General features: G+C 44.0%; 1 protein-coding gene across 1 annotated transcript; it reads right to left on the bottom strand.

Moving 5' to 3' along the window:
• Positions 1 to 12,947: 12,947 nt before the first annotated feature.
• TEKT2 (tektin 2) lies at positions 12,948 to 58,896 on the bottom strand. Its single transcript, XM_073615599.1, has 10 exons — positions 58,748 to 58,896; positions 49,275 to 49,432; positions 44,338 to 44,463; positions 43,921 to 44,126; positions 41,131 to 41,274; positions 37,432 to 37,546; positions 27,384 to 27,491; positions 23,014 to 23,157; positions 22,819 to 22,898; positions 12,948 to 13,726 (listed from the first exon to the last, which is right to left on the bottom strand). The coding sequence occupies exons 2-10, from the start codon at positions 49,428 to 49,430 to the stop codon at positions 13,513 to 13,515; spliced, it is 1,293 nt and encodes a 430-aa protein (XP_073471700.1). The 5' UTR covers positions 49,431 to 49,432; positions 58,748 to 58,896; the 3' UTR covers positions 12,948 to 13,512.
• Positions 58,897 to 72,089: the final 13,193 nt, after the last annotated feature.

Genomic DNA, 72,089 nt, shown 5'->3' with positions numbered 1-72,089 from the left:
TTCAATCTTTCATCAGACCAGAGAATTTTTTTTCTTATGGTCTGAGAGTCTATCAGGTGTCTTTTGGCAAACTCCAAGTGAGCTGTCATGTACCTTTTACTGAGGTGTGGCTTCCGTCTGGCCACTCTACTATATGGGCCTGATTGGTGGAGTGCTGCAGAGATGGTTATTCTTCTGGAAGGTTCTCCTCAATCCACAAAGAAATGCTGGAGCTCTGTCAGAGTGACCATCGGGTTCTTTGTCACCTCCCTGACTAAGGTCCCCCCCCCCCCGATTGCTCAGTTTGGCTGGGCAGCCCGCTCTAGGAAGAGTCCTGGTGGTTCCAAACTTCTTCCATTTACGGATGATGTAGGCCACTGTGCTCATTGGACCTTCAATGCTGCAGAAATTTTTCTGTACCCTTCCCCAGATCCGTGCCTCGATACAATCCTGTGTCGGAGGTCTATAGACAATTGCACGACATCGGAATGAATTCCACCAGAAGGACACATCTAGCCTTGTTATTCAAGGTATTGATAATATTGTGAAACCACCAAGAGGTGGTGACAAATTCAATATTCTATGTAAACGCGAAGTCCGATGAATTTTCATTTTGAATGCTAGACATCCCTTGAAACTTAATTTTGAATGGGATGTATCCCATTTTTATCAATAGATAATATCTAGTAACCTGTATCTTTTCATTTTGCTATAAATTTTATATGGTGGTGAGATTACATCTCCTCTTTATGACCATTTTTCGTTCTATTAGCAGTTCAATGCACTTGATAATACACATATATTGTGGTTTTTGTTGCATGCTATCTTTTAGGTATACTCTTTTGACAGCCACGGTTCTCAAGCTCATGATCATGATTTTGTTTGCAGCAGGTGGAGTGAGACATTGGTCTCGCTGTGCACCTGCTCACAGCCTTTGTATCGCCTTCTTGGAGACCAGTCTTTTGTGACTTTTCTCCAGACTAAATTCCCTTTAATGCTGCCCCAATCTTGGTCTTGTTCCTCTTTCTTTTCTACACCTATTACCTGATATATTATTTCTCTCTACATGTTGTTTTTTTCTTTTTAATTAACCTCATATTTATATTACATGACTTAGGATGGACCTAAACAAACCTTCAATTGGTTTTTCAATATGATACAATATATGATTGGTTGTTAGGTTTATTCTCTAGTAATAGTGTATCTTTGCAATTACAACAATACTTTTTCCCACAAACAACCTGGGACCGCACACCACGCTGGAGGAAGGGTCGCAGCTGTCCCTCACACCATGGCGTCCCAGGAGGAGGAGGTGAGTCACGAGGCTGCTGCTCCACAGGCCCCTCCAGAGCACACAGCACTCCTGGAAGCAATTAATGGCTGTAAAACGGCTTTAACCGAAAAAATGGACAGTGTGTATATAGAGCTGGGCCTAATTAGGAGAGACATTGATGCCTTCAGGGGCAGGGGGGCAGAGGTGGAACAGCGTATGTTTGCAACTGAGGATGTACAGAGGGAACACACGGCTGACCTTCGTTCATTAAAAGTCAGAGTTAAACACTTCGAGTCGAGTGCCGAAGATGCTGAGAATCGCAGCAGACGCAATAACCTGTGTATCATAGGGCTGCCTGAGGGAGCAGAGGGCAATGATACCACCCTGTTCATGGAGCAGCTGCTGCGGTCTCTTCTACCCCGTGCCTCCTTCTCTCCTCACTTTGTGGTAGAGCGGGCCAACAGGATCCCCACAGCCAGAGGTCCGCCGGGGCCCCCCCACGCACTTTTTAAACTGCTGAACTTTAGGGACCGAGATCTTGTCCTGAGAGAGGCCAGAGGAGTGGGGGACCTGAAGTATGAAAATGCTAAACTTCTAATATTCACAGACTATTCCATTGGGACACAGCGCCAAAGGAAATCGTTCGATCAAGTGCGTTCCCGTCTTCGTGCCAAAAATCTGAAATACAGCATGCTGTTCCCCGCCAGACTCTGGGTCCAAGATGGAGAACGAGTGAGATTCTTCACGTCACCAGAGGAGGCATCCTCCCAGCTTGATACGATCCATAAGGGATAAAGCAAGTATAAGTTCCATAGTTTATGCTTCAACTGAGTACTCTTTGCTGTTAATCCGTCTGTGGCTTTCTGGCTTTCTTTGCTGATTGACTCTGTTTTCCCCCTATTGACATTATATCTACAGAGGGTAAGATGACCCTTCCGTCCCAAATGTTCTTCTTTTTCTGGAAGACCCAGAGTCGCATAGTTCAGCACTCTCCTGTTGAACGGGGGCCTACCATCGTCTCCTCCTGACCCCCTCTTCCCTCTTACCCAATTTGTATTTTACGGGGAACCTCACTCTAAACCAGGGGCCCAAGTATGCCTCAGAAAAACTCAACTACCTACACCAAGTTTTGTACCCCCAGCTTGCTGGGAAACCGGCACCCCACTTATAATCCGGACGACCCTAGCTGTTATGGGTCAACAAGAATATGTACAGTAAGCCTCTTGCACATGCTACCTCCAATGCTTGGCGTTTTGCCGAGCGTTTTTTGGGAAGGAATGCCACCCACTGTTCTGGGGGGGCTGGCAGGGAGGGGGGGAGGGGAATGTTTTGTTATTGTTTTTGTTATTGTTTTGCTGTTTATTATTTGTATGTATACCTGACACAGTCATATGGGCCTGTAATTTTACCACCCCTTGAGGGCTACTCTCTTTGTGTAAGAAGAATGTTTGTTTCCGCTCTATCAGGGTTAGGCTTGTCCTCTGAAAAATCTCCTACATTAATGTACTGGACGGTCGTATGGCATCACTGACAATTGTCTCGTGGAACACCAGGGGCCTTAGTTCCCCTGTGAAGCAGTCACTGGTGTTCCAGTTCCTTAAAACATATAGTCCTCATATATGTGTCTTCCAGGAGACCCACTTGGTTGGAAGGAAGACCCTTGGTCTGCAAAAACCTTGGGTTGGCCATCTATATCACTCAACTTACTAAAATTTTGCCAGGGTGGTTAGTATTCTAGTGCGCAAATCTCTGCCATTTAGACTCTTGGGGCTGGTGCTTGACCTGGATGGACGGTATATAATAATACATGCAATGGTGGAATGCTTGGAGATACTGTTAGTGGGTGTTTAAATACTTCCCCCCGCCTCAACTAAGCTACTCCATAAATTGGGCCCTCTTATTGCCAATTATGGCACGGACAATTTGATGCTTATGGGGGATTTCAACATGACACCAAACCCTGGGCTACACCGCTTCAACGCACCAGGGGAATCCACCTCAGACCTGTCCATTTGGGCGGAGACGTATGGGCTGATAGATTTGTGGAGATGGCGACACCCCACTGATAGGTCTTTTACCTGTCACTCGGCCACTCATAGGACTCTCTCACGCATAGATTTGATATATGCGGGGAGACCTCTGTTACCCAGGGTCCAGCAGGTTTCCATCCTCCCGAGGGGAATATCCGACCATGCAACGCTCCTCCTCCAGTTGTCTTTGGAGGGTTCCCCTGCAGATAAATTGTGGAGACCCTGTGGAGAGTTTGGATCTCTGACCCTGGGGTGGATGCTGGGATCCGTCAACAGATGAATACCTATTGGGCACTGAACCCTGGGTCGGCCCCAGCGGCGGTGGTGTGGGATGCCTTCAAGGCCTCATCTAGGGGACAGTATCAAAGTATTGGCAGAGTTCGCAGACAGCACAGGGCAGATTTAGTTAAGGCTGAAGATAGGGCCACCTCCCTGGAGCGCCAATACACCCAGACTCGAGATCCAGAGCTCTATACTAAGCTTCAGGAGTGCACTAGAGAGGTAATGCTGCTTTGTACCTCACTAACCAAGAAAAAACTACTGCAGCAGTCCCAAAGAATCTTTGAGGAGGGTGAACAAGGGGGCAAGATGCTGGCATGGGTGGTCTGAGAACAGTCGGCCTCCATGAGTGTCCCTTCGCTGCTTGACAAGGAGGGGGTCAGACAGACCTCCTCTAGAGTAATCAACAAAGGGTTCACATTCTATTACTCAGACCTCTACTCCACCTGGGTGGACCATTCTATGGAAGACCTCCACATTTACCTCTCGGACGTTGACTTCCCTGTCCTGACTGATACTTATAGAGACCGACTCGACTCCCCTATCACCCTTGAGGAGGTCCAACAGGCCATCTCCTCGCTCCAAGCCGGGAAGATGCTGGGTCCGGACGGGTTCCCTACTGAGTTTTACAGAGCGTACGCTGAGGAACTAGCTCCCAAGTTTAACTCTATGCTCCTGTCCTCGCTGAGAGAGGGGGCCTTGCCGGCTTCCATGTCAGAGGTGGTGATAGTGGTAATCCCCAAGCCAGGTAAGGACCCCGAACTTTGCAAATCCTATCGCCCGATCTCCCTGATCGACATGGATGCCAAACTGCTGGTCAAAATACTGGCGACCCGGTTGAACGGGGTGATCACAGCTCTGGTTCATCCGGATCAATCCGGCTTCATGCCAGGCAGAGGAACGAACATTAATATCCGCAGGCTGTTCACCCACGTTGATCTGGCTGGAGAGGGCAACACAGGAATAGTGGCCGAAAAGGCATTCGACTCGGTCGAGTGGCTTTTCCTCTGGGAGGTGCTGGAGTGCTTTGGATTTGGACCTAGGTTCATCTCCTGGATCCAGCTACTTTACAGAGACCCGACTGCCCGCGTTAGAGTAAATGGCCTACTGTCAGCCCCATTCAGCTTACAAAGGGGTACCAGACAGGGGTGTCCTCTGTCTCCGGGGCTTTTTTCCCTGGCGATTGAGCCCTTGGCGATCCTGATACGTCAGGACCAGAGAGTGCGGGGCCTTCAGGTTGGGATACTCCAAGAAAAAATTTCACTTTATGCTTGAGTCAATAGACCAATTTGGGAAATACTCCGGGGTTCGCGTTAACTGGGACAAATCGGTCCTGTTCTCCCTCCACCAGTCGGGTCGCAGGGCGGTTACTGACACACCACTCCAATGGGTGGATGAATTTAAGTATCTCGGAGTGATTGTCAGGGGTTCCCTTCAGGCATACATGGAAGACAATCTCTCTCCCCTACTGACGCAGTTTGGCAGGAAATGCCATCTCTGGAAAACACTTCCCCTGTCCCCGGTGGGGAGGGTAAACCTGCTAAAAATGGTATATCTCTCCAAGTTTGTATATTTTTTTAGGAATGCCCCGTACCCTATCCCTAAATGCTTTTTAAAAAAAAATAGACTCCATTATTTCTACCTTTGTCTGGGCTGGGAAGATCCCGAGACTGGCGAAGCAAACGCTCCAACTCCCCCTATCTCAGGGTGGCTTGGCAATGCCTCACTTCCAGCTCTACTACTGGGCGGCAGTCCTGGTGACGGCCCGGTGGTGGTTTGCCCAGTCCAGACAGAACCCGGCGGTGACCCTCGAGGCGGCCATTCTAGGTTCCTATGCGGCGCTGAGTAATTTACCCTATAGAGGGCCCAGAGCCCATCCCCAAATAACGACTCTGATGCGTACAACTATACAGGTGTGGCAAAGGGCTAGGGCTATTTACAAAGCAGACTCTGTCATCTCACCCCATACACCCTTATGGGGCAACCCCATGCTACCTCACCTTTACAAGCTTCCAGACCCCCAGTTATGGGCTGCTAAAGGGATCATCACAATTAAACACATTTACACTGACGGGTCATTTTCCTCCTTTGAGACGCTAAAAGTCAAATATGCCATTCCAGCCTCCATGACGTTTAGATACTACCAACTCAGACATGCGACTCAGGCCCAGTTTCCCGACTTCCTGACTCTTCCCTTTTACTTTTATCTGTTGGTTGCGTACATGACATCCCTGACTAAAGTGTATAATAAGTGGAAGACTGACATCCCGGAATTGACGGACGAGAGCCGGGAGGATGTGGTATCTGACTATACTACTAAGATGATTTCAGCAAGGGATCGTTTCATTCAACTTAAGTTTTTGCACAGAGCATATTACACCCCTGTTAGACTAGCCAATATATACCCCGGGACGAGTGCCCTCTGCTCCAGGTGTGGCTCATCCCCTGGGTCATTCCTCCACATGGTATGGTCATGTCCTATACTGCGCCCCTATTGGGAAAAAGTACTGGGGATCCTGGGATCCTTTGGGGATTGGTCTCTCAGATTATACCCGGCCATGGCATTGCTTGGTAGTATGGAAAATGTGGAAGCCTCAAGACATGAAAAATTATTTTTGTTTTATGCTTTATACTACGCCAAACGAGAGATTCTCCTCAAGTGGAAGCTACCCACCCCTCCCACACATCACATGTGGATTGCCACGATCAACTCTGTCCTACCATTGTACAAGCTAACATACGAGGATAGAAACTGCCCCAAAAAATTTGATAAGGTCTGGTCCCAATAGATCGATGCACATGGTCAGGCTCCCTAGGGCTCATGAAAACCCTGAGTAACACTACTGGCTCCTAAAGTGCCTCTTGAATGTATTTGGATATGCTGTCTTACTAAGTGTCTATTATCCCCCCCTCTCTACCCCCCCCCCTCTTTCTCCCCCCCCCCCTCCCCCCCCCCTTTTCCTCACCCTCTTCCTATACTCCTTTCTCTTCCAAATCCAGTATTGTTACTAAGAATCAGATTGCTTTACTGTTTAATATTGATGGAGACTGTTAGCCCCGGTTCACACAGGGGCGGCACGACTTGCAGGTCGCCTCACCGAGGCGACCTGCACACGACTGCCAGGGCAACTTGCAAAACGACTTCTGTATAGAAGTCTATGCAAGTCACCCCAAGTCGCCCCCAAAGTAGTACAGGTACCTTTTTCTAAGTCGGAGCTACTTGCGTCGCTCCTATTAGAACGGTTCCATTGTACAGAACGGGAGGGGACTTGTCAGGCGGCTAGGTCGCCTGACAAGTCGCCCCTGTGTGAACCGGGTCTTACTCACTCAGGAAAATAATTATCAGCTATAACTGACTAGCTAATTGACCTTTTATGACTACTGTAATGTCCATATACTGTGCCATTGTCAACTTTTATACTTTTAAATAAAAAATCTATTTACTGTTAAAAAAAAAAAATACATCTCTATATTTATTCACATTGCTATGTATATTTTTTCATTTACCTCTATGTTTTGTATATTCCAGAGGTATATATATATTTTTGGTTTGTTGTTTTTTTTTACCCCATTTATATGTGTGCACCGTGATGGAGTTTGTTAACTTTCAGTTTATCATTTACTGAAATTAATGTGACTATAAATGCTTTCTAGTATTTTTGGTACTAGCTTTTGTTTTCCGCCCCACAGGTGCACTCTATTTTCTGGGATCTCAAGCTCCAATTGTGTAGAAGGCGTGTTCACCTAATTGTAAAACTTAGATTGGTGCATTTTTTCTTCAACTCCCTTCTTATATACACTGTTGGTTTTTGCCAATTTAGCTATGAGTAAGCATCAAACGATGTGAAACTCGTTAGCCATTGATCCCTGTTTTGTCCACGTTTGATTTGAAGTATGTTGGATTTTAACTTATTTTTCACAATAAAGATGCCTTTTCTATGGAGTGAAGGTCCAGGACCTTCTTGTTTCTACCGACTTGTGCAGAGCCAGCACCTGAGAGTTCACAGTAGGGCGGGAGCACCTGTTAAGGTCCATAGGCTTAGTGAGCGGCATTCCTCTCTCGTCTATAGACAATTCCTTGGACTTCATGGTTTGGTTTGTGCTCTGACATGCACTGTTAACTGTGGGACCTTATTTAGACACATGTGTGCACTTCCAAATCATGTCCAATCAACTGAATTTACCATGGGTAAATCAAATTGTAGAAACATCTCAAGGATGATTAGTGAAAACAGGATGCACCTGAGCTCAATTTTGAGTCATGGCAAAGGCTGTGAATACATATGTACATGTGATTTGTTTTGTTTTTTTATTTTTAATAAATTTGCAAAGATTTCAAACAAACTTCTTTCAAGTTGTCATTATAGGGTATTATTTGTAGAATTTTGAGGAAAATAATGAATTTAATCCATTTTGGAATAAGGCTGTGCCATAACAAAATGTGGAAAAAGTGCTGTGAATACTTTCCCTCTAATCATCTCCTGTACCATGAAGGGTAGGGAATACCGCGCCAGTCAGAAAATGTAAAATAGCAGCCAACACTCCAATAAGACCAAATTGTGCAAAGTGTATAAACATAAATAGTGTAGCGCTAAATATATAAACCTCTGTGTGACAATTAATATTCAAAAAGGGAAAAAAATTAATCAACAGTGAAGTGAAGAGTAATCCCTAGTGAAGTGAAGAGTAATCTTAATTTATCTCTGGATTACATATTTGTGAAAAATATCTAGTGTAACATCATATAAAACCTTCATATATCAGTGAAGATAAAAAGAATACAATTAAAAAATCACAAAAATGACGTGAAAAACTTAAAGTGTCCACATTCGAAAGAAATATGAATATAGCTTAAGAAATAATATTATTTAGAAAATGTCCAAATTTAGGGGGTGTAGCCACCAGATGGATCTAGAGATGTTCTAATCCCAATGATATATCATGCAAATAAGGCGGATTCCATCCAATACAAATGATCCATAAGTGTCTCCTCCATATAAATCTGATCAACACAAAAGATAAGGTACTCTTACCAACTTTGGTGGACTCACAGGCCGTTGGCGGTGAGTCAGAAAGGCTTGCACTGTCTCAGATTGGAGGACAGTATGGGGGCAGATCATATGCTGGTGAACCTCTTCCTCCAACCGGGGTACACGGATCCCACCCGAATGGACCGCACGATCTCCGTTTTGGTCAATCACATTGTGTTTGAGCAATTTCTCCTGAGCTTATAGTTCTCCGACGTCTCCCCCACCAAAAGGAACGGAAAGGCTTTTAGTTCCTACTGTTTCATCAGACTGATCAACTGACTTATACTCTGGAGACAGGTCTCGCTCGCTTGCCCCTACGCTCCTCCCCAGTTTTGGGAAATATCCACTTGGTGTGACTCCTTGTAAGACACGCATGGACGATTAACCCCCCCTTTTCCCCTGTTGACGTGGTGGACGGCCGGGGACTCTTGTCGGGACCCGGTGGGGGAGACGTCGGAGAACTATAAGCTCAGGAGAAATTGCTCAAACACAATGTGATTGACCAAAACGGAGATCGTGCGGTCCATTCGGGTGGGATCCGTGTACCCCGGTTGGAGGAAGAGGTTCACCAGCATATGATCTGCCCCCATAATGTCCTCCAATCTGAGACAGTGCAAGCCTTTCTGACTCACCGCCAACGGCCTGTGAGTCCACCAAAGTTGGTAAGAGTACCTTATCTTTTGTGTTGATCAGATTTATATGCAGGAGACACTTATGGATCATTTGTATTGGATGGAATCCGCCTTATTTGCATGATATATCATTGGGATTAGAACATCTCTAGATCCATCTGGTGGCTACACCCCCTAAATTTGGACATTTTCTAAATAATATTATTTCTTAAGCTATATTCATATTTCTTTCGAATGTGGACACTTTAAGTTTTTCACGTCATTTTTGTGATTTTTTAATTGTATTCTTTTTATCTTCACTGATATATGAAGGTTTTATATGATGTTACACTAGATATTTTTCACAAATATGTAATCCAGAGATAAGTTAAGATTACTCTTCACTTCACTAGGGATTACTCTTCACTTCACTGTTGATTAATTTTTTTCCCTTTTTGAATATTAATTGTCACACAGAGGTTTATATATTTAGCGCTACACTATTTATGTTTATCTCCTGTACCATGTTCACAGCCTCTAACTACAGCGGGGATGGAAAGTATTCAAACCCCCTTAAATTTCTCACTCTTTGTTATATTGCAGCCGTTTGCTAAAATAATTTAAGTTCATTTTTTTCCTCATTAATGTACACACAGCACCCCATATTGACAGAAAAACACAGAATTGTTGACATTTTTGCAGATTTATTAAAAAAGAAAAACTGAAATATCACATGGTCCTAAGTATTCAGACCCTTTGCTCAGTATTTAGTAGAAGCACCCTTTTGATCTAATATAGCCATGAGTCTTTTTGGGAAAGATGCAACAAGTTTTTCACACCTGCATTCGGGGATCCTCTGCCATTCCTCCTTGCAGATCCTCTCCAGTTCTGTCAGGTTGGATGGTAAACGTTGGTGGACAGCCATTTTTAGGTCTCTCCAGAGATGCTCAATTGGGTTTAAGTCAGGGCTCTGGCTGGGCCATTCAAGAACAGTCACAGAGTTGTTGTGAAGCCACTCCTTCGTTATTTTAGCTGTGTACTTAGGGTCATTGTCTTGTTGGAAGGTAAACCTTCGGCCCAGTCTGAGGTCCTGAGCACTCTGGAGAAGGTTTTCGTCCAGGATATCACTGTACTTGGGCGCATTCATCTTTCCCTCGATTGCAACCAGTCGTCCTGTCCCTGCAGCTGAAAAACACCCCCACAGCATGATGCTGCCACCACCATGCTTCACTGTTGGGACTGTATTGGACAGGTGATGAGCAGTGCCTGGTTTTCTGCACACATATCACTTAGAATTAAGGCCAAAAAGTTCTATCTTGTTCTCATCAGGCCAGAGAATCTTATTTCTCACCATCTTGGAGTCCTTCAGGTGTTTTTTAGCAAACTCCATGTGGGCTTTCATGTGTCTTGCACTGAGGAGAGGCTTCCGTCGGGCCACTCTGCCATAAAGCCCCGACTGGTGTAGGGCTGCAGTGATGGTTGACTTTCTACAACTTTCTCCCATCTCCCGACTGCATCTCTGGAGCTCAGCCACAGTGATCTTTGGGTTCTTCTTTACCTCTCTCACCAAGGCTCTTCTCAGGCTCCGTTTGGCTGGACGGCCAGCTCTAGGAAGGGTTCTGGTCGTCCCAAACGTCTTCCATTTAAGGATTATGGAGGCCACTGTGCTCTTAGGAACCTTAAGTGCAGCAGAAATTTTTTTGTAACCTTGGCCAGATCTGTGCCTTGCCACAATTCTGTCTCTGAGCTCTTCAGGCAGTTCCTTTGACCTCATGATTCTCATTTGCTCTGACATGCACTGTGAGCTGTAAGGTCTTATATAGACAGGTGTGTGGCTTTCCTAATCAAGTCCAATCAGTATAATCAAACACAGCTGAACTCAAATGAAGGTGTAGAACCATCTCAAGGATGATCAGAAGAAATGGACAGCACCTGAGTTAATATATGAGTGTCACAGCAAAGGGTCTGAATACTTAGGACCATGTGATATTTCAGTTTTTCTTTTTTAATAAATTTGCAAAAATGTCAACAATTCTGTGTTTTTCTGTCAATATGGGGTGCTGTGTGTACATTAATGAGGGAAAAAAATGAACTTAAATGATTTTAGCAAATGGTTGCAATATAACAAAGAGTGAAAAATTTAAGGGGATCTGAATACTTTCCGTCTCCACTGTATATCCTGTACCATGTCTGCAGCGTCTAACCATCTCCTGTACTATGTCCATGGCCCCTAACTGTCTCCCGTACCATTTTCACAGCCTCTAACCATCTCCTGTACCCAGGGCTAGTGCTAGGCTATTTTGCACCCTAGGCAAAACCAGCTACAGTACTAGAGTCTATTTGTGACTTTTGATTGAGATATTTCCATCTAATGTTGCTACTACTAGGTGGCTGCCTAGTTTGCCTAGTGGTAGCACAGACCCTGCTTGTACAATGTCCGTGCCCTCTAACCATCACCTGTACCATGTCCGCAGCCTCTAACCATCTCCTGTACCATGTCCGCAGCCTCTAACCGTCTCCTGTACCATATCCACAGCCTCTAACCATATCCTGTACCATGTCCGCAGCCTCTAATCATCTCCTGTATTATGACCATCTCTTGCATTTTGTCCACAATATCTAACCATCTCTTGTATCATGTCCACAATCTCTCTAACCATTTCTTGTCTGGTATCATGTCTGCAGTCTCTGAGGGGGAGCCTGGAGAGGAGTCAAAAGTGAGAGCGCCGCTGGGATGGGGGTTACCGGAGTAGTCAGATGTGTGTGGACTGTTGAGGAGAATTTGGGATGAAACCAAAGCCACCAAACTGGAGCCTGGAGGGGACCATCTGAGTGAGCCCTTCACGGTGCTGCTAAAAGGAAGTCAGTGACAGCGCTGCCAGGCCAGTCTGGGGGGGGGGTCACTGATGTAAAGAGGGAGTGAATACCGTAAGGTAGAGGGGGAGGCACTGATATTAAGGTTCCCTCCTATATCAGTAACCCCCCCTCCCCTTACATTAGTGCATTCACTCTGCGGAAGGTGGTCTATTGCAGCAGTTTTCACTGGAACAGGTGTGAAGGGGAAACCTTCACATGGGGACACCTGTTAACAGTTTGACTTTTGAAAATATTGGTTACAGTTACAGCGACTCCAGGCCTAAATGGTTTTCTATGTATCTCTTGCAGCAGGAACAGGTGGTGAGGGGGAGATCCATACACAGGGACACCTGTTTGACTGAAAACTGCTGCAAGCTCCTTTAACTTTTATTTGAACAATGCATTAGTATTATTGTCTCTTTGGTAACTGCTATGTCAGCTTTTAATGATGTCTCTGTGCTCCAGCTGGGGAGATTCACCCTCGAGTTGCCCTGTTTACCATTCCACCAAATTCAGAACAGAATTTGAGGGGACCTCTATTCTATTGATCCTGGTGGCTACCTGGGGTTTCCCCTCAATTTCTGTGTTGGTGGCTACTGTATCTATGGGACTGAAATTGAAGGAAAATCTCCTCAGATGGATGTACGTGACAAAACTCCTGGGTTATATTAACCTGACCTTCATGGAAATGGAGAAAAAATGCTTTTTGACTTTTATTATAACTTAAACACACTGGCACTAGCTATATGTTTATCACGTAAATATTGATATTTGCACTGTTTTACATCTAAAATATCAATTATATGCACTTTTTTTGAAGTGTCAGGGAAAAAAAAAGTAACAGTCAGTAAATTTCATGTTTTTTTGTCAGTAAAAAAAAAAAAAGGTGCTGTTTGTAAATGTTGGGAGTCCTGTCAGTAAATTTCACTTTGGGGGTTGGCAACACTGGTGGCAGGATGGTGTACCTAGCTTCCTGAACACATCAGAGCACTCTGTAAGTCCTAATGTAAGCAACGGGCTGGCACTTCGGGGAGGGGTTATGTAAATATCAAAATGTCTTGATGGGTAGATGTCATCATGTCAGCCTAGAAGAATGTTATAATGTACTGGTGGCAGTAAGAATAACAGAAGGTGAGCACAGTGAAAATCAGATAAGCAATATGAAAAAAACAAAACCTCCAAACCATAAAACACAAATTTTTGGTAAAAATGTTAACATTTACCAGTCCACACATTTTTAATATTCGGTTTAAATAACCCTCTTCATCAATACATTTTTCTAAACACAAAGATAAATTGATATGTAGTTTTCCTGCAATATTTTTGAAACAGGAATACTTTACTAAAAATTTGGGTTTTCATATGGTACCATATAATTTACAAGGTGTATTGGTAATTTCTTGTATTGCCTGAATGACTGACAAATCAGTAGAATGGTAATTTTCTCTGAAAATTCAAGCTAGTTCCAGCTGTTTACCCTTCAAGGGTGAAAGTTGACGATTGGTGGTTCGGTTGAAGGAATCCATAGATGGAACATACTTCTCCATAGGCATAGTGAGCTTCCGGCGGGTATCAACACATTTGTTGTCCAGGTTTAGGGAGTTTTCCTTAAATTTTATATCTGCTTGAATGCGGGCAAGATTTTTGTAGAGTGCATCCAGTGCATCCCTGCAAGAACACAATAACAGTGCTTTCATTTGTGTTTTCTGCTCAGAATAAGCTTCTTTGTAACTCACATAGCCTTATTCAATTAGTTCCTAATTTTAAAAATAAAGTTTATTAAATTGTCACCAACACATCATTTGAATTATTATTGCATTGTATACCTAAAATGATTTCCATGTGATTTTCACATTGTTACATATTTATGGTCTGATATTTGTGTTGCTGTATTAAATGTAAAGTTTTGTAAATTAGCAATTAGAGGCAAGGTAGATTAGCTTTACAAAGACTCTGTTCACCCCCTTAAGTGGAAATTCTCTCTGCCAATCAACATTGATAATTTTAAATAGCCATGCTGCTAACATTAATAAATAGATAGAAAAGTATATCATATTTACTTGTTTTAAACTTTTTCTTTTTACATTTCTTCAATTACTTCCTGGTTTCTTGCCTAAGCATATGATGTCATACATCCCAGGAGTCTTCAGGAGAGGAGGAGGGGTTTTCCAGCTAAGCTCTCCTGCATGCATGCTTGAGCTAAGGGCAGATGGATTATAGGAAGTACAGTAAATGCTACATGAATCATTTGCCCTTACTCAAGATGGCCACGGCCAGAAATGCTAGGGCACAGGTGGCAAACACAAGGCCCGCGGGCCGAATCCGGCAGCCAGGCCTCGTCATGTGGCCTGCGCAACGGCCGGCGGCCGCCACCTCTTTTGTCTCCCAGGCAACACGAGTAAACATCCTCCGTCACACGAACGGCGCCAGCTTTGTGCGAGCCCATGCGTGGCCAGCTGATCTCCAAGAAAAAATCTCCTGCTCTCTCTCTTCCTCAGTCGCTCTAGCATGGGCCAGCTGTTTCCCGAGCTGAGCGCATGCGCAGTTGGCCCGTCAGTGTCGGAGGTTCCTGACAGCTCCAACTGCGATGTTTTTTTTTTTTTTTATCCAGCGTGTTAGAGCAGGCTACTTAAGGAATTGCTGCAGTGTTGTGGTGCTGAACACAGATCCTCATACACGGGAGGTACCAGAGCTGGGCCAGGTAGGAAGGTAGCAAAGAGCACAGATGTGAGAGGTGTTTTTTTGGGGGGGATGAGGGGTGTTGAGGGCTATGGAGGCAGAGGGGGGAGGATGGAAGGAGAGTGGAGGGTGCAGAGGTCAGATATTGCACACTGCATAGCACTCCTGTACCCTGCACTCTGTACGCAGCATACTCCTGTACCCCACACTACGTACGCAGCAAACTCCTGTACCCTGCACTCTGTACACAGCATACTCCTGTACCCTGCACTCCGTACGCAGCATACTCCTGTGCCCTGTACACCATACGCAGCATACTCCTGTACCCCGCACTCCGTACGCAGCATACTCCTGTACCCTGCACTCCGTACGCAGCAAACTCCTGTACTCCGTACGCAGCATACTCCTGTACCCCGCACTCCGTATGCAGCAAACTCCTGTACCCCGCACTCCATACACAGCAAACTCCTGTACCCCACACTCCGTACGCAGCAAACTCCTGTACCCCGTACTCCGTACTCAGCATACTCCTGTACCCCGCATTCTGTATGCAGCAAACTCCTGTACCCTGCACTCTATACGCAGCATACTCTTGTACCCCGCACTCCGTACGCAGCATACTCCTGTACCCCGCATTCTGTATGTAGCAAACTCTTGTACCCCGCACTCCATACGCAGCATACTCCTGTACCCCGCACTCCGTATGCAGCATACTCCTGTACCCCACACTCTGTACGCAGCATACTCCTGTACCCCGCACTCTGTACGCAGCATATTCCTGTACCTCACACTCTGTATGCAGCATACTCCTGTACCCCGCACTCCGTATGCAGCATACTCCTGTACCCCGCACTCCGTACGCAGCATATTCCTGTACCCCGCACTACATACGCAGCATACTCCTGTACCCTGCACTCCGTAAAACCAGTAACAAACAAATGCAGTGACAATTATTTATAATAATAAAGAGTGGACACATAGTCCTACAGATACAACCGGCCCTTTGAGGGCAACCAGAGCAGGCTACTTAAGGACTTGCTGCAGTGTTGTGGTGCTGAACACAGATCCTCATACACAGGAGGTACCAGAGCTGGGCCAGGTAGGAAGGTAGGAAAGAGCACAGATGTGAGAGGTGTTTTTTTTTTGGGGGGGAGGGGTGTTGAGGGCTATGGAGGCAGAGGTGGGAGGATGGAAGGAGAGTGGAGGGTGCAGAGGTCAGATGTTGCACACTGCATAGCATGCTCCTGTACCCTGCACTCTGTACGCAGCATACTCCTGTACCCCGCACTCCGTACGCAGCAAACTCCTGTACCCTGCACTCTGTACGCAGCATACTCCTGTACCCTGCACACCGTACGCAGCATACTCCTGTACCCTGCACTCCGTACGCAGCATACTCCTGTACCCTGCACTCCGTACACAGCAAACTCCTGTACTCCGTACGCCGCATACTCCTGTACCCCGCACTCCGTATGCAGCAAACTCCTGTACCCCCCACTCCGTACACAGCAAACTCCTGTACCCCGCACTCCGTACGCAGCAAACTCCTGTACCCCGCACTCCGTACGCAGCAAACTCCTCTACCGTGCACTCTGTATGCAGCATAATCCTGTACCCCGCACTCTGTACGCAGCATACTCCTGTACCCCGCACTCCATACGCAGCAAACTCCTGTACCCCGCACTCCATACGCAGCATACTCCTGTACCCCGCATTCTGTATGCAGCAAACTCCTGTACCCCGCATTCCATACGCACCATACTCCTGTACCCCACACACCGTATGCAGCATACTCCTGTACTCCGCACTCTGTACGCAGCATACTCCTGTACCCCGCACTCTGTATGCAGCATACTCCTGTACCCCGCACTCCGTACGCAGCATACTCCTGTACCCCACACTCCGTACGCAGCATATTCCTGTACCCTGCACTACATACGCAGCATACTCCTGTACCCTGCACTCCGTAAAACCAGTAACAAACAAATGCAGTGACAATTATTTATGATAATAAAGAGTGGACACATAGTCCTACAGATACAACCGGCCCTTTGAGGGCAACCATACTGCTGATGCGCCCCCCCATGAATTTTAGTTCGACACCCCTGTGCTAGGGGTTGTTTTTCAAAGTGATTTCTAAACAAAATAAAGCATGGCGACATGGATGGATAGGGGAGGTTGCTTTGAATATTAAAAATTAATTAAATAGTGCTTTTGGTTTGTGGTACACAGATGCAGTGAAGATCTGCCTTACCAGTTTTTGAGGTCAGATAGGGAGTGTTATGTTTTCAGTGAGTTGGCTGGCTGATAGACTTGTATTATCAGAAGGAGTAGTGTCAGAACCCTTGTGAAGAAATAGATACACGTTTCCAACATTAAAAGATGAAAATATATCTGTAAGACTGAATAAGCCCCAGAGAAAGGGTCAAATTAAGGACCTAGTCAGGCCAGTATTTCAACCTAAGACATTCTATTTTTCTCACTCGGGTGGAGGTCTATAAACAAGCCTATTTGCAGAACTAGTTGCTAGAACAATGCGTGTACCTTTTTTCCCCCACCTGGAGCCCAGGAAAAAGCTGTTTCATTCTTCCCTAATAAGACTGGGGTTATAAAACCCTAAAAACAGCAAACATCAACTGACTTTCTAAGGCAAAAATACACCATATCCAAACAGTGTATAAAGAGGAAACCTTGGGTGATGTTTACCAAACTGGACAACCTCCAATATACATTTGTACACAGACATGGAGAACAGTCAACAGACTCAGGCCAGTTTAAAATCTGCATTTCTCAACCACTGAATATTAAGAAAAAAAAAGGACATATATATATACATATCAGACATAATTTAAAATATGTGGACACTATACTTCAGACACACTTCACTCTTCATCCATAAACTTCACTTGGATCACACTTCATCCAGAATACACCCATCCGTCCAGAGAAACTCTCATTATCACGTCTCATCATCTAAAACATAGCAAGACGCCATTTTGGGAAATGCAGCTATTTTAGAGGACCATTGTAAGCCAGCAGACATTTTGAAAGGGTAATTATAACACATTGACCTTTTCATGATTCATTGCTAATTTTGATATATCTATGATTAATTTCTTGTGATACTTAGATTGCTCTTCCCCCGATAATAATAATAGTAATAACCAGTTAGATTTCTCTTTGATTTTTTTTTCCTTTCAATTTTAATCATTTCTGGTTTTGCGCTATAGTAGTGTAACATTTTTACTTAGTTTAACACTTCTGCAGTGGGGTAACTGTTGGGCTTTGTAAAACACAGACTATTGTCTGATAGTTAGTTATCAATATACATGGTTATTTTATCCATGGGGAGAAATTCATCCTTCCATGTTATTCATATACGTAGCAGTATACCTTAGCGAGTGTTGCATAAGATCTTGTTTTTTTATGTAAGATTGTTGTGCATGCCCCATTTATAATAATATCCCCTGTACTGCCTCTCTTTCAACTATACAAGGCATTTTTCCTTTTGTTTCACTTGGTGACCCTATCCTCAGTACTCTGTGACTGTACCATATCTATGGAGGAGCAGCTTTGTTACCCAAGGCCCCTTTTACATGAAGTGTCCAATCAGGTTCACTTGTCAGTTTTTTAGGCAGACCTGATCCAATGGTCCATTCATCCCTATTGACCGGTAGGTGTAAACAAACTTGTGTCTGTTTACACTTGCTGACCTCCGATCTGATCCGGTCCACTAGAAAAAAAACAGAAGGGGATCCATCCTCCTCTGTCTAGGTGGATCAGAGGGCAGTCGGTTTATACCCGGCCCCCCATAGAGCAGAATGGCTCTGTCTGTATCAGATTTTCAGAAACTGAGCAGACATGGACCTGTCATCCGCAGACATGGGCCTGTCATCCGCAGACATGGGCCTGTCATCTGTCGGGGGACAAGATTGAAGAAACACCCCCCTCTCCCCTCTTCAACATTATGTAGAGGGGAGAGGTTCTCTAGTCCTCAGAGATAACTGCAAATAATGTAACTGATAAGACTGCTGCAGTGAGCACAGAAAATGAAAGGCTGACAAGATTTCTGGCAAAAATCAACAAGTATTTTTTTTATCAGATGCTACCCTTTCATTTCCTGCTCTCTTTTATCAACTGGCTATCACCCCCTTTCTCTCAGCTCCTTGTCAGATTCTGTCTGCCTTCTCTCTAACTCTCCCAAATACTTGATCAGATCATGCTCTTGCTTTATCTATCCCAGTATTTCATGGTTCATAAGCTGTTGCTCCTCTCTCCCCTGCAGTCCCACGCCATGATCAGATTGTAGTCAGCCATTTCTATGCTCCTATGGTCCATACACAGTTAATATTATGTCTTGTTTATCCCCCACCCTGAAGTCTATGTTGTTATTATTATTATTATTATACAGGATTTATATAGCGCCAACAGTTTACGCAGTGCTTTACAATATAAAAGGGAGACAATACAGTCATAATACAATAAAATACAAGAAGATTAGGAGGGTCCTTCTAAGAAGAGCTTACAATCTAATATGGTGGGGCAGGTTGTACAAAAGGTTGTAACTGTGGGGAATGAGCTGATGGAAGTGGTAAAAGATTAGTTAGAGACGTGATAAGCTTCCCTCGAGTTTTCAGGGATCGCCTGAAGGTAGCAAGAGTAGGGGATAGCCGGACAGGTTGAGGTAGCGAGTTCCAGAGGATGGGAGAGAAGAAATCCTGGAGACGAGCATGGGAGGAGGAGACAAGATCGCATGAGAGTAGGAGGTCTTGAGAAGAGCGGAGAGGACGGTTTGGGTGATATTTGGAGACAAGACATGTTCAGCCACTTTTCTACTTCCACTTTCTTTCCTGACAGTTTCCTCAGTTCCACGATTAGATTATGCTCTGTGCAATGGCATCACTAGGGTTGGTGTCACCTGGTCCAGAAAAAATTGGTGTCACTCCCTCTCCACAAACTATAGTCCCCCTATCCACTAACTACAGACCCCCCTCTCTCAGTATAGAGCCCCCTCCTACAGTATAGATCCTCCTCACTAAGTACAGACCCCCCTTTCTCAGTATAGACCCCCCCCCACTAAGTACAGACCCCCTCCATCAATACAGACCCCCCCCCCACTAAGTACAGACCCCTCTCCATCAATATAGACCTCCCCCTCAGTACAGACCCTTCTCTCTTAGTATAGACCTCCCCCCTCAGTACAGACCCCCCTCCGTCAGTATAGGCCCCCCTCAGTACAGACCCCTCTCCATCAGTATAGACCTCCCCCCTCAGTACAGACCCCCCTCCATCAGTATAGACCTCCCCCTCAGTACAGACCCCCCTTCCTCAGTATAGACCCCCCACTAAGTACTGACCCCCCTCCTTCAGTACAGACACCCCCTCCATCAGTATAGCCCTCCCCCATCAGTATAGACACCCCCCTCAGTGCAGACACCCCCCATCAGTATAGACACCCCCCTCAGTGCAGACCCCCCATCAGTATAGAATCCCCCCTCTTAGTGCAGACCCCCCCATCAGTATAGACACCCCCCCTCAGTACAGACCCCCCATCAGTATAGACACTTCCCCATCAGTATAGACACTCCACCCCCCTCAGTGCAGACCCCCAAATCAGTATAGACACCCCCCTCCTCAGTGCATGCCCCCTATTCAGTATAGACACTCCCCCCTCAGTGCAGACCCCCAATGAGTATAAACACTCCCCCGTCAGTGCGGACCCCCCATCATTATAGACACTCCCCCCTCAGTGCAGACCTCCCTGTCAGTATAGACACCCTATCCCCTCCCATAGATAGCGCCCCCCGCACATGTCCATCTTCATATATGGTAGTAAAATGTACAGACCTCAGAACAGCACGGACGAATACACACAGCGATGTTTGTCCCTCTGGCTCCTCCCCCACCTGTGTGGATGTAAACAAAGAGGAGGGGGAGGCGGCTTCAGTCCGCTCTGCTGAGGAACATAGCACAAGAACCGATAGGCAGATCATGGCAGCAGAAGGTGTTAGTGGTGCCGCTACCCACGTGTGTCACCCCTCTGGCGGGTGTCACCCGGTTTCTGCCCGCACCCCCTGCCCCCCCTAGCGACGCCACTGGCTCTGTGCTCCTCTATAATGGCACACTTGACCAAGCAATCTAATCTAAAATTGTATGATTGGGTAGTAACGCTTACTAATATAAAGTATAGCTAAAAACAAGACTATACTCTTACTAATCTTTAAGTGTAGTATCCTTTATCAACCAATAAGACTAGTAAAAAATGGATTTTAAAAGAGAAGTGTGGGAATGACAAAAAAATGCAAGCTGCATCTATCCCTCGCTGGCTCTACCCTGAGAATTGAGCAATCAAACACTGCTGATCACTTAGTTCTCCACCTCCACTCTAAGTAGAGAGATGTGACTGTCAGTCAATAGCGCTCTGCTCGCTGAGAAGCTGAACCAGCTGCCGGTCCACACTTCTGGGCGGATTCTGACCATAAGGTCAGGATCTTTTCAGAGCCTCGACCGGCTGAGTGATGTAAGCCGATAGCAGACTTTAGCACACTGATGGCTGAAAAAGGGACACAGGAATGCAAAACGAGCTGTGATCAATAGAAGTTTAGCAAAAATGCTTTGGCTATACTTCTCCTTTAACTGTGTTTGTTATCAGTTAGTGCACTTAAAGTAAACCTGTGCCCAGACTATGCACACTGAAGTATTTACATATTCTTAACAAGCATTAACAGCAGTTTAAAACAAATCATTCAAGCTTCCGCAGCCCGCGAATTCGGAAAGGAAGACCGGGTGAAGATAGAAGCCTCTGCAGCGGTGACAATGTGCCGCTGGAGGGCTTCATTTTAAGGTAAGTCTTTTATAATGTGCTAGTATGCGATGCATGACCACCAATGTAAGGGGCATTTTTTCCACTGGCCATTAACATCAAAGATATTATTCTTCACACAGTCTATAAGAGAGAAGAGCCGGCAACTCCAAAGTCCTTGATACAAAAATGTATTAGCTACATTTGAGCATTAAAAAACAAACAGCTGACGCATTTTGGCGTGAGCCTTAGTCATAGCCGAGTCATAGTCATCTTCGCACAGTCTACAACTGTAAAGAGGCTTTCCCTCACCCATGGACTACCAATGTATAGGAGTATTCTTCTTCCCACTGATCAACAAAAGAGGGGGCATTTTTTATGCTACTTATCACAAATGTATGTGACATTCTTTTTTCCACTGACCGCCAATGTAAAGGTGCGATCTTCCTGTTACTAATCACAAATGTAAAAGGGGATTCTTTCTCTCACTGACCATCATGTAGAGGCATTCTTCCTGCCACTGGCCACAAATGTAGGGGTATTCTTCCAGAAACTAGCCACCAATCTAAGAGGTATTCTTCATCCCACTGACCACCAATGCAAGTGGCATGCTTCCTCCTGCTGCGTACCAATGTAAGGGGCATTTTGCCTACAGTCTACCATTGTAAAGGCCACACATTTTGAAATATTCTTTTTAAATGGACTTTATATATAAAATAATACAACAAAATAATGTGCATGCAGCAACTTCATCTTCAAAATTGATGTAGTAAAATTTAGCAATTTTTACACAGTAATGGATACACCACATGTTATGCTATAGAGCAGTGTTTCTCAACTCCGGTCCTCAAGGCGCCCCAACAGGTCATGTTTTCAGGCTTTCCATTATTTTGCACAGGTGATTTGATCAGTTTCACTGCCTTAGTAATTACAACAGCCATTTCATCTGAAGGAAATCCTGAAAACATGACCTGTTGGGGCGCCTTGAGGACTGGAGTTGAGAAACACTGCTATAGAGAATTATCTCTAGTACTTGTTATTTATTTAATTCCTCTTACATCAGTACCTAAGAACACAGAGACCCCCACACAAACACATGGAGAGCATACATACACAATGCAGATAGAGTCCTTGGTATAACCCAAAACTGCCAGACAAGTTGCAATGCCTCAGAATGGGCCTTAGCTTATCTGAGCTCTAGTAAAAGCTAAGAGAAGGCTTTTATATTTTTAATAAAAGAGAACATCACTATTAACAATTCAAACATAACATTACTTACTGTGATTGAGCCATTTTTTGCTTTAGTGCAGCAATAGTGCCCTCAAGCTGGTGGACCTCATCTGTCAATCCATACTGTACCTATGATTTGAAAAAGAACAAAGTACTGAAAAAAGGTCTACAGACTGCTGTTTTCTGAATACAGAAAAATGTAGGAAAAATGTATATTATGCTTATTTACAAATAATACAAATACCTGGTCCCTACAAAGATCCACATTGGGTCTATAGGTACGATTCTCAAGGCGTGTATGCACTAGCTTCAGAGGTCCACTCTTCTCTTTGAGATCACTCTCCAAACGTCTTATGTCTTCCTCCAGTTCCTCTATTTCCTCCTTAGTCTGTAATAATAAAAAAATGTCAAAATTATACCAAAGTTCAAGCAGATGGGTAGTTGAGGTAAGGCTACAATTTTGCCTTACCTTGTATTTATTCCTAGAGCTTAAAGTTATTGTAAAATCTTGGGGGTTTTTTTAGTTAAAAATAACAAACATGTTATACTTACCTGCTCTCTGCAATGGTTTTGCATAGAGAAGCCCAGATCCTCCTCTTTTCGGGTCCCTCTTCAGTGCTCCTGACCCCTCCCTCCTGTTAATTGCCCCCACAGCAAGCAGCTTGCTATGAGGGCACCCGAGCAGAGTCACATCTCCGTGTGTCCATTCTCCCCCTTTCTTTTCTCATTGGCTGACTGACTTTTATTGACAGCAGCGGGAGCCAATAGCGCAACGATGCTGTCTCAGCCATTTAGGAGGGGAGTCCAGGGCAGCCAAGACACTACTGTAACATCGCTGGATCTAGATGGGCTCAGGTAAGTATTAGGGGGGCTGAAGGGGGCTGCTGCACACAGAAGGTTTTCTATCTTAATGCATAGAATGCAATAAGATGAAAAACCTTCTGCCTTTACAACCACTTTAATTTTGCTTTTATGATATAAAACCATAAGGTATAGAGAGAATATTTCACCCAGGAGTTATCACCTATGCTGCAGTCAGAAAAAAAGGGTAGAATCCAAAACAGAAATATCTGAGGAAATGTGTAATCACACCACAACACAAAGGAGACATACTGTGTATTTTTAGTGCATAAGTGCATATATTTACCATATATTAACCACTTAATTACCGGGCATTTTTACCCCTTCCTGCCCAGGCCAATTTTCAGCTTTCAGCGCTATAACATTTTGAATGATAATTGCGCGGACATGCAACACTGTACCCATATGAAATTTTGATCATGTTTTCCCCCACAAATAGAGCTTTCTTTTGGTGGTATTTGATCACCTCTGCGGTTTTTATTTTTTGCTCTATAAACAAAAAAAGAGCGACACTTTTGAAAAAAACACAATATTTTTTACTTTTTGCTAAAATAAATATCCCAATTAAAAAAAAAAAAAATTTAGGCCGATATGTATTCTTCTAGATATTTTTGGTAAAAAAACTTGCAATAAGTGTATATTGATTGGTTTCCGCAAAAGTTATAGCGTCTACAAAATAGGTTATTGATTTATGGCATTCTTCTTCTTATTTTTTTACTAGTAATGGCGGCGATCTGCAATTTTTGTCAGGACTGTGATATTGCGGCAGACATATCGGACACTTTTGACACTATTTTGGGACCATTGACAATTATGCAGCGATCAGAGCTATAAAAACGCACTGATTACTGTGTAAATGTCACTGGCAGGGAGGGGGTTAACACTAGGGGTCGATCAAGGGATTAAATGTGTTACCTAGGGAGTGATTCTAACTGTGGGGGGAGGGGAATGACTGGGGGAGGTGACCGATCGGTGTCCCTATATACAAGGAACACACAATCAGTCTAATCTCCCCTGACAGGACGTGGATCTGTGTGTTTATACACAGATCCACGTTCCTGCTCTGTGACCGATCGGTGTCCCTATATACAAGGAACACACAATCAGTCTAATCTCCCCTGACAGGACGTGGATCTGTGTGTTTATACACAGATCCACGTTCCTGCTCTGTGACCGGCAATTGCGGAAGCCCGGCGGACATCGCGGCTGGCAGCCACGCGCATCGGATCCCGAGTGACGCAGTGCCTATCTGTTTCGACCCGTAGCGTCACGATCACGTGGTTTCATGAAGTCACGTGATCGTGACGCTACGAGTCAGAACAGATAGCCACCGGAAGTGACATCAGGTTGCGAGCTCGCCGCTCGTAGTGCTGTGTTTATGTTTTACACTCCTAATGTGAGTACCCTATTGGCTATTTTTATAATAAACACATTTTTAGCCCTTACATACTTCACGATTGGGGACTTCCTTTCTTCCTTCTCCTTTATACACTGCACTTGAACTGGAGCTCCCTCTATATATTTTTTCATCGCCGAATCATTGCAGTCATTGCAGGAGCCCAGATCCCTCTGGCCGTCTCTATATAATATTTAACGCTGTTACCCTACAGCGGTAAGGTAAGGGACTTATACAGAGGTGTAATTACACTGAAGAAACGAATCACTAAATCACTTTATTCACTACCTGACCTGCACAAATCACATGGGAGCAGCACTACACGTCTCCAGCTCACCGTTATACGGACATTGTTTTATTAGCACTTTAGATATATTTGTAATAGTACGTATGTGGTTTTCGGCACTAGCACTTTATTAATATCTAATTGCGAATTTCACTCCTGTCTCTGTTATCACTTACACTTTATATACCCTATCCGCCTACAGTGGTTATATATGTTTATTTGAGTACTGAGCTATTAGCATTTAGAATTGATTCCATATGTGTGTATCTGTGTACATACTATTTGATTAAATACTACCTAGAGCGCAACACCATTCATTGATTTTTTTATTTCAGTGCAAAGTCTGTGCTCCCCATCATTGCTTAGTCACCACCATCTTGTCACAGTCTTCTTTTTTAAGTCTGGAGTCTTCTTTCTTTCTTTTTTGGCCGACCACGAATGGTGGCAATCCTACACATGCTCAAGAATATGTTTTGTCCAAGCAGTTATGTACAATTAGGCATTCATTTTATGGCAGAACTGACACGGAAAATCTCTTCTACCATAATAATTGAAAATTCACTTAAGTTTAACTTTAAACAACGGTTTAGAAAAGATATGAGCCACATAGGGAGTACATTGTTTTCAGTAGGCTGGTTGGCTCATAGACTTGAGTTGTCAGAAACAGCAGTAAAGCACAATTGTGTAGCAATGCAAAGAAGGCTACACAACCCAGGTATGTTATAAACAAAAGGGGGTACCCTCAAGTACAGATATAAATTTACATTTTACAAAGAAAGCAGGTTTTAGAATATTAACACATATTGTTAAAAATATTTACATCAAAGTAATCTCTTTTATGTGTTAAAAAGAGACAATGATACGAATTAACATGCCATCCTGCACAAATTTGATTATGTAAAGGCTTGTGTACTTATATTAAAATGTTAAATGTTTTCAGGCACATGCAGTTTGTATTTGTGATACATTTGAGATGCTTAGGACTCCTTTTAACCTGTTTTTGAGTTCCGTCTGAGTCGCTGTGCTGTCTTTACATTCTCACTGATTTATGGGTGGAATCACATTCCTGATGGCACTTTAAAAATCCCCTTTCGTGTTGTGAATTCTGCCTGTCTGATTGAAAAAATACAAGTTGTTCTGTGAATGGTGGCAGTGGCAAGCAAGTGCTCTCCTGTAGTCGCTGTGCAGAGGGGAATTCACTCGGCACAGGACCCGGAAGATCGCCACTATCACTGTAGTAATGTTGACTGCTACAGTGATTGTCACCATTGCCCGTGGCCCCTCAGGTATGAGAAATGCAAGCTTACATTGGTCCAGTTTGAACCAATTTACAGTAGTTCTAAAGGCTCAAGGTTTTTTACCTTCATGCATTCTAAGCAGGAAGGTAAAAAATCTTCTCTGTGCAGCAGCCCCCCCCCCCCCCCCAATACTTACCTGAGCCCCATTGCAAAACAAGCGATGTGCACAAGAGTCTTGGCTCTCTGGGGACTCTCCCTCCTCATTGCCGAGACAGCAGTGGGAGCAATTGGCTCCTGCTGCTGTCAATAACAGCCAGTGAGCCAATGAGGAGAGAGAGGGGGCGGGGCCGAGCCATGGCACTGTGTGTAATGGACACGCAGAGCAGTGGCTCTGGAGCATATCTGCTTGGGTGCCCCCATTGTAAGCTGCTTGACCTAGGGGCACTTGACAGGACGGAGGGCCAGGAGCGCCGGTGAGGAACCCGAGAAGAGGAGGATCAGGGCTGCTTTGTGCAAAACCACTGCACAGAGCAGGTAAGTATAACATGTTTACTATTAAAAAAAAATAAAATAAAAATTATTGTCTTTAGTATCACTACAATAAAGATCATACCTGGAGTCCAGCTTTGATTATTATTATTATTAATATTATTATTATTATACAAGATTTATATAGCACTAACAGTTTATTGTTCTGTAGCTGTGTTTTCACTTGAGGTGGTCATAGAATTCATCCCTCTCTACACTATATAAAAGTAGTATCTTTCTAGTACCTAGTACTGTTGAAAAAAAAAATAATATAACTTGAAAAACAGACTATACGGAAAACTTACACATTTCTCTTGCCATTTGAGTTCGTTGTGTGCTCTTTCAAATTCGTGGATCCTCTTCCTAAAAGCAAATTCCACAGCTTGTCTCTGAGCTTCCAGTTCATTATTAGTCTGTCAATGAGGAAGCAGCATCTCTATTTAACCATTTCAAGACAGGACACTTTCGCCCCCTTCCTGCCACCTTCTATGACAATTACTTAGTCATGCAACATTGTACCCAAATAACATTTTTATCATTTTTTTGAGACAAACGGGGCCTCATTCTGGTGGTATTTAATCACCACTGCGTTTCTTATTTTTAAAGGAATAAAATACCAAGTTTATGTTATACATTTTTGCAAACAAATAATCTTTCTTCATAAATGTGGGCCAAAATGTAGTCTGCTAAAGTTTTGAAAAAACCCCAAAAAACACCTTTTATTTAATTTCTTAATTTTCAAAATTTTCTTCCTTTCCTAACAAGAATTTCCATGCTACCCCCCTTCACCCCCCCCCCAAAAAAAAAAGATGTTTTTGCTGGAATTAGGCTTCAAGTATAACTAAAGGTAAAACTTTCTTTTTAGTTTTGGATAGAGTGGAGATGGATTAGAATGCTTGTCAGGTTTGTATTGCTGTCTGTGCCCCCATTAAGGAGATCCACCCTCTCTATTTGTCCTCTTTACCTTTATCATCGAAAGTGAAAGTAAAAGAAGATCCCAAAATTTGGGTTGTCCCCAGAAAAGTAATATGCCCTGTACACACGGTCGGACATTGATCGGACATTCCGACAACAAAATCCATGGATTTTTTCCGACGGATGTTGGCTCAAATTTGTCTTGCATACACACGGTCACACAAAGTTGTCGGAAAATCCGTTCGTTCTGAACGCGGTGACGTAAAACACGTACGTCGGGACTATAAACGGAGCAGTAGCCAATAGCTTTCATCTCTTAATTTTCTCTGAGCATGCGTGGCACTTTGTGCGTCAGAATTGTCCACACACGGTCGGAATTTGCGCTAACGGATTTTGTTGTCGGAAAATTTTACAGTCTGCTCTCAAATTTTGTGTGTCGGAAATTTGGATGGAAAAAGTCCGATGGAGCCCACACACGGTCGGAATTTCCGACAACAAGCTCCAATCGCACATATTCCGTCAGAAAGTCCGACTGTGTGTACAGGGCAATAGAGGGGAAATCTTCCAATAGGGAAATAGTTCTGGTGACCTGGGGGCCCCCAAGGAATTTCCATAATTTGCAGGGATTTACTCTCACTGTTTGGCTATGGGACAGGAAATGAAGGGAAATCTCAGCAATGTCATCTATAATAGGCAGAATATTGTACATGTTAGGTAATATACCTGATCACCCCCTACTGCCTACCTAATTAACCAAAGTGAACATCAATTTAGAGTTTAAATCTATTTTAAGACATCTCTGTCTACTTCATGGTACTACTTGAACATTACTGTTGCAAATGTAGAAGGGTCCATGCTTTAATCTATTCTTTTATGACATACTACTTCATACAGTGATACCTCGGTTCACGAACCGTTCTGTTCACGAACAACTCGGTTCGCGAACAGAAGAGTTCACAAAAATTTGCTTCGGCTTACGAACTCTGCTTCGGTTCACAAACACGAGTTGCGGCCATCTTCCCTGCTCTGACACATTCATATTGACAAGAGCAGTGCAAGATGAGAGTCTTAGGAGAAAAAAGTCTACTCAGATAGGGGTTTCTGCTCCCTGACTACAATGAGGGTGGGCTCACTTGACTGGGAATCATGAAAAAACTGTTCATATGCATTCTACAACTTTATCATGCCCTCAGGTGATCTTTTCCTGGATGCACAGTGCTGTTTTCTGGCCCCTAGATTAGTCATTTAAATTGGGGTTTGGGATTATTTCAAACAAGTATTAAAGAGGAGCTATAGTTTTTTTTCTTTCTTTTTAGATGTACACATGAAAGAGGTCAGCTTAATGTAAAAGACCGTATGTAATATACAGTGGTACCTTGGATAACGAGCATAATTCGTTCCAGAGCAATGCTTGTAATCCAAAGCACTCATATATCAAAGCAAGTTTCCCCATAGGAAATAATGGAAACTCAGGTAATCCGTTCCAGTGGCACCGCTGGTGTATGCAGTACCACATGTAACCAGAGGTGGGGGGGGGGGGCGCTGGAGACATTCGGAAAGACTTGGAGCCGCTCGAAAAAACTCGGCAGCAGAGTGTTTCCGAGTGTTTCCCAGTGGCTCAGAGCGGCTCCGAGTGTCACCGGCGCCCCCGCACCTCTGCCCAAATGCGGTACTGCACACCCCAGAGGCTTGAATCCTGCTCATTTTGCGAGACAACGCTCGCAAACTGAGTCAGGTTTTAAAAGAAATAATAGCTCGTATTGCGAAACGCTCGTAAACTGCGTTACTCGCAATCCAAGGTATTACTGTATGTTTAAAATCCTTTTTTTTTGTAAATACATTTCATAATTTTACTCTATATATAAACAAAAAAAAAAGTTCAGAAGGGATTAACCTAATTTACATTGAACCCTATGGGAAAATTTGCCTCGGTTCACAACCAATTCGGTTCGCAACCAGAGTGGTTTCACAAATTAAGTTTGTGAACCGAGGTACTTCTGTATACAGTACCACACTGCCTGAAATCAGAAGAAAATATTCTGCTAATGGTCCAGAGAACCATATTGTATATGTTCCAATTCGACATGCATAAATTGCACTTTTTGTTGGCTTTGTTTATGCAAGTGACTGAAACAGGTACTGCATGTTGTCCATAGCTTTCAATCACATTCCTATTATACACTCAGGAGAGCTTGCCACAGGCAGCGCAAATAAATGTAATTTAAATTATAACTTGTTTTTTTTTCCTTTTTTTTCGTTTTAGTGTTTGAACCTTGGTCCTTCAGTTCTCCGGGTTCTTTTTTAATTTTAAATTAGAAAGGAAGTTTGCCATTAGAACATATAAGCTCTGCATGCTTGATACATATAGTGCCTTGAAAAAGTATTCACACCCCTTGAAATTTTCCACATTTTGTCATGTTACAAGCAAAAACGTAAATGTATTTTATTGGGATTTTATGTAATAGACCAACACAAGGTGGCACATAATTGTGAAGTGGAAGGAAAATTATAAATGGTTTAAAATATTTTACAAATAAATATCTGAAAAGTGTGGCGTACATTTGTATTCAGCCCCTCTGAGTCTGCAATTACAGCTGCAAGTCTTTTTGGGGATGTCTCTACCAGCTTTGCACATCTAGAGAGTGACATTTATGCCCATTCTTCTTTGCCAAATAGCTCAAGCTTTGTCAGAATGGATGAAAACCATCCGTGAACAGCAATTTTCAAGTCTTTCCACAGATTTTCAATTTAGGTCAGGACTTTGACTGAGCCATTCTAATGCCCTGTACACACGGTTGGATTTTCCGACGGAAAATGTGTGATAGGACCTTGTTGTCGGAAATTCCGACCATGTGTAGGCTCCATCATACATTTTCCATAGGAATTTCCGACACACAAAGTTTAAGAGCTTGCTATAAAATTTTTCGACAACAAAATCCGTTGTCGGAATTTCCGATCGTGTGTACACAAATCCGACGCACAAAGTGCCACGCATGCTCAGAATAAATAAACAGATGAAAGCTATTGGCTACTTCCCCATTTATGGTCCCGACGTACGTGTTTTACGTCACCACGTTCAGAATGATCGGATTTTCGGACAACTTTGTGTGACCGTGTGTATGCAAGACAAGTTTGAGCCAACATCCGTCGGAAAAAATCCTAGGATTTTGTTGTCTGAATGTCCGATCAATGTCCGACCGTGTGTACGGGGCATAACACCTGAATATGCTTTGATCTAAACCATTCCATTGTAGCTCTGGCTGTATGTTTAGGGTCGTTGTCCTGCTGGAAGGCGAACCTCAGCCACAGTCTCAAGTCTTTTGCAGACTCTAAGGCTATGTTTCCACTAGTGCGTCCCCAAAGTTGCGCGATTTTGCCGTGATTTTTTACTGCGATTTTACCGCGACTTTTTACCGCGATTTGAAGCAATGCCTGTATCTATGGACCTCAAGTCGCATCAAAGTGGGACCAAAGTAGTGCAGGGACTACTTTGAAGTCGCTGTGACTTGAAGTCGCACAGATATGAACGGTACTCATTGGAAATCATGGGAAACAATTTGTCATGCGACTTTTCAGTCCCAAGTCGCATGAAAAGTCGCACTATTGGAAACAGAGCCTAACAGGTTTTCTTCTAAGATTACCCTGTATTTGGCTCCATCTATCTTCCCATCAACTTTGACCAGCTTCCCTGTCCCCGCTGAAGAAAAGCATCCCTACAACGTGATGCTGCCACCACCATGTTTCATGGTGGGGATGGTGTGTTCAGGGAGATGTGCAGTGTTAGCACCTTCTTCCACAGGTTTGCTGTGTTCCCCACATGGCATCTCGCAAACTGCAAAAAGGACTTCTTAAGACTTTCTTTCAACAATGGCTTTCTTCTTGCCACTCTTCCAAAAGGCCAGATTTGTGGAGTGCACGACTAATAGTTGTGCTGTGTGGACACATTCTCCCACCTGAACTGTGGTTCTCTGCAGCTCCTCCAGAGTTACCATGGGCTTCTTGGCTGCTTCTCTGATTAATGCTCTCCTTGCCCGGCCTGTCAATTTAAGTGGACGGCCATGTCTTGGTAGGTTTGCAGTTGTGCCATACGCTTTCCATTTTCAGATAATGGATTGAACAGTGCTTCGTGAGATGTTCAAAGCTTGGGATATTTTTTTATAACCTAACCCTGCTTTAAACTTCTCCACAACTTTATCCCCAACTTGCCTGGTGTGTTTCTTGGCCTTCATTATGCTGTTTGTTCACTAAGGTTTTCTAGCAAACCTCTGAGGGTTTCACAGAACAGCTGTATTTATACTGAGATTAAATTACACACAGGTGGACTCTATTTACTAGTTAGGTGACTTCTGAAGGCAATTGGTTCCACTAGATTTTGTTAGGGGTATCAGAGTAAAGGGGGCTGAATACAAATGGATGCCACACTTTTCAGATATCTATTTGTAAAACAATTTGAAAATCATTTATCATTTTCCTTCCACTTCACAATTATGTGCCACTTTGTATTGGTCTATCACAAAAAATCCCAATAAAATACATATACGTTTTTGGTTGCGATATGACAAAATGTGGAAAATGTCAAGGGGTGTGAATACTTTTTCAAGGCACTGTATATAATAATATATATTAATATAATGTATTATTTATTATAGGTACTATATAATATATAGTGCCAACAATTTACACAGCACTTTACATATATAGTACATTCACATCAGTCCCTGCCCTCAAGGAGCTTACAATCTATGGACCAATTTAGATAGGACCCAATTGACCTACCACCGTGTCTTTCCAGTGTGCAAGGAAACCTACACAGGCACAGGGAGAACATGCAAACTCCAGGCAGGTAATTTTGTGGTTGGGATTTAAACTGACGGCCCTGGTGCTGCCAGGCGGAAAAGCTAATCACTTTGGCAGTGTGCTGTCCTTATAATTATATTATATGTAAGTCAGCATATGGGCTATCATCACAAGTAATGTTGAATCTCAGTACAGAGTTTTAACCACTTTGTGATCACAATACACATTTTAAGTACTTATGTACTATGCCCTGTGCTATAGAAAAATGAATGTTGCAGCAGAGAACTAGGAATGCCACATGGAAGGGTTACAGGAGAATGAAGCTCACATGCATCTCTTTGGGAGACAACCCCACAGCTTTTCTTTTACACATCAATCTGCTACCAAAAACATAATACAAATCTTCGCTCCCAAATCATCAAGTAAATGCTGCAAGAGCATGTGTACCATGGAAATGGCAGTGCACAGAGCCTCCCACCATTAGTTAATGGATCTTTGTGGTTAATGATATTAAAGTAACAGGAGGACCTTATTGCCTCATTAAGTCATAAGAAAGAGTGATTTCATAATACCTGGTTTTATTGGAACAACTTTTCATTTTCATAGCTCTTTAATTTCTCCAATGAGTTCAGACCTCTCTGGCTCTTTGTTCGGACAACCCTTCTGCCCCCCCCCCCTTCCCCTTTCCTCTTAGTAAGCCAAGAGTCAGTGGGGGGGGGGTCATTCTCTCCTCCCTTCCTTTTCTTTATTACTCCCCTGTTCCCCTTTTTACAGCTCTTAGAATACCCATGCTCAGTTTTTATATTAGTTATAAAAACAAAAGTCATCCAACAAGATACATATTTTGAATGCTTCTTTTCCTTATACATGTTCCTGCTACCTGCGAACCAAACATCGTACTTTCACAGTTTTGTATATTTAGATGCATCTATTCCATGTATTGTTGTGACTCTCTAGGTCAGTGATGGCGAACCTTGGCACCCCAGATGTTTTGGAACTACATTTCCCATGATGCTCATGCACTCTGCAGTGTAGTTGAGCATCATGGGAAATGTAGTTTCAAAACATCTGGGGTGCCAAGGTTCGCCATCACTGCTCTAGGTGTTTTGTCCCATGGTGAAGTGTGTTACTTGGAGTGTGACCTAGGACAAAGCCAACTGATTTTCCCATTGCTAATTAAACTCAATCTATATGAAGTTCATAGATATCCTCCCACCATTGATTATCACAAATGCTTCAGCCTGTAAACGGTATGGCTAGCTGGATGGCATCAACTATTATGATGTTGCCAGCACTGATGGCCCTAATCCTTCTATAGAGTTGTTAAACAAGTATTGGTGCTAATATAACCCTTTCATGACTAAGCCTATTTTTGAAATTTGGTGTTTACAAGTTAAAATCCGTATTTTTTGCTAGAAAATTACTTAGAACCCCCAAACATTATGTATATTTTTTTAGCAGAGAATCTAGAGAATAAAATGGAGATCATTGCAATATTTTATATCACACGGTATTTGTGCAGCGGTGTTTTAAACGCAAATTTTTGGAAAAGGGACATTTTCATGAATTTTTAAAAATCCAAACAGTAAAGTTACCCCAATTTTTTTGTATAATGTGAAAGATGATGTTACGCCGAGTAAATAGATACCAAACATGTCACGCTTTATAATTGCACGCACTCGTGGAATGGCGACAAACTACGGTACCTAAGAATTTCCATATGCGACGCTTTAAATTTTTTTTACGGTTACCAGGTTAGAGTTACAGAGGAGGTCTAGTGCTAGAATTATTGCTCTCACTCTGGCGATCGCGGCGATACCTCACATGTGTGATTTGAAAACCGTTTACAAATGCGTGCGCGACTTCCGTATGCGTTTTCTTTGCTGCGCAAGCTCGCGGGGACGGGGGGCGCTTTAAAAAAAATTTTTTTTTCTGATTTATTTTATTTATTTTAAATTCATAAATTGTGTTTAAAAAAAAAAAAATGTTTTGATGACTTTTATTGCTGTCACAAGGAATGTAAACATCCCTTGTGACAGTAGTAGGTGGTGACAGGTACTCTTTATGGAGAGATCGGGGGTCTAAAAGACCCCCCATCCCTCCTTTACACTTCAAAGTATTCAGATCGCCGAAAACAGCGATTCTGAATACTGTGTACTTTTTAAAAACCGGCGCCATCGGCAGCCGAGTAAACGGGAAGTGACGTCATGACGTCGCTTCCGCGTTTACAATTTGAAGGCTGGAACGAAGCCGCCCACAGCTTCGTTCCAGCCCGCCCCCAGCTGCCGGAGGCATCGGATTGGTCATCGACCGGGAGGCTCGGTAAGAGCGGCGGGAGGCGGCGGGAGGCGGGGACGTCCTCTCCCGCTGCTCCGGTATAACAGCCGAGCGGCTTTTAGCTGCATCGGTTGTTATACACGGGTAGCCAATCGCTGGCTCTAAACAACGGTACCGGGATGATGCCTGCAGCTGCGGGCATCATCCCGGTATAACCCCCGAAAGCCGAGTACGCACATCTGCGTACAGTCGGCGGGAAGGGGATAAATGAGCCCAAGTGATTAGGGGTTGAAGAAAAGGAGCTTCTCCATACTGACCACTTAACTTCATATTGTCTCCCTGGGTCCTTGGAGTAGAGCAGGATCAAAATGTGTCCGGTTTGTAAGCAAAATCAAGATGTCATTGGTAAATTTTGCTTTACTTGGTGGTTTCAACATGCTTCATCAGGAAAACACAATGTTTAGCCACTTCCGGACTGCCCACCGTCATTATACGTACTTTGAAGGGGAGTATCGTTGTTATGGTAGCAGCTAGCTGCCGTAACCCCGGTATCCACTTCTTCAGTGGGCGGTCCACTTCAAGATAAAAGTGGTCCCTGCAGCGGATTCGTTGCAAGATCACTTTTATCGACGGCGGGAGAGGGCTCCCGCCGCGCGCTCCGGTGCCCTCCGCCGCTTACTGGAGCTGTGGGTAGCGGCGGAGGCGATCGGATCCTCTCCCTAGTCTGACATGGAGATGAGGGGAAGATGGCCCCCACCTGTCTCCATATCATTGCAGGGCAGAAACTACGTCAAAACGTCACTTCCACCCATAGCTCTTAAAGGGCCATTTTTAAAAAAAAAAATGACAACATTTTTTTTTATTGCATTTTAGTGTAAATATGAGATCTGATGTCTTTTTGACCCCAGATTTCATATTTAAGAGGTACTGACATGCTTTTTTTCTATACCAATGGATGTTTACATTCCTTGTAATAGGAATAAAAGTGACACTTTTTTTTTTTTTTAAAGAACAGTGTAAAAATAAAAAATAAAAGGTAAAATAAATAAGAAAAAAAAATATTTTTGTTGAGAAAAAAACACTCCTCTGGATTTGAACAAACTTTGTTGCAGATTCCTACCTTTTGTTATTTTGAAGAAATAGTTGTTTGCCTGTCTGTCTCCATGTGTAAAGTGAATGTAAATGGGAGTCATTATGTAATTATCAATCAGCTGCTGCATTTGCAGGGTTCTAATGAGTGGCAGGGTCTGCATCCCTTTAGACATAATTTACCTTTGGGAGGATCTCACCAAAAATTAAATTTTTGTTACAGGGGATGCTTGAAATCTAACTTGTATCTTAGTGCAGACTTCTGGGAAAATCAGTAAGTCAATCACAAAAGCAGTAAATGACAGTTCTGGAGAGTGTTATGTACACCGGCGGTTGGGCGGCACTGCCCAATTGTTTTTAATGGGCAGGGGTGCTTTAGGAACGATGTAGACACCGCTCCTATAGCGCTGCAAAGATGCGACTTACAGGACTTTTTTTTACCGTCCTGCCAGCGCACTGCTCCAGTGTGAAAGCACTCAGGCTTTCACACTGGAGAGACAGGAGAGGCTCTTTACAGGCGCTATGCAGGTGCTATAGCGCCTTGTAAAGCATCATGATTAAGATGTGGTGCCTTTGGATCTCCCTCTATCCACTATTTTAATGACTAAGGCCCCTTTCACAGTGGGGCAGTGCGGGCGGCGGTGGTAAAACGGCGCTATTTTTAGCGCCACTTTACCGTCGTTTTAGCGGCGCTATTTGGGGTTAAAACCGCCCCGCTAGTGGCCGAAAAAGGGTTAAAACTGCCCCCACCGCCGGCGGTATAGCCGCGCTGCCCTATTGATTTCAATGGACAGCAGTGGTGAAGGAGCGGTGTATACACCGCTCCTTCACCGCTCCAAAGATGCTGCTTGCAGGAGTTTTTTTAAAGTCCTGCAAGCGCACCGCTCCAGTGTGAAAGCCCTCGGGCTTTCACACTGGAGACACAGGAGAGGCGCTTTACAGGCGCTATTTTTAGCGCTGTAGCGCCTGCAAAGCGCCCCAGTGTGAAAGGGGTCTAAGGCCCCTTTCACACTGAGGCGCTTCTAAACTGCCAGTAAAACACTGAGTGCTTTTGAAGAGCTTTTCAGGCGCTTTTGAAGAGCTTTCCATTCATGTCAATGGAGAGGGGCATTTTTTCACCGCCCTGCCAGTGCGCTGCCCCAGTGTGAAAGCATCAATTGATTTTAATGGAAATAGGCTTTTGTGAGTTTTTCAGGTGCTTTTTTTAGTGTGAAAGCGCCTGAAAAGCGCCTCAGTGTAAAAGGGGTCTAAACAATTTTCTAGAGACTTTATTACCTGTGCAATAGTCATAGCAATGGCCTCTCTCAACTGGGCAGAGGCTCGGACTTCAGCTTCTGCTCTCTCTTTGTTGTAACGGCTAAATTGTTCCCATTCTTGAGGAGTGGTTGTCCTGAGGAAAAAGGACAATTTAGAATAATTCTATATATTAATTCTATTATAATGTCCCCATGCATACATAAACACATTACATACCTTCTGACTGTTTCTTTAAAAAACAACTGAACATTCAGTTTAAATCATATAAATAAATTTCAGGTACCTCAAAACAAGGTGCTTGAAGGACTTAGACCCCTTTCACACTGAGGCGCTTTTCAGGCGCTTTCACGCTAAAAAAAAGCGACTGAAAAGCTCACGAAAACCTATTTCCTTTAAAATCAATGAATGCTTTCACACTGGGACAGTGCGCTGGCAGGGAGGTGAAAAAAACGCCCATCTCCATTGAAATGAATAGAAAGCTCTTCTTCAGCGCTCAGTGTTTTACTGTCAGTTTAGAAGCACCTCAGTGTGAAAGGGGCCTTAAAGGGTGCTTTCACACCGAGTCGGCGTCGGCGGTAAAGCGCCACTATATTTAGCGGAGCTTTACCATCGTTTTTGCAGAGCTTTTTTGCCCGCTAGCGGGGCGCTTTTAACCGGAAAAGGGTTAACGTTTTTTTAACGTCCTGCCAACGCATCGCCTCAGTGTGAACGCACTCTGGCTTACACACTGAGACTGCAGGGGGGGGGGGGGGGGCGTTTTTCAGGCGCTCTACAAGCGCTATTTTTAGCCCAAAAGCGCCTGAAAAATGCCCCAGTGTGAAAGGGGTCTTTAAAGAGGAACTAAACCAAATGATTTAACGGTTTCCCAAAACAGTTACTATAGCTACGAGTCTCCAAGCTTGATTTCAATAGTATATTTAACCACTTCAGGCCCGTCCACACTATATATACTGCGGCTGGGCGGCTCCGCTGCTCCGGATCATGTACATGCGATATGGCATTTCTGCGTGTAGGGCACACATACCCAATATGTGATGTTATTCAGGGCAGCACAAGTCGATCAGCAGGTCCCGGCCAATGATTTATGGCTAGGGACCTGCTGATTAACTTAGCGAATCATAGCACAGAGCCCTGTGTTTACTAACAACACAGGGCTCTGTACAGAGAGCAGCGATGTGGCTGCTTTTTTCTCCCTGCAAATCAGAGAGAAAAATTAGCCACATTTATTAGAAAAAGCAGCCTATATCGCACACATTACACACTGTTAGGCACACAATTAACCCTTTAATTGCCCCTACATGTTAAGCCCTTCCAGCCAGTGTCATTAGCACAGTGACAATGTATAGTATTAGCACACTGATCACTGTATTATTGTCACTGGTGATGTCAGTGTCAGTTGGTCAGTTCCCACCCAGTGTCAGTTAGTGACAGATTGCCCGCCGCACTATCACAGTCCCACTATAAGTCGCGGATCACTGCCATCACTAGTATAAAAAATATATAAGATAAAAAATAATATAAAAATAAATATAAAAATGCTGGTATATATACCATAGTTTGTAGATGCTATAACTTTCGCACAAACCAATTAATATACAGTTATTTGGTTTTTTTTTTACCATGTAACATGTAACAGGATACACTTTTGCCTAAATCTATAAAGAATTTTTTTTTTTTAATTAAATATGTTTTATTACAGAAAATGAAAAATATTGTATTTTTTTTTCAAATATAAGGTCTTTTTTTTTTCACAAAAAAATAAAAATAAAACTGCTGCTCGAATAGCACCAAAAGAAAGCTCCATTTGTGTGAAAAAAAAAGATACAAATTTAATTTGCATATAGTGTTGCATGATCGGGTAATTGGCAGTTAAAGTAGTGCCGTGCTGAATAGCAAAAAATGCGCTGGTCATGAAGGGGGGTTAAACCTTCCCGGAGCTTAAAGTGATTGTAAACCTTGTGAAAACAACCCATTCAGTTTAAAATAAAATGAAACGCAAAAATTTGTGCATAGATATAACAAGAAACATAAATACCTTTTTTCCCCTTTTTTATAAGACCCCTTTCACACTGAAGCGTTGCTAAAAAAGCCGCTAAAGCACCGGCCGTTTTTGCAGTGCTTTAGCGGCGTTTTAGCTGCGGTATTCGGGTGCTAGCAGGACGCTTTTGTTAAGGTCACGAGACAACGTGACCTTAAAAAAAAGCAAAAAAGACCCATTTTGTGGCGCTTTCAAAGCACTTTTAAGGTGCTTTTGAAGCACTGCCTATTCATTTCAAAGGGCAGGGGCTTTTTGGAGCGCTTTTTACAGCACTCCAAACATGCCCCAAAGATGCTACTTGCAGGACTTTTTCTACCACCCCGCAACACCAAACTCCCCAGTGTGAAAGCACCTATTAAAATGAATGCGAGGCAGTTTTCAGGCGCTGTTTTTAGCGCTAAAACGCCTGAAAACTGCCTCAGTCTGAAAGGGGTCTTAGTGATCACATTCTCTCTCTGTTCCCTCTGTTTTCAGCTGCATAAGAGCTGAGGGAGGAGAAACAACAGAACACAGAAATTTCCAGTGAAAGGCCGTGTGTGTGTGTGGGGGGGGAGTGTCAGGATTGGTCTGATCATTGAAGGAGAGAACACTGAGTTCCCAGCATACCTAGGGAATTGACCACAGTGAGCTCTCCTGCCTAGTGTGGTCAGTTTTTAACAGGAAAGGGACTGGCAAGGACACCAGGGATTTCACACAAAAGAAGCAAAAAAAAAAGAGGACAGGATACTTTTTTATTCAAGTACATGATACAGCAGACACATATCAGGAATATAACATGCTGGGGTAAGAAACACTTTAAGTGGTTAACAGACCAATATGGAGCAAAAAAGAAAAACGAATTGCTGGGATTTACATACATTTTTAACATTCAGTTTACAGATCTCATGCATGACACACAAATACAGTAAAACCTTGGATTGAGAGTAACTTGGTTTAAGTGTTTTGCAAGACAAGCTAATTTTTTTGATAAATTTTGACTTGATATACAAGCAATGTCTTTATATAAGAGTAGTGTCATGTCACAACTGAGTATAAAAGAGAAGAGAGGTGCCTCTAAGTGTAGTAATATGGTTACATTTAATGAAGGTACAACATTTAGCAACTCACATACAGTAGTTGATGATTAAAACATGCACATCTAAGTATGCAGGCATTCGGGGTAAAGTTGTCCACATAGACCATCCTCCGTTCTGCCATCAACATCATCCCTTCCATGCTGCGCTCCACGAGCGTTTCAAGCTTCACTTGCAGATCGCTATACTGCAGGGTAGTTTTCCCGGTCACGATTGCAGGCTGACAGCGGTGGTAGCCGGCGGTGCGAAGGATGGTTTATGTGAACAGCTTTACCCCAGATGCCTGCATACTTAGATGTGCCTGTTTTAATCGTCAGCCATGTGAGTTGCTAAATGTTGTACCTTCATTAAATGTAACCATATTGCTACACATCACATTGCTATAATCTTTTTATATAGACTATAAACTGAAGAACTTAAATAAATGGTTGTGGAACGAATCATCTGAGTTTGCATTATTTCTTATGACAAAATTCGCTTTGCTATACGAGTGCTTTGGATTACAAGCATGTTTCCAGAACAAATTATCCTCGCAATCCAAGGTTTTACTCTATACATATCTCCTCTTCAGATAAAATATAAAAGTACACTCTTGTCCCATCTTACCCATAAGGAACACGGGTTGGATCCACTTTCAGTGAAATATTTGGGGAATGCTTGGTAAGTGAGAGGCATGTCTGATCTATTTCAATTGTTTCAGCCTTGTCTCTCTGGTCCCAGGATAGTTGTTGACGTGTCTCCTGCAGAAGACTGAAAAGAAATGCAATTACAGAGGGCCCGGTCTTCTTTTTTTAAATCATTCTGGTAACATGATACCCCCCATGTTGAGGGCATCGAGGGACACTTTTTAATTTTTTTAATAAAGGAATTGTCAAAAACTGTCTCTGTGTTTTGATTACTTTTTGACACTTTTTTGGTGAATGGGTAGGGGTACTATGTGACCCATACTCATTCACATCGGGGGGGTTAAAGAGGGCTTCTGGATTCCGATAAGCCCCCGCACGCAACCCCCCACAACCACAGCCCAGGGTTGTGGGGACGAGACCCTTGTGGTGGGGGGGGCAGAGCTCCGCCCCAAAGCACCCCCCCATGTTGAAGGCATGTGGCCTGGTATGGTTCAAGAAGGGGGGGTGCGCGCCCGTGCCCCCCCCCTTTCCTGACCTGCCAGGCTGCATGCTCGAATAAAGGTCTGGTATGGATCTTGGAGGGGACCCATGCCGTTTTTTTTTTTTATTTTGGCATGGGTTTCCCCTTAAAATCCACACCAGACTTGCAGGGTCAACATGCTCTGCTCCCCCCATCCCGAAGCACCTTGCCTCCATATTGATGGGGACAAGGGCTTCTTCCCCACAACCCTGGGCTGTGGTTGTGGGGGTACCCCTACTTATTCACCAAAAAAGTGTAAAAAGTGAATAAAGACACTACACGTGTTTTTGACAATTCCTTTAATAAAAATCTAAAATAAAAACCCTGTTCCCTGTTGACGCTCCATCGTCAATCATGCCACCCGCCACACGGCCGCACCCGAAAAAAGAAAAAGTAAAAACCTTCAGCCTCATTGAAGGCTTCCCACCGACTGCCTGCGCCACTGTCTGATATTTCTTAAATAGGTAAGGGACGGGGGCACCTCAAAACTTTTAGATTTTTTAACAAAGGAAAACTCGTGTAGTGTCTTTATTCAATTTTTACACCTTTTTGGTGAATTGGTAGGGGTACTGTGTACTTCATACTCATTCACATTGGGGGGGCAGGATCTGATTCAATAAGCCCCTCGTCCGCAGACCCCCACAACCACAGCCCAGGGTTGTGGGGAAGAGCCCCTTGTTCCCAACAACATGAGGGCAAAGTGATTTGGGGTGGGGAGGCAGAACCCCCCTGCCCCAAAGTACTCCCCCCCATGTTGAGGGTATGTGGCCTGGTATGATTCAGGAGGGGGGGGCACTCGCACATCCCCCCAGCCCCCCTTTCCTGGCTTGCCAGGCTGCATGCTCGGCTAAGGGCCGGGCATGGATTGGGGGACCCCACGCAGTTTTTTTTCAGAATTTTCTATTGCCAGCTTTTTTTTGTTTACATTTCAGCTCTCAGCGGGGAAGCCCACTGACAGCTGATGAGTCATCGGTTGTTAAGAACGTGGGAGCCAACTTCTAGGCCCACTCCTTAACAACCAGCTATTCTTAACACAGAATTCGAATCTGCAATTATTTTTCGACCGATCCTAATTCGAATTATTTAGAAAATTTGGAATTCCTTAGGAAACGAAATTGAACGATTTCCAACCAAACTGGTTACTATTTCAATCAGAGATTTGGATACATTCGGACCAAAATTAATTGCACATGTCTAAAAGCAAAACTCTTTCAATGTTATTTTTACCAGACCAAAAGGAAGCAAATAGGGGAGCTACATTGTTCTGTTTTCCATACAGTTTAAGCTTTGCACTTTGTAAGCTTTGCACGTTTGCTGCAAACTACTAGAATATAGGCCTTGCATGGTGTTTTGGGTTTCAGAACTTGAATTTTGTGGTTGGATTTTGAATAACAGAATAATGAAAAAAACATAATAAGGATACAGGAGTTCTGTGCACAAGACAGATTTTCTTTAAAGCAGAGTTCCACCCACTTTTATAACTTGGTCTTAAAGGAAAGACCACCCTTTCACCTCTCGTTTTTGGATAACTATTTATTTATTTATTTATATTTTCTTACCCTTTCTGAAGTACATAGTGTACTTCCATCCTAGCTCGCCCGCGGCTCAGTCCGTCATTTCCTCCTTCTCCCCCGCTGCCTTCTGAGACCTGTTTGTGTCCCAGAAGACAACGGGGCCATTCAGAAAGTGCCGTGCGACTTGCGCAGTTACAATGGCGGTGCCTGCACCCGATCCGATGGACGGATTGGCCTTGGGGGGCCAACATCGCAGGCTCCATGGACAGGTAAGTGTCCTTATTAAAAGTCAGCAGCTACAGTGTTTGTAGCTGCTGACTTAAAAAAAAATGTTGCAGCCGGAAGCTTTTAATTAACGGAAGCCATAGTATGGCTTTTATGAATGGAGGAGAGGGGCATAGTCGGCACTCTTGATGAATGCCTATTAAAGGTCCAGCGGCTATATTAACCCTGCACCACCTGAAGATTACCAATGGAGGGGGGGGGGGGGGCAGAGGATGAAAGATTTCAACTTGGATAGCAAGCACCAGGGACACTTTTCATTAATTGTAAGCACATTTATGCGGATTTCTATTCTATTGTAATAAAAGTTTAATAAGGCTTTAAGAAGGAACTGTGTGTCTGTATGCGGGTAGGTTGGGCAGAGAGTTGAAGTCCCCCACTGCTTTGCCAAAGACCTAAGTGGTGCATTTCTACACCCTTCTATTAGCTCCCCACCAGTAGTGCTCTTATTTACCAAATCTGCTCAAAAGCTTCACTGATCTTTTGCTGCAGTGCTTTACGAACTCCCTCAATCACTTCCACTTCTTTGTGCAACTCTTCCTCCACTGGGTCTTTCACCAGGTCAATGCTTCTGCGGCTTTCACGGAGGGTCAGACAGTCTATTGCTACATCTGAAGGTACATTCTTCGCTTGCAAGGCTTGTTCAGCTTCATCTTTCATCTGGAGCACCAAGGAAAAGGTACACTATGATTAACAGCAATACCTAGAAAAGGTATTCATCACAAGTTCTGTGACAAGCAGCAATGGGTCTTTATTGTATCAGTGGAGCATATAGCAGTTGATGTCATCTACACCAATGTGTACTCCTTTCTAATTTGATCCAAAGGGATGTTTTGCAGTTACTTGGGATGCTGTTAGACATTCAACTTACCGAGGTCAAAGCAGCTATTTCTGCATCTACTTCAGCCAGGCACTTATCCAGCACTTGTTTCCACTTGTCCACGTCATCAATACGACTGGCTAGGCGGGTACTATTATCATGCTCATTCCATTTAGTCTAATCAGAAAGTAATGTTGGTTATGAATTATCAGGATAAAAAATGTCTGTATATAAATAATGTAAAACTGATGTGTATTTACTTTCATAAGCGTTGTATAAGCATAAATATATTTTTTTCCAAAACAGAGTAAAATTATTTACTACTCTGTACTCCTACTCTTGGACCTCTCTGCTGCCTTTGATACGGTTGACCACCCCCTCCTCCTCAAAAAACTCCATGCCTTTGGTCTCCGTGACTGTACTCTTTGCTGGTTCTCCTCTTACTTATCCAACCGCACCTTACTTACAATTCTACTTCCTCCTCTCCTCGTCCCTTCTCTGTTGGGGTCCCCCAAGGTTCTGTTCTTGGACCTATCCTATTTTCAATCTACACCTCCTCCCTGGGTCAGCTGATAGCCTCCTATGGCTTCCAATACCACCTCTACTCTGATGATACCCAAATCTATTTCTCTATCCCTCAGCTCACTCCCTCTGTCACCTCACGTATTATTAATTTACTAACAGATATATCAGTCTGGATGTCACACCACTTCCTCAAACTCAATCTATCCAAAACCGAACTTATCATTTTTCCTCCCCCATGTGCCCCTTCCCCTTTCCCTGATCTCTCTGTCAAAATTGGTGGCACAACTATAAGCCCATCCCCGCTTGCCAAGGTCTTAGGTGTAGTCCTGGACTCTGAACTCTCCTTTAAGCCTCACGTCCAACCACTGTCCAAATCTTGCCGCCTCAACCTCCGCAACATCTCCAAAATACGCCCCTTTCTAACCAATGACACAACAAAGCTCTTAATTCACTCCCTGGTCATCTCTCGCTTCAACTACTGTAACTCCCTTCTCATTGGCTTACCTCTACATAGGTTATCCCCTGTTCAGTCCATCATAAATGCTGCTGCCAGACTCATCCACCTTACCAATCGCTCTGTGTTTGCTACTCCTCTCTGTCAATCCCTCCACTGGCTTCCACTCACCCAACAAATTAAATTCAAAATACTAACAACTTCTTACAAATCTATCCACAATTTAGCCCCCAGCTACATCACTAGCCTAGTCTCTAAATACCAAACTATTCGTTCTCTTTGTTCCTCTCAAGACCTCCTGCTCTCTAGCTCCCTCATCACCTCCTCCCATGCTCTCCTCCAGGACTTCTCCAGAGCCTCTACAATCCTATGGAACGCCTTACCCCAATCTGTCTGGTTATCTCCTACTCTATTAGCTTTTAGAAGATACCTGAAAACACTTATCTTCACAGAAACCTATCTTACACACACCTAACAACTGTATTTTCATTTTCTCCATTACCTCATCCCCCACAGATTTGTATTGTAAGTGTATTGTCTTGCCCCCATGTTGTAAATCTCTGCGTAAACTGTTGGCGCTATATAAATCCTGAATAAAGATAATAATAATAATAATAATCTCTGCCCCAGTGTGGCTCCTGTCCCCTAGGCAGACCAACTCAAGCACTCCATGACATCTTTTAGCCTGAATGTCTGTGTAGCCCTTTGAATGCTTACAGAGCACCGCTGGTTCAGAGGACAAATCTGCAGAAGAGGCCATAGTGGAAGAAAAAGAGGAGGGGTGGAGGAGCGAGCTGTGGCAGAATCACCACTAGCATTTTGGAGGCGTGGTGGCAGAACAAGCTCCAACAACACTACCTGCATCCTTCCCAGCTGCCAGCAGAGTTACCCAGTGCCCCGTGAAGGAAAGGTAATGTCTCTGCCCATGCCTGCTGGACCATCAGTCAGCGGTAATATGCACCTTACTGCTGATTGCCCAGTCCAACGAGGCCAAGACATTGCCTTCCACATGCCGGTAGAGAGCCAGGATTGGCCTTCCGTGAAAATTATTGGCGTTTTGGAACCTGCCACTGAGGTACAGCACATTCCACAAATTCACGAAAGGAGGCAGAATCTACCAGCTGAAAAGGCAGCAGTTGCAGTGCTAGCAATTTGGCCAAGCTAGCATTTCGATTCTGAGCATGTGGATGGCTGGGACCGAATTTCTTTTTACGGTTCAGCAACTGGTGTAGGGAAATTTGCCTGCTAAAATCAGATGGTGGTGTACTGCTAGCAGATTGGCTGCAAGTACTTGGGACATCTATTGCTATATCTTCATTCCTCTCAGTGCAGGTTTTTGAGAGGACTGGAGTTACAGTAGAGTTGGAGATCCCAGATGAGGAGCAAGGAGAAGTCCGCCTTTTTCTTTGATGTGGGTCTTTCAAGCGATGTTGCCATTGGACTACATGGCAGGTCATCATATGTCTGGTCAAACATTAGGTGCCCAAGCAGCTGCTGTTCTGGCCACGCTTGATCTGCTTCAGACATAGGTTGCAAAGAGCAACGGTGCGATCTGCTGCACACGTGTTGAAAAGGGCCCACACCAAGGAACTTTTAAAAGTCAGCGGAGAGTCAGCAGCGCCCTGCACCTGCAGAGCTCTGCGTTGTGATTCAATAGGGTGGCTGAACCTAAGCGGCCCCCTAGAGGACATCCTGCCTCATTGGAGTTGTGCCTCCTCCTCTCTTCTCTCAGGCACCCAAGTACAGTCAGTGACCTCATCATCCCCTCCCTCCTCATCACTGGAGGAAACTTGGCAGTAGGCTGCAGCTGGGGGAACATGACTGCTAGTTTCTTGTCCTTCTTGGGCACCCCCTCTCTCTAGGCTCAAGTTACTCCCTTCCTCAACCTGGGAACCAACATTGGAGCCTTCAAATCGCTGCACATCCTCCAGCAGCATGTACCTGACACTGTGGTCGAGTAATTCTGGGGACTCCTCCGTGCATGATGGTGGGGCTATGGAAGGAGTGACTGTGGACAAGGAGCCAGTGGAATAAGCCACTTTGGCAGCTGCATTGGAAGGCAAACTACTCTGAGCCTGGGTGACAGAGGATGAGGAGGATGAGGATGGCTTTGTTGTCTACTCCACCAACTCTTCTGCATGTTCTGGCTCAATAACACGGCCAGCAGCAGAAAAAAAGGACAAGCATGCCCCAAAGCCACCTGCAGAGGATGCACCATGTCCACGACCAACACTGTTGACTGCAGACACAGAGGCTGCTTGCCCTCTTTTAGTGGCCTGTGAGTGTTTGCCTCTCCTTGGTGGCCTTCTGGACATGATGTATATTTTGTTTTGCAACACCACACTACACTGTATTAGATACTGTGTACACCACCAGGAGTGTAGTAGAAACTGTACACACTGTATTAGATACTGTGTACACCGCCTGCACTGTATTAGCAACTGTACTACGGCTGCACTGTATTGTGTACTGTGTACACCACCAGAAGTGTAGTAGAAACTGTACACACTGTATTAGATACTGTGTACACCGCCTACACTGTATTAGCAACTGTACTACGGCTGCACTGTATTGTGTACTGTGTACACCACCAGAAGTGTAGTAGAAACTGTACACACCGTAGTAGATACTGTGTACACCGCCTGCACTGTATTAGAAACTGTACAATGGCTGAACTGTATTGTGTACTGTGTACACCCCAGAAGTGTAGTAGAAACTGTACACACTGTATTAGATACTGTGTACACCACCTGCACTGTATTAGCAACTGTACTACGGCTGCACTGTATTGTGTACTGTGTACACCTCCAGAAGTGTAGTAGAAACTGTACACACTGTATTAGATACTGTGTACACCGCCTAAAGTGTATTAGAAACAGTACACCACGGAATACACTGTAGATATAGACTATACTGGATACAGAGTATATATAAGACTGTATATATATATATATATATATATATATATATATATATATATATATATATATATATATTATATATATATATTATATATTATATATATATATATTAATACACTGCTTGCACTGACTGAATATAGAGTAAACACTGAATATATAGTCTATGTTAAATGCAGAGTATATATATATATATATATATATATATATATATATATATATATATCAAATACACAGCCACTATCTGAATAATCAGCCTGCTTAATCTAAATCAAGCTATCTTTCTGTCCACACCAACAACACTACACACGGCCACCGTGTAGACAGCCTTATATAGTGTGGGTAATGGACTTAGTCCCCCCTGAGCCATGATTGGCCAAAGGCATCCTGCCTTTGGCCAATTATGGCTCTTAGCAGAGCGCGCTGTCATTGGCCAAAGCATGCAGGTCAGGTGCATGCTTTGCCCAATCATGATACAGCAATGCACTGCGATCTCGCAGTGCATTATGGGGCGCTCTGCAGTGCTAAAATTTGCCACGAACGCCCTAAAATGTTAGCTCTTCGGCGAACAGGCGAACACCCGATGTTCGAGTCAAACTTATGTTCGACCTGAACATCAAGCTCATCCCTAGAGAGGAGTTAGGAAAAGATCAGGATAATTAATATTATTAAATATTGGACTCCTTCTTGTTTAATGTGTAATTTATTTGATTGAATTTCTAAAGAATATTTTTTGGAAAAGTCAATAAAATCTTTGTAAAGTAATTAAATAAATGATTGTTTTTTTAAACATGAGCATTTGATTATAGTTTATGTGGTTGGACTATGCATACACATGGCTCTAAACTTAAAAATTGGTAGGGGGTTTTTGGAATGTAGAGGTCAGTATTTAGTATTTGTGTTTGTCGAATGTTTGAATATGGTTCAACCACAGTCTGCACTTCCAAATTCTCCTCTGAATATATTTATAAAAAAATAAATAAAATCATTCACCTTATTGCAAAGGCAATATAGTGGCTAATTAGGATAACACACACTATTGTAACATTGTTTACTGCTAAGATAAGACAAACCTATTTTCTGGTAGATACCTGGTTGTTGGTCTCATTGCGTAGACTTCTGGCTTCCTGACGAATCTGGTGAGAAGCCGAACGTTGCCTTTCAGCATTTGTGGAAATGAGAGCACTGTTGGTGTGCCAGTCTGGTACAGAAAAGCGGCTCCCAGGTTTCACACTTAGAGTGGCCATAACTGTGCAGACAATGATTGTTAACAATACAATACATAATGTACACACACAATAAGTATTATATAGTGATAATGGAGGAAAGGCGAAGTACCTTTGTTGTTCATAGCAACCAGTTTGAATACCTCTTTTGAAACTGGTAGCAGGAAAATGATAGATACCTGGCTGTTCGCTATGGATCATATGTGCATTTTTTTATTCCTGCAGTTCTTACACGTAAGATCTATGTTCTTATATTCAGTACATTTAAAGTGAAACTCCATTTTGAAAAAATAAGCAAAACCCTATATGAGCTGTACACAATGCAAGCCTTCTTGCTGATCTTTCTGTTGTTATATAGGTACCCATGTACATTTGCCTTAACCCTTCTAAAACTGACTGCTAAGTGGAGAGTCTGAACTGTTGTAAGATGGTAAAATGGAAAGTGGAGGCCAGAGCACACATTTATGCATGCAAGAATCTGAGAAACTATCTGGTGTAGGGAGATCTGTCATTTGATTAAAACTGCATGCTGATTTCTAGGACAACAGTAAGCTAATCACAGAAGTAGAGATGTTCTCATCATTAGATGGTATCCATAGCTCCCAACTGTCCCTGATTTTGAGGGACTATCCCTGATTTGGAACAAAGTCCCTCTGTCCCTCATTCCTCCTCATTTGTCCCTCATTTTGGTCTGATCTATATAGTTATATATAAAAAGCGCTATTTATCTTTCGAAAAGTGTTAAACCTTTCATCCATTTTCTAAATTGCTTCTCATTTAAGGGACCGTGTCAGGGGGTGTGTCCTATGCCTACAAACTTTTGCTAATAGGTGTCCCTCGTTCCCATCTCAAAAAGTTGGGAGGTGTGTGTATCTACTAGTGGTGTGGGTGAGTGTAGGCACTAGGCAGGTGCCTAAAATGTCTTTATTTTGTTGAGTTTTGTTGTGTCACATCCTGTGTGAACTTTGGGTATTACACTAAAGGCAAAACTTTTTTTTTGTTTTTAGTTTTTGATAGAGTGGAGAGAGATTAGAACAACTCTGAGTTTTTGGGTTTTTTTTACTGTCTGTGTCCCCATTAGGAAGAGTCACCCTCTCTATTTGTCCTGTTTACCATTATCATTGAATATGAAAGTAAAAGAAAATCTCAAGTTTTGTGTTGCCCCAAGAAAAGTAATAGAGGGAAAATCTTCCACTGGGGACACTAGTTCTGGTGACCTGGGGGTGCCCCAAGAAATCCTCTAATTTGCAGAAATTTCCCTTCACTTCCTGTTTTGGCTATGGGACAGGATCAAAGAGGGCAAAAATAAACCTTACAATGGTTATAAACCTCCATTACTCTATCCAAAAAAAAAGTTTTGCCTATAGTTCCACTTTAATACATCTGTAGAGGACAGGCCTAGGTCTTGTGTTCCATGGAAGCTCATCTTTCAGGACAGATTGCCAGAATGTGATCCCTTTTCTGCTGCCACTACCTCCCTTAAATGGGCCCACATCAGGGACTCCAGTGACTATGGACTTTGTTCCTATGGACATTTCCAACTCAGATAGGAGCGCTCTATGTGCCTTATGCACCTTAATATATGGGAATTCGCTAGGGACACTAGTTTCATACCACAATTCTAATATGTGATTTATCTGAATATGTATGGAGAGTATGATGAAGAGTTATAGGAGTAATTCGGTTAACAGCTTTGGTAAAAAGGAACTTTATTCCATTGGAGAAGTGTCTGTGTCTTATACTTCAGGAGTGCTAAAGCAAAGTTAATGTGACCATGGTGTATCTAGTGCACCTCATACCAGGAGTCAAGCCATGCAACCCTATGGGTTGAGCGGCCTTGTGCTGCAATGGGACAGTGTACAAAGAAAATTTCCTAAGTCAAATACATATGTATTATCGCACAAATTAACCTTCGGGGTTAAGATGCATCACCAGGGAAGACAGCCAGTCTGGAGATGAAAGTGTGGAACTGTGGCACGTGACTGCGTTGGCACATATAACTGTAGTCCATCTGGAGAGTGTACAGAAGAGGGTCCCTACATTCTCACATAAGGAAGTAGGAACAAAGCAGCTTTTAAATGTATTTTTCAGGAAATGCTGTCTGAAACTGCCATTATAAGGGACGAAGATGACAACAAATAGAGATATGGAATACGATTTTTTATTCTTTTTTTTTTTTTAAAAAGCATACCTTCTTATACTTTGATAAGTGTTAGTTAAAAAATGTTTTATTGTAGATAAAAGGTATACATTTTATTCTATCATTAGTCCCATTTAGTCAGTCTGTTATTTGACAGCAACAGCTAAATACAGCTGCTGTAGTTGCGCATTATCTCTTGGCAAGTGCAAGGGAGGGTAGAGGCAGAGGTGCAGAGGGACTGGATGTACTACACACATCTTGTGTACTTTTGATTTTTAACATAATCCACAACTAGTTAAAGTGACTTTTTTTTTTTTGGAACAAATACTGACCTGCTGTGTGCAATGGTTCCCTGCCAGAACTCTAGGCTCCTCCTCTGTGCACCCCCATAGAAAGCCATTCCCGGAACTGGGGCTGTGTGTGTCTATAGACAGATATAGCGCGGCTCAGCCTCACCCCTCCAGCTTACAGGATTTCACTGACGACAGCAGCCAATGTCTCCTGCTGCTGCCTCTGTGTCCTCTGAAAGCAGAGAGAGAGGAGAGAACTGCTGCAGATGGGCACAGTGTTGGATTGAGTATGGACTCAGGTACTATAAGTATAAATGGAAACACAGAAGAATCAGTTTGGAATGCTGCGCTCTTCCTCAGCTTTATTTAAAAAAAAAAGCTGAGGAAGAGTTGCAGCATTACGAAATGATTCTTCTGTGTTCTCATGTGCGGCGGATGAGACAAGCTAGCACCTTTATACAGTAGTAAAACTAAAAGGCAGTAAGAAAGTGATCACCTAGGAGCAGTGTATATGGAAGTTGAGGGGGCAATTCAAATACATTAAGGTAAAAAATCTCCTGCCTTTAGAACTATTTTAAGGCTACTATCACAGTGGGGTGTTGGGGGCGTTGGCGGTAAATCGCTGCTATTTTTAGCGATGCTTTACTGTCGTTTTTGCGTAGGTTTTTGGCTGCTAGCGGGGCACTTTTAACCCCCGCTAGCAGTCGAAAAAGGGTTAAAACCCCGGCAAGGCGCCACTGCAGCGGCACTTTGCCGGCGGTTCGGCTGCACTGCCCACTGATTTCAATGGGCACGGGTGCTTTAGGAGCAGTGTATACAACCCTCCTACATCGCTGCAAAGATGCGGCTTGGAGGACTTTTTTTACCGTCCTGCCAGCGCACTGCTCCAGTGTGAAAGCCCTGGGTGAGAGGTGAGTCAAAAGGAAGTGGCGAGGAGATGTTGCTGGAAGTGGCAGCAGACGAGGATCTAACTATGAACAGCTGACGAATTAACTTTGGGAAAAGTGACCAGGAAGACTCCCTTGGATACCCTTACTGGGTGGAGTGAGCTGCTGAGGCCCTACAGACCACAGATACCACATGCGGACTACGAGGAGTGATACCAGGAACTATCCCAGGCTATCTATACATGCCCATTACCCCTGCAGGGGTGCAGGGAGCTGGTGAGTAGGGACCCATCAGGGGGAGCACAGAAGTCACTTTTTTTTTATTTTGTTGGTTAATTTGGAACTTCACTAATATTTATATATATATATTTTTCTTATATATATTTTATATTTTTCATCTTTATGCTGATCTTTTCTTTTACGGTTTATGACTACACATATGTGTCACTGGACTTTGCTGGTTTTTGGGTTTTATACATATATATTTTTGCACATTCTCTAATGTATAAAATGTATATACATTTTCTATTTTTTGGACAATAGGTTTTTGATGGTATATGGACCCCATGAGGTTTTTTTCTTAACGCTATTCTTATGCAGGCATATATATGTGAGGTTTATTGGGATCCACTTAATATTTAGTTCTATTTGTGTATTATATAATTTTTTCCATTTTTCCTTTCTTGCACACATTGGTATTGATGCACGGAGCCTGAATTAATAGAGCAACTAACCCTCCCGTACATGCAGTTACCACTGGCATGCACAATGCCACTATATTTATCCTTATATGTTAGCCAGTAGGTAGCGCCACCAACCCCACACCTGTACATCATTAGAAATAGAACATGTTTCAAATCTTTCCGACGGAATCAGTTCCTATTCCAACGGACCGAAAACAATGCAAGGGCAGCTATTTGCTACTGGCTATTGAACTTCCTTTTTTCTAGTCCCACCATACGTCATTGCGTTCTGAACGATCGGACTTTGGTGTGATCGTGTGTAGGCAAGTCTGTTTCAGCGGAACTCCCCCGAAAAAACTGTCAGAGTTTATTCTGACCAAAAAAACGGTCGTGTGTATGCGGCATAAAGGAAACATAGCAACATAGGTAGAAAAAAGACACAAGGTTATCAAGGTCAACCAATGGAGAAACAAGGAGCAATGAAAAGAAATATTAGAAAACCTCCATAAACAGAACCTTATGCTCACAGGTAATCCAGAGGAAGGCAAAAAAAAAAAAAAAAAATGACCTGATCTCTCAAGGCAACCTGATATTTCCTAGATTAACAATTGTTAATCTCCATTTATATTCTGTTAACTTTTAACCAAACTGGCAAATTAGCATCCCTAAGAGACACATTGGCAATCCCCTTCTGAAGATGGTAGTTGTCTGGCTTGAACACTAACCATAGCTGGCGTCAATAAGGTTTGAGTCACTGAGCTGGAATATGTACATACATACATACATATCTGTAAAACTAAAATCAGGCAACCCGATTACAAAGTATTGAAGCAAGAGGGTAAATATGACAACCAGAAAAACTAGCACTTGCAGAATAGGAACTACCAATGTCAGCCTCCTTGTTTCTTCAGGAAAGATTTTGTTTAGACCAGAGCTCAGCCCCCCTTCACAGTATAGCAGTGGGCAGATTGTACTACTCAAGTCAACCAAGTTTTCCATAAGACACAGAGAGCTCGGCTCAGCCTCGCCCCCTTGCTCCTTCCTCACTGACTGTGATTGACAGCAGAGGCTCCTGCAGCTCAGCCAATGAGGAGCGAGAGACCCGGGAGAGCCGCTGCGCTCATGCACATTGCTGGGGCTCAGGTAAGTATTAAGGGGGACTGAGGGGGAGCTGCACAATAAAAGGTTTTTTACCTTCATGCATAGAATACATGAAGGTAAAAAAAACCTTCAGCTTTTAGAACCACTTTAAATTCTAACTGGCCATCATATAACCGGGAAGACAAATAACACCTAATAGTGGTATTACTTTGTGGAACAGTTCTGGATTGAAGGAGAGTATTGCAGCACAAGCAGCTGTTTTATTTTTAGAATTCCCAGGTTGCATATTTAAAAAAAGGGATATGCACTTTAAATGTATATTTTAAATGCAGCTGGTTCAACCCAAATCTGACTAAAGTAGCCCATAGATGATTTGAATGATTCCATTTTATTCTTTCTTCCTTCTACCATGGGTGGTAATGGGTGGAGAATTGCTCAATTCCCCCATTAACAAAGTCAGTGTTGATGGGGGAATGCATCCTGCAGCACTGTTGTGCTCTGTCAACAGGGAGGCGTGGGGAGCCATCACAATGATTACTGTTAGCAGGTATAGCCGCCAGCAGTAATTGCATGTAAAAAAATCCAACAGGCTGGTTATACCCAAGTTGATTAATGAATCAACTTTAGTACAATAGCCTGTCCATAGATGGAACAAATCTCGGCTGGTCCCTGCTGAACCAACTGAATTTCAGTCCACGTATGGCTGGCTTTGGTATCAGCCTCTCTCAATGCCCTGTACAACAAAGCTCAGGCAGAGCAACACTGGAAGCCAATCAGATGAACTACATGCAAATGCGCTGATGAGAAACATGATAATAGGAGGAGAAAGCAGAATGTGCAGAGGGATAACCTCATCAGCCTGCTGCTTCTCCTTAACAGTGTAGTCAGAAGGCTGCAGATGGGGAGATAACACAGATAAAAAAGTGCCATCATTCTGGTATAGGAGTAAGGACTGCTGCTACACGTCCAAGAAGCATACAGGTCTCGTGCTCAATTTTGGCTCAAATTATTTCGTTGATTGCAAAAAATTAAGATTTACTATGTTTTAAGGAACATGTGTAAATGTTAATTGTGCTTAAGTGGTTTGTTAAAAAAAAATCTAATTTATGCCACTGGTGCTTCCTGGTATATGAGGGTGCCTAGGCACTTCTGTACCTACAGCCTCATAGCTGTATATCTACAGTGTAAAGCTAGTAATACACAATTAGATTTTCTTTGTTCAGCCCACAGGGAGAATGGGAGAAAATCACTTGTTTCCCCCATTAAACTTTGTGGATGGAGGGATCTCTCCTGTTGGCTGTCTAAATACCTGAAAAGTAACTGCATCTGGTTGGATGCAGCCACTATTTGGTCTAGAATTTTCCACCTAGAGCCTGGATCCATTGATTATGAAATCAAACAAGATGGTGCTCACAGAGCCACCAACGGCTTGAATTTCAGCCAGATCAGCAGGAATTGGGCAACATTCTGCTGTGTATGTGTAGCACTACCCCCAAAGGAGTCGCTAATGTCCCGGGTCCTCACTGCTGCACAGGTAGTCACATAGCATTTTCTTCACACATTCCAAGGCAGAAAACAGTCCATGGCTTGTTTTTGATGTTTTATTAGGGGTTGATAACTTGGGTAGGGAAATATGGGATGCCCAACTTGAAAATTTCCAAAACACTGAACAATGGACAACTTCCTCTCTATTTACAAAAAAAGTCCTTGTCTTCCTTCCACCTGCACAAACTTGGTTTCCACTGCTCATCACCTGCTGCTTGATCCTGTGGAACTAGCAGGATATCGCTATTTCAGCAAAGGCCCATTACAGGCAGGAACTCTCAGTCCCTTGACAAAAGTAGTGCAATGTGAGTGACCAGCATGACATCTTTCCTTCTGCTTCCCTGTGGCCACTAATCCCAGCTCCACTTGCTTGCAGAAAATCTATAGCCCACCCGGCTGCCACCAGCCACGCCTGCCTGATCTTCCTCTGAGTCCTCCATACTGACTTTTCGCCTCAGTCTTGCCCGACTGGCACACACACATGGAGACCTCCCAGGGTAAGGTTAGATGAAAACTTGGCACACCGCGGTCTTCAAGACAGCACTCCTACAGCTAGCAGTCTCTCCCCTTGTCTGTCCCTGCAATGTGCTGATCTACTCACTGTCTCAGCTTTCTCCTACCCATTGCTTCTGTGACATGAATCTTTCCACTGCTTCCTGTGTTAGGATCCTTTGAGGCCAACACCTGACACGAGGTAGAACCCCCCCCCCCCCCCCCCCCCCGGTAAAGAGTCTCTTTAAGGACCGACAGCCTCTCCTCAGCCTCCATCTTCCACCCGACTTCCCTTGCTGGAGTGGCCTGTGTCTATTTATTAGGTTGTCTCAGTCCCCTGCCAGCCCACATCTGGGGATTGGCTCAGACCTCATAAAAATGAATGGCAGCTCCTTCTAATCTCTGCCCTCTAGTTCTAGAAGGTTCTCCAACCTTCCAGGCACAAGAGAGCTGCAAGCATGAGTCATCCAGCCCTGGCCTCTAATAACCCTGACCCAATTCAGTGACTCAGGTTATTCCTGTCCAGAATATGCTTTCACCTACTCTCAACTCTAGTAGCACACACTAGAGGGTGCTACAGTACATATGGCTAGCATAAGATTAAAGTGACATTAAATGTTTAATTTTTTTTTTTTTTAAAATAACAGACATGTCATATTTACCTGCTCTGTGCAGTGGTTTTGCGCAGAGCAGCTCCGATCCTACTCTTTTCGGGTCCCCCACTGGCGCCCTTGGCTCCTCCTCTTCAGCCAGTGCCCGTGCCAGTGCCCCCAATGCCAGTGCCCCCAATAGCAAGCCGCTTGCTTTAGGGGCACTAGTGTGTGCTCGCTCCTTAGCCATGCTCTATGCGTTCATAAAACACACAGAGCCGCAGCTCGGTCCTGCCCCCCACTCTCTCCTTATTGGCTCACTGGCTGTGACTGACAGTGGCAGGAGCCAATAAGAGACCCGAGAGAAGCTCAGCTCTCGTGCACATTGCTAGATTGAGAGGGAGCTCAGGCGAGTATTAGGGGGGCTGCTGCACAAAGGAGGTTTTTCTACCTTCATGCATATAATGCATGAAGGTAAAAAAAAAAAACTTGAGTCTTTAAAACCACTTTAAGTCACCGCTACATTTGACCGCTAGTCTAAGGAGATTTTGAGTGAGATGTGGCGATGTTACAGCTGTGCTGCTCACTATTCATTTTGGAAGTTCTAACATGAGGAGTCAAAATCTCTGCCTCAACCAAGATGGCCTCTTCTATACAGAGACACAATGCAGAAGAAGGCATGCTAAGTCAGTAATGGGGAAGAGATAACTGAAGAGAGAGCACAGGTCACACCGGTAACTAGTCCTTTACCCTCTGCTTGATTTTGGGCACAACTATCAGAGTTCAGTTGTCTTTAAGTGGAAAAGGTTGAAGTGGGAATCTCTAAGATACACTGTGGAAATTAAAGGTACAACACAAATCCTACATGTATGGAAGCTGATCCCTTGTGTGTCCAGAATCTTATGATGGCCATACAAGCTTAGATAAATGATTGATTTAATTTCCGATCGTTCCTGATAGGTATGATTGATCTATTGTTTACAAGCCATTCAACCAATATGCCACACATGGGGAATTGGATTTTGATCAGTAGCTGGAAGATATGATCGCAAGTTATTGACCACACCATGCAATCTTATCATCTGATCTATGGAAATATGATCAGATTCTTGACTAGATGCAAAACAACAGATGATTTTCATGTCCTGGACGATTGACGCAGCTCGATCGAAATTGAGTTTATCGACAAGACGTTATAGCTATTCAACTGTTTGCAGATTTGTTGATTTTCATCAAATTTCATAGCGATTGGATAATAAAATAGAAGTGTGTATGGTCACCATTAGGTGGGTAATGTAGCCCCTAAACCCACCAGCCAACTAGCACTTTCAGACCGATCAATGGCAGGTTTTAATTTAATGACCCTTTTACATTTTATAATGCACAAATAGTTGAAGGAGCAAAGCGCAGCACCAATCAGAATCCTTGTATAGCACATTCTACTTGGTTACTCTGTGATACTCCTCCTTCCAATACAGTTTATATAAAAACACCACAGTGACAGTCTAGTAGTAGTAAGTTAGTAATAATTGCTAGAAATACGCCCTCAGATCGCCGTGGAGGGAGGAGAGAGCTCCCCCCTGTCTTGCCATGACAGCCGAGACACTTACCGTCTATCAGCGGCTCGTGCGATCCTCGATCTCCAGCTCCTGCTGCCCACACCGGCGTCTGTGATGCCGTTTCCAGGGGAACGGAGAGCAGCCAATCAGCGCTGAGCGGTAATGTTTACATGCAGTGTCCTGGTAACAAGGTGTCACTGGAATCCTTGTGAATAATGCTGCAGGAAACTGGAGACTGCTATTGGGCATATGAGACCTGGGTGACTGGGCCCTGCCTGGGATCTGTGCAGCTAATCAGAATTTCAGAACAAGCAGCTCTTGCCTGTAGGAGTCTGTGTTTTGTTTACTGGCTCAGTTAGTTACCAATGACTTTATGTGGAGTTTACATGCAGCTGATGAATGAATTCAAAGATCTTACAAATTAAATATATTAAAACACAACCTGGAAGGGTGTCAGGATTTCCCCTTTGATTGTGAGGGAGCAGAGTTCTTTTTCTTCAGACAATATATATACAGTATATATATATATATATATATATATATATTCTCACCAGCCACTTTATTATGAACACCTGTTCAATTGCTTGATAACACAAATTTCTAGTCAGCCAATCACATGGCAGCATTAAACATTTAGATGTGGTGAAGACTACTTGCTGAAGTTCAAACCGAGCATTGGAATGGGGCTTGGTGCCAGGCTTGTCTGAGTATTTAAAAAAACTGCTGATCTACTGGGATTTTCACACACAACCATCTCTAGGTTTTACAGAGAATGGTCCGAAAAAGAGAAAATATCTAGTGAGCGGCAGTCGTGAGGACAAAAATGCTGTGCTGATGCAGAGGTGGATCCGGAGTCTAGTTTTGGGGAGGGGCACTGAAAGAAAATAAGGTGTTGAATACAGAACTATATTTAAGGTATCATAGTCATAGAGCCCTAACCTTGTCTAACCACTTCAGCCCCGGAAGATTTGGCTGCTGAATGACCAGGCCATTTTTTTGCGATTTGGCACTGCGTCGCTTTAACTGACAATTGCGCGGTCGTGTGACGTTGCACCCAAACAAAATTGACGTCCTTTTTTTCCCACAAATAGAGCTTTCTTTTGGTGGTATTTGATCACCTCTGTGGTTTTTATTTTTGTGCTATAAACAAAAAAAGAGAAACAATTTTGAAAAAAACACAACGTTTTGTACTTTTTGCTATGATAAATATCCCCATTTTTTTTTAAAAAAGCTAATTTTTTTCTCAGTTTAGGCTGATATGTTTTCTTCTACATATTTTTGGTTAAAAAAAAAAATCGCAATAAGTGTATATTGATTGGTTTGGGCAAAATTTATAGCGTCTACAAAATAGGGGATATTTTTATAGCATTTTTATTATTATTATTTTTTTTTTTACTAGTAATAGCGGCGATCTGCGGTTTTTATCAGGACTGCGACATTATGGCGGACACATCGGACACATTTTTGGGACCATTGACATTTATACAGCGATCAGTGCTATAAAAATGCACTGATTACTGTAAAAATGTCACTGGCAGGGAAGGGGTTAACACTAGGGGGCGATCAAGGGGTTAGCTGTGTTCCCTGGGAGGTGATTCTAACTGTAGGGGGAGTGGACTGACTAGAGGAAAAGACATATCGTGGATCTTAGCTAATAGGAACTTACGATCTGTCACTTCTGACAGAATAGAACAGGGATTTGTGTGTTGACACACAAACGTCCCTGTTCTGCCTTTCATGCCCGCGATCGCTCATGGCTGGCGGTCATCGTGACCGTCGGCCACGAGCATCGGCACCCCCACAGTGCAGCAGGCGCGTGTGCCTGCTATTCCTCTTAAAGGAGCCGACGTGAAGCTACGAGGCTCGAAGGATCGCGCCAACCTACAGCAGTATAATGACGGCGGCTGGTCGGCAAGCAGTTAACACAGTGACACGTTTATCCTGTCCCCCACTTGTGTTACCTTCTGCTTCATTACTGTCCTCCACTTGTGTCACCTTCTTTTTTACTGTCCCCCACTTTTGTCACCTTCTCCTTCATTACTGTCCCCCACTTGTATCACCTTCTTTATTACTGTCCCCTATTTGTGTCAACTTCTCCTTTATTACTGTCCCCCATTTGTGTCACCTTCTTCATTACTGTCCCCTATTTGTGTCACCTTCTCCTTCATTACTGTCCCCCAATTGTGTCACCTTTATTACTGTCCCCCCGTGTCACCTTCTTCATTACTTTCCCCCATTTGTGTCACCTTCTTCATTACTGTCCCCCACTTATATCATCTTCTTCATTACTGTCCCCTATTTGTGTTACCTTCTCCTTCATTACTGTCCCCCCCCACTTGTGTCACCTTCGCCTTCATTACTGTCCCCCCCCCATATCACCTTCTTCATTACTGTCCCCTATTTATATCAGCTTCTCCTTCAATACTGTCCCCCACTTGTGTCACCTTCGCCTTCATTACAGTCCCTCCCAGTGTCACCTTCTTCATTACTGTCCCCCATTTGTGTCACCTTTTTCATTACTGTCCCCCATTTGTGTCACCTTCTTCTCCATTACTGTCCCCCACTTGTGTCACCTTCGCCTTCATTACTGTCCCGCCTCCGCTGTCACCCTCTTCATTACTGTCCCACATTTGTGTCACCTTCTCCTTCATTACTGTCCCCTACTTGTGGCACCTTCTTCATTACTGCCCCCCCCGTGTCACATTCTCCTTCATTACTGTCCCACCCTGTGTCACCTTCTTCATTACTGTCCCCCACTTGTGTCACCTTCTCCTTCAATATTGTCCCCCACTTGTGTCACCTTCTTCATTACTGTCCCCTATATGTGTCACCTTCTCTTTCATTACTGTCCCCCCCCACTTGTGTCACCTTCTTCATTACTGATCTCCATTTGTGTCACCTTCATTACTGTCCCCCACTTGTGTCACCTTCTTCATTACTGTCCCCTGTTTGTGTCACCTTCTCCTTCATTACTGTCCCTCACTTGTGTCACCTTCACCTTCATTACTGTCCCCCCCCCCACTGGCACCTTCTTCATTACTGTCCCCTATTTGTGTTTTCTTCTTCATTACTGTCCCCCACTTGTGTCACCTTCTCCTTCATTACTGTCCCCCACTTGTATCATCTTCTTCATTACTGTCCCCTATTTGTGTCATCTTCTCCTTCATTACTGTCCCACACTTGTGGCACCTTCTTCATTACTGCCCCCCCCCCCCCGTGTCACATTCTCCTTCATTACTGTCCCCCACTTGTGTCACCTTCATTACTGTCCCACCCCGTGTCACCTTCTTCTTTACTGTCCCCCATTTGTGTCACCTTCTTCTTCATTACTGTCCCCCACTTGTGTCACCTTCTCCTTCATTATTGTCCCCCACTTGTGTCACCTTCTTCATTACTGTCCCCTATTTGTGTCACCTTCTCTTTCATTACTGTCCCCCCCCCACTTGTGTCACCTTCTTCATTACTGATCTCCATTTGTGTCACCTTCATTACTGTCCCCCACTTGTGTCACCTTCTTCATTACTGTAACGTGTTTGTGTCACCTTCTCCTTCATTACAGTCCCTCACTTGTGTCACCTTCACCTTCATTACTGTCCCCCCCCCCTTCCCCCCACTGGCACCTTCTTCATTACTGTCCCCTATTTGTGTTATCTTCTTCTTCATTACTGTCCCACACTTGTATCATCTTCTTCATTACTGTCCCCTATTTGTGTCATCTTCTCCTTCATTACTGTCCCACACTTGTGTCACCTTCTTCATTACTGTCCCCCATTTGTGTCACCTTCTTCATTGCTGTCCCCCATTCGTGTCACCTTCTCCTTCATTACTGTCCCCCACTTGTATCGCCTTCTTCATTACTGTCCCCAGCTTGTGTCACCTTCTCCTTCATTACTATCCCATTTGTGTCACCTTCTTCATTACTGTCCCCTATTTGTGCCACCTTCTCCTTCATTACTGTCCCCCACTTGTGTCACCTTCTTCATTACTGTAACGTGTTTGTGTCACCTTCTCCTTCATTACAGTCCCTCACTTGTGTCACCTTCACCTTCATTACTGTCCCCCCCCCCCTTCCCCCCACTGGCACCTTCTTCATTACTGTCCCCTATTTGTGTTATCTTCTTCTTCATTACTGTCCCACACTTGTATCATCTTCTTCATTACTGTCCCCTATTTGTGTCATCTTCTCCTTCATTACTGTCCCACACTTGTGTCACCTTCTTCATTACTGTCCCCCATTTGTGTCACCTTCTTCATTGCTGTCCCCCATTCGTGTCACCTTCTCCTTCATTACTGTCCCCCACTTGTATCGCCTTCTTCATTACTGTCCCCAGCTTGTGTCACCTTCTCCTTCATTACTATCCCCCCATTTGTGTCACCTTCTTCATTACTGTCCCCTATTTGTGCCACCTTCTCCTTCATTACTGTCCCCCACTTGTGTCACCTTCTTCTTTACTGTCCCCCATTTGTGTCACCTTCTCCTTCATTACTGTCCCCCACTTGTGTCACCTTCTTCACTGTCCCCTATTTGTGTCACCTTCTCCTTCATTACTGTCCCCCACTTGTGTCACCTTTGCCTTCATTACTGTTGCCCCCCATGTCACCTTCTTCATTACTATCCCCCATTAGTGTCACTTTCTCCTTCATTACTGTCCCCCACTTGTGTCACCTTCGCCTTCATTACTGTCCCCCCGTGTCACTTTCTTGATTACTGTCCCCCACTTGAGTCACTTTCTCCTTCATTACTGTCCCCCACTTGTATCAGCTTCTTCATTACTGTCCCCTATTTGTGTCATCTTCTTCATTACTGTCCCCCACTTGTGTCACCTTCATTAGTGCCCCCCATTTGTGTCATCTTCTCCTTCATTACTGTCCCCCACTTGTGCCACCTTCTTCATTACTGTCCCCTACTTGTGTCACCTTCGCCTTCATTACTGCCCCCCGTGTCACCTTCTTCATTACTGTCCCCCACTTGTATCATCTTCTTCATTACGGGCCCCTATTTGTGTAACCTTCTCCTTCATTACTGTCCCTCACTTGTGTCACCTTCACCTTCATTACTGTCCCCCCCCCCACTGGCACCTTCTTCATTACTGTCCCCTATTTGTGTTTTCTTCTTCATTACTGTCCCCCACTTGTGTCACCTTCTCCTTCATTACTGTCCCCCACTTGTATCATCTTCTTCATTACTGTCCCCTATTTGTGTCATCTTCTCCTTCATTACTGTCCCACACTTGTGGCACCTTCTTCATTACTGCCCCCCCCCCCCCCGTGTCACATTCTCCTTCATTACTGTCCCCCACTTGTGTCACCTTCATTACTGTCCCACCCCGTGTCACCTTCTTCTTTACTGTCCCCCATTTGTGTCACCTTCTTCTTCATTACTGTCCCCCACTTGTGTCACCTTCTCCTTCATTATTGTCCCCCACTTGTGTCACCTTCTTCATTACTGTCCCCTATTTGTGTCACCTTCTCTTTCATTACTGTCCCCCCCCCACTTGTGTCACCTTCTTCATTACTGATCTCCATTTGTGTCACCTTCATTACTGTCCCCCACTTGTGTCACCTTCTTCATTACTGTAACGTGTTTGTGTCACCTTCTCCTTCATTACAGTCCCTCACTTGTGTCACCTTCACCTTCATTACTGTCCCCCCCCCCTTCCCCCCACTGGCACCTTCTTCATTACTGTCCCCTATTTGTGTTATCTTCTTCTTCATTACTGTCCCACACTTGTATCATCTTCTTCATTACTGTCCCCTATTTGTGTCATCTTCTCCTTCATTACTGTCCCACACTTGTGTCACCTTCTTCATTACTGTCCCCCATTTGTGTCACCTTCTTCATTGCTGTCCCCCATTCGTGTCACCTTCTCCTTCATTACTGTCCCCCACTTGTATCGCCTTCTTCATTACTGTCCCCAGCTTGTGTCACCTTCTCCTTCATTACTATCCCATTTGTGTCACCTTCTTCATTACTGTCCCCTATTTGTGCCACCTTCTCCTTCATTACTGTCCCCCACTTGTGTCACCTTCTTCATTACTGTAACGTGTTTGTGTCACCTTCTCCTTCATTACAGTCCCTCACTTGTGTCACCTTCACCTTCATTACTGTCCCCCCCCCCCCTTCCCCCCACTGGCACCTTCTTCATTACTGTCCCCTATTTGTGTTATCTTCTTCTTCATTACTGTCCCACACTTGTATCATCTTCTTCATTACTGTCCCCTATTTGTGTCATCTTCTCCTTCATTACTGTCCCACACTTGTGTCACCTTCTTCATTACTGTCCCCCATTTGTGTCACCTTCTTCATTGCTGTCCCCCATTCGTGTCACCTTCTCCTTCATTACTGTCCCCCACTTGTATCGCCTTCTTCATTACTGTCCCCAGCTTGTGTCACCTTCTCCTTCATTACTATCCCCCCATTTGTGTCACCTTCTTCATTACTGTCCCCTATTTGTGCCACCTTCTCCTTCATTACTGTCCCCCACTTGTGTCACCTTCTTCTTTACTGTCCCCCATTTGTGTCACCTTCTCCTTCATTACTGTCCCCCACTTGTGTCACCTTCTTCACTGTCCCCTATTTGTGTCACCTTCTCCTTCATTACTGTCCCCCACTTGTGTCACCTTTGCCTTCATTACTGTTGCCCCCCATGTCACCTTCTTCATTACTATCCCCCATTAGTGTCACTTTCTCCTTCATTACTGTCCCCCACTTGTGTCACCTTCGCCTTCATTACTGTCCCCCCGTGTCACTTTCTTGATTACTGTCCCCCACTTGAGTCACTTTCTCCTTCATTACTGTCCCCCACTTGTATCAGCTTCTTCATTACTGTCCCCTATTTGTGTCATCTTCTTCATTACTGTCCCCCACTTGTGTCACCTTCATTAGTGCCCCCCATTTGTGTCATCTTCTCCTTCATTACTGTCCCCCACTTGTGCCACCTTCTTCATTACTGTCCCCTACTTGTGTCACCTTCGCCTTCATTACTGCCCCCCGTGTCACCTTCTTCATTACTGTCCCCCACTTGTATCATCTTCTTCATTACGGGCCCCTATTTGTGTAACCTTCTCCTTCATTACTGTCGCCCACTTGTGTCACCTTCGTCCTTCATTCCTGTGCCCCCCCCACCGGTGTCACCTTCTTCATTACTGTCCCCCATTTGTGTCACCTCTTTCATTACTGTCCCCCACTTGTGTAACTTTCATTACTGTCCCCTATTTGTGTCACTTTCTCCTTCATTACTGATCTCCATTTGTGTCACCTTCATTACTGTCCCCCACTTGTGTCACCTTCTTCATTACTGTCCCCTGTTTGTGTCACCTTCTCCTTCATTACTGTCCCTTACTTGTGTCACCTTGACCTTCATTACTGTCCCCCCCCCCCCCCCCCACTGGCACCTTCTTCATTACTGTCCCCTATTTGTGTTATCTTCTTCTTCATTACTGTCCCCCACTTGTGTCACCTTCTCCTTCATTACTGTCCCCCACTTATATCATCTTCTTCATTACTGTCCCCTATTTGTGTCATCTTCTCCTTCATTACTGTCCCACACTTGTGTCACCTTCTTCATTACTGTCCCCCATTTGTGCCACCTTCTTCATTACTGTCCCCCATTCGTGTCACCTTCTCCTTCATTACTGTCCCCCACTTGTATCACCTTCTTCATTACTGTCCCCAGCTTTTGTCACCTTCTCCTTCATTACTATCCCCCCATTTGTGTCACCTTCTTCATTACTGTCCCCTATTTGTGCCACCTTCTCCTTCATTACTGTCCCCCACTTGTGTCACCTTTGCATTCATTACTGTCCCCCCCGTGTCACCTTCTTCTTTACTGTCCCTCATTTGTGTCACCTTCTCCTTCATTACTGTCCCCCACTTGTATCACCTTCTTCATTACTGTCCCCAGTTTGTGTCACCTTCTCCTTCATTACTATCCCCCCATTTGTGTCACCTTCTTCATTATTGTCCCCATTTGTGTCACCTTCTCCTTCATTACTGTCCCCCCCGTGTCACCTTCTTTACTGTCCCCCATTTGTGTCACCTTCTCCTTCATTACTGTCCCCCACTTGTGTCACCTTCTTCATTACTGTCCCCTATTTGAGTCACCTTCTCCTTCATTACTGTCCCCCAACTTGTGTCACCTTTGCCTTCATTACTGTTGCCCCCCATGTCACCTTCTTCATTACTTTCCCCCATTAGTGTCACTTTCTCCTTCATTACTGTCCCCCACTTTTGTCACCTTCGCCTTCATTACTGTCCCCCCCGTGTCACCTTCTTGATTAGTGTCCCCCACTTGAGTCACTTTCTCCTTCATTACTGTCCCCCACTTGTATCAGCTTCTTCATTACTGTCCCCTATTTGTGTCATCTTCTTCATTACTGTCCCCCACTTGTGTCACCTTCATTAGTGCCCCCCATTTGTGTCATCTTCTCCTTCATTACTGTCCCCCACTTGTGCCACCTTCTTCATTATTGTCCCCTACTTGTGTCACTTTCTCCTTCATTACTGCCCCCCTTGTCACCTTCTTCATTACTGTCCCCCACTTGTATCATCTTCTTCATTACGGGCCCCTATTTGTGTCACCTTCTCCTTCATTACTGTCCCCCACTTGTGTCACCTTCGCCTTCATTCCTGTGCCCCCCCACCCGTGTCACCTTCTTCATTACTGTCCCCCATTTGTGTCACCTCTTTCATTACTGTCCCCCACTTGTGTAACTTTCATTACTGTCCCCTATTTGTGTCACTTTCTCCTTCATTACTGTCCCCCACTTGTGTCACCTTCTTCATTACTGTCCCCTATTTGTGTCACCATCTCCTTCATTACTGTCCCCCCCTTGTATCATCTTCTTCATTACTGTCCCCCATTTGTGTCATCTTCTATTTCATTACTGTCCCCCACTTATGTCACTTTCATTATTGTCCCCTATTTGTGTCACCTTCTCCTTCATTACTGTCCCCCACTTGTATCATTTTCTTCATTACTGTCCCTTATTTGTGTCACCTTCTTAATTACTGTCCCCCACTTGTGTCACCTTCTTCATTACTGTCCCCCATTTGTTTCACCTTCTCCTTCATTACTGTTCCCCACTTGTGTCACCTTCTCCTTCATTACTGTCCCCCACTTATGTCACCTTCTTCATTATTATCCCCTACTTGTGTCACCTTCTCCTTCATTACTGTCCCCCCCCATGTCACCTTCTTCATTACTGTCCCACATTTGTGTCACCTTCTTCATTACTGTCCCCCACTTGTATCATCTTCTTCATGACTGGCCCCTATTTTGTCACCTTCTTCTTCATTACTGTCCCCCACTTATGTCACCTTCGCCTTCATTACTGTGCCCCCCGTGTCACCTTCTTCATTACTGTCCCCCACTTGTATCATCTTCTTCATTACGGGCCCCTATTTGTTTCACCTTCTCCTTCATTACTGTCCCCCACTTGTGTCACCTTCGGCTTCATTCCTGTGCCCCCCCCACCCGTGTCACCTTCTTCATTACTGTCCCCCATTTGTGTCACCTCTTTCATTACTGTCCCCACTTGTGTAACTTTCATTACTGTCCCCTACTTGTGTCACCTTCTTCTTCATTACTACCCCCGTGTCACCTTCTTCATTACTGTCCCCCACTTTTATCATCTTCTTCATTACGGGCCCCTATTTGTGTCACCTTCTCCTTCATTACTGTCCCCCACTTGTGTCACCTTCTTCATTACTGTCCCCCATTTGTGTCACCTCCTACTTCATTACTGTCCCCCACTTGTGTCACCTTCATTACTGTCCCCTATTTGTGTCACCTTCTCCTTCATTACTGTCTCCCACTTGTGTCACCTTCATTACTGTCCCCCATTTGTGTCACCACCTTCATTACTGTCCCCCACTTGTGTCACCTTCGCCTTCATTATTGTCCCCCACTTGCATCACCTTCTTAATTACTGTCCCCTATTTGTGTCACCTTCTCCTTCATTACTGTCCCCCTCGTGTCACCTTCTTCATTACTGTACTCCATTTGTGCTACCTTCTCTTTCATTACTGTCCCCCACATGTGTCACCTTCTTCATTACTGTCTCCTCTTTGTGTCACCTTCTCCTTCATTACTGTCCCCCACTTGTGTCACCTTCATTACTGTCCCCTATTTGTATTACCTTCTCCTTTATTACTCTCCCCCACTTGTATCTTCTCCTTCATTACTGTCCCCCACTTATGTCACCTTCATTACTGTGCCCATTTGTGTCACCTACTTCATTACTGTCCCCCACTTGTGTCACCTTCTCCTTCATCACTGTCCCCCACTTTTATCATCTTCTTCATTACTGTCCCCCATTTGAGTCACCTTCTCTTTCATTATTGTCCCCCACTTGTGTCACTTTCATTACTGTCCCCTATTTGTGTCACCTTCTCCTTCATTTCTGTCCCCCACTTGTATCATCTTCATCATTACTGTCCCCTATTTGTGTCAACTTTCTAATTACTGTCCCCCACTTGTTTCACCTTCTTCATTACTGCCCCCATTTGTGTCACCTTCTCCTTCATTAATGTCCCCCACTTGTGTCACCTTCTCCTTCATTACTGTCCCCCACTTATGTCACCTTCTTCATTACTATCCCCTACTTGTGTCACCTTCTCCTTCATAACTGTCCCCCCTCGTGTCACCTTCTTCATTACTGTCCCCCATTTGTGTCACCTTCTTCATTACTGTCCCCCACTTGTATCATCTTCTTCATTACTGGCAACTATTTGTGTCACCTTCGCCTTCATTACTGTGCCCCCCATGTCACCTTCTTCATTACTGTACTCCATTTGTGCTACCTTCTCCTTCATTACTGTCCCCCACGTGTCACCTTCTTCATTACTGTCCCCTATTTGTGTCACCTTCTCCTTCATTACTGTCCCCCACTTGTGTCACCTTCATTACTGTCCCCTATTTGTATCACCTTCTCCTTTATTACTCTCCCCCACTTGTATCTTCTCCTTCATTACTGTCCCCCACTTATGTCACCTTCTTCATTACTGTGCCCATTTGTGTCACCTACTTCATTACTGTCCCCCACTTGTGTCACCTTCTACTTCATTTCTGTCCCCCACTTGTATCATCTTCTTCATTACTGTCCCCCATTTGTGTCACCTTTTCTTTCATTACTGTCCCCCAATTGTGCCACTTTCATTACTGTCCCCTATTTGTGTCACCTTCTCCTTCATTACTGTCCCCCACTTGTATCATCTTCGTCATTACTGTCCCCTATTTGTGTCAACTTCTTAATTACTGTCCCCCACTTGTTTCACCTTCTTCATTACTGTCCCCCATTTGTCACCTTCTCCTTCATTACTGTCTCCCACTTGTGTCACCTTCTCCTTCATTACTGTCCCCCACTTATGTCACCTTCTTCATTACTATCCCCTACTTGTGTCACCTTCTCATTCATAACTGTCCCCCCCCCCGTGTCACCTTCTTCATTTCTGTCACCCATTTGTGTCACCTTCTTAATTACTGTCCCCCACTTGTGTCACCTTCTCCATTATCGTCCCCCACTTGTATCATCTTCTTCATTACTGGCTCCTATTTGTGTCAACTTCTTCTTCATTACTGTCCCCCACTTGTGTCACCTTCGCCTTCATCACTGTGCCTCCCGTGTCACCTTCTTCATTACTGTCCCCCATTTGTGTCACCTTCTCTTTCATTACTGTCCCCCACTTGTGTCACTTTCATTACTGTCCTCCATTTGTGTCACCTTCTCCTTCATTACTGTCCCCCACATGTGTCACCTTCTTCATTACTGTCCCCTATTTGTGTCACCTTCTTCATTACTGTCCCCCTCTTGTGTCACCTTCATTACTATCCCCTACTTGTGTCACCTTCTCCTTCATAACTGTCCCCCCTCGTGTCACCTTCTTCATTACTGTCCCCCATTTTTGTCACCTTCTTCATTACTGTCCCCCACTTCTGTCACCTTCTCCATTATCGTCCCCCACTTGTATCATCTTCTTCATTACTGGAAACTATTTGTGTCACCTTCGCCTTCATTACTGTGTCCCCCATGTTACCTTCTTCATTACTGTACTCCATTTGTGCTACCTTCTCCTTCATTACTGTCCCCCACATGTGTCACCTTCTTCATTACTGTCCCCTATTTGTGTCACCTTTTCCTTCATTACTGTCCCCCACTTGTGTCACCTTCATTACTGCCCCCTATTTGTATCACCTTCTCCTTTATTACTCTCCCCCACTTGTATCTTTTCCTTCATTACTGTCCCCCACTTATGTCACCTTCTTCATTACTGTGCCCATTTGTGTCACCTACTTCATTACTGTCCCCCACTTGTGTCAGCTTCTACTTCATTACTGTCCCCCATTTGTGTCACCTTTTCTTTCATTACTGTCCCCCACTTGTGTCACTTTCATTACTGTCCCCTATTTGTGTCACCTCCTCCATTACTGTCCCCCACTTGTATCACCTTCTTCATTACTGTCCCTTATTTGTATCACCTTCTCCTTCATTACTGTCCCCCACTTGTGTCACCTTCTTCATTACTGTCCCCCACTTGTATCATCTTCTTCATTACTGGCAACTATTTGTGTCACCTTCGCCTTCATTACTGTGTCCCCCATGTTACCTTCTTCATTACTGTACTCCATTTGTGCTACCTTCTCCTTCATTACTGTCCCCCACATGTGTCACCTTCTTCATTACTGTCCCCTATTTGTGTCACCTTTTCCTTCATTACTGTCCCCCACTTGTGTCACCTTCATTACTGCCCCCTATTTGTATCACCTTCTCCTTTATTACTCTCCCCCACTTGTATCTTTTCCTTCATTACTGTCCCCCACTTATGTCACCTTCTTCATTACTGTGCCCATTTGTGTCACCTACTTCATTACTGTCCCCCACTTGTGTCAGCTTCTACTTCATTACTGTCCCCCATTTGTGTCACCTTTTCTTTCATTACTGTCCCCCACTTGTGTCACTTTCATTACTGTCCCCTATTTGTGTCACCTCCTCCATTACTGTCCCCCACTTGTATCACCTTCTTCATTACTGTCCCTTATTTGTATCACCTTCTCCTTCATTACTGTCCCCCACTTGTGTCACCTTCTTCATTACTGTCCCCCATTTGTGTCACCTCCTACTTCATTACTGTCCCCCACTTGTGTCACCTTCATTACTGTCCACTATTTGTGTCACCTTCTCCTTCATTACTGTCTCCCGCTTGTGTCACCTTCATTACTGTCCCCCATTTGTGTCACCACCTTCATTACTGTCCCCCACTTGTGTCACCTTCACCTTCATTATTGTCCCCCACTTGCATCACCTTCTTAATTACTGTCCCCTATTTGTGTCACCTTCTCCTTCATTACTGTCCCCCTCGTGTCACCTTCTTCATTACTGTCCCCTATTTGTG

The sequence above is a fragment of the Aquarana catesbeiana genome, linkage group LG02 (assembly GCF_042186555.1).
Source record: "Aquarana catesbeiana isolate 2022-GZ linkage group LG02, ASM4218655v1, whole genome shotgun sequence".
Lineage (NCBI taxonomy): Eukaryota > Metazoa > Chordata > Amphibia > Anura > Ranidae > Aquarana > Aquarana catesbeiana.
Note: the sequence above shows the minus strand (reverse complement) of the source record. Positions and strands in the feature narration are given on the sequence as shown.

Coding starts and splice junctions, on each gene's coding strand:
- TEKT2 (XM_073615599.1), bottom strand. CDS start 49,430: ATGGCCACTCTAAGTGTGAAACCTGGGAGCCGCTTTTCTGTACCAGAC. Junction 41,275..43,920: donor GAAGCTTTTGAGCAGATTTG/GTAAATAAGAGC, acceptor ATTTCTTTTCAG/TCTTCTGCAGGAGACACGTC. Junction 22,899..23,013: donor TGGATCTTTGTAGGGACCAG/GTATTTGTATTA, acceptor TTCAAATCATAG/GTACAGTATGGATTGACAGA.